At 38.7% G+C, this 72,089-nt stretch overlaps 1 protein-coding gene across 1 annotated transcript; it reads left to right on the forward strand.

Annotated features, from left to right (window-relative positions):
* Positions 1-9,297: 9,297 nt before the first annotated feature.
* Ubqln2 (ubiquilin 2) lies at positions 9,298-11,715 on the forward strand. The gene has a single exon (XM_036174534.1). It carries the CDS (start codon positions 9,582-9,584, stop codon positions 11,514-11,516), a length of 1,935 nt encoding a protein of 644 aa, XP_036030427.1. The 5' UTR covers positions 9,298-9,581; the 3' UTR covers positions 11,517-11,715.
* Positions 11,716-72,089: the final 60,374 nt, after the last annotated feature.

Below are 72,089 nucleotides of genomic sequence, written 5' to 3' on the forward strand. Positions count from 1 at the left end.
GGTGCCTGTCAGTATTTGCTTATCTTGCTGTCTGGTGACTCTCACCTGGAAAAAAGTATATTGCATTTGCCTGCAGCTCTGCACATCTTCTTTAATCTCCCAGGCTATAGAGCTTGGACTCTTCAGCTGTATCATTCCGAAAACAAATTTTAGCTTACCTTATAAACATATTCATTTTATATTTTCTTTTATTTTATGATGATAAGAGCCAATAAGAAACTTTTAAAAATTCAACCAACAAAAATTGATTTGTTGTTTTGCTTAATAACCACTAGGCTGTTCCCCTAATCTGGAAGCAGGTACAACATTTTACGACCTATTTGTGTTAAATCTGGTTTCTTAGAATGGCACCTGTATCCTAGTCTTCTGGACTCATCATGCCTATGCTGTGGACTTAGAAATCCACTTACCATGGCATTGCCATTAAAATATTCTTTGTCATATATTCCATTTCATGACCCTTGACATTCACTCTGTACCTTAATATACTTACCTTGACTAATGTATCCTGGCTGCATTTCTTTCCAAAAGTTTGCTTTTTAAGTCCTTTATAGTTTTCTCCCAACAAAAAGGAATTTTGCTCTTTAATATGTGCAAATATTCTGAGATATTATACATTTAACTTTTTTCCTACATGTGTTGAGTGTACACATGCTACTATGTATTCCATTTGGCATCACAATCTGATGAGCTTCTATCAAAACAATGTGTTGTTAATTTGTTAACTTCCATGAGGAAAAAAAAGCTGTATTCTTTCTTTCATTGATGCCGTTCTTCCTAAGCAGCAATGCAAGTAAGATACCATTGTTTGACAAAATTATTCAGTCTTTTATGATAACCTTATGTGGACATGCTAAGAAAATAAAAGTGATATTATTGATTGAATCCTACCATATTGAAGAGATTTCTTTTCATTTGTTTATTTTTCTTTTATTGAGTAGAAATTGTTTTCACACAGTGTATTCTGATCATGATTTCCCCTCCCATCTCCTCCTAGGTCCTCTCACCTCCTCACCTATCCAACTTTATGCCTGCTTCTCTAGCTCATTAGTGTAGCTTTCATTTGCTTTTGCTTTTTCTTTTTTTTTTAAATTCTGTTTTTTGCCTGCTTGTTTTCTAAACTAAGAGACTATTATCAGGCTCCCTTTCACTGAGCCCTACATCAGTGAAATGAAAACTATTTCAGTATCTGTTGAGAATTAAATTGTAGGACAAGTAGATCATTAACCAATAAACAGATGCACACTCTTTTGAAGAGGCAGAATGACTCTAAGGCCCCAAAGGCATAAACATAGGGCGATCTTATTGAGTTAGCATCCCAAGATGGAAAGAGCCACAAAAATACATTAGCAAAAGTAGATGCCTGAAGTTAACATTGGCAGCAGTCTAGTGAATAACAAGTCTTATCTAAAATTTCTAACCTGTAAGAAAGATCCAGCACTAGAATAGAATTTAATAGAATGCCATTAAATTTGGTTGTGAATCATGGTTTACTCAGCGACCACCATCCCACTTAACCCATCAAACACCCTTCATTTTGCATTAGTCTACTCTGAGTAATGATGTGCTGGAGTCACAATGTAAGTTTAGGAGACAATCAATTAGCTCTCATTTTCTTGTTTAATTTTCATTCAGCTTTCCTTTGTTTTTTCAGGGGGAAAGTTCACTGCATGCATAGAGATGAGCACTTGCAGTAGGTGGCACAATGCTATTTATCATTGAAAATTGGTCTTCTTTCATCTGTATCTTCATCTGAGTAAAGTACCCTGCGTGATGGCCTGAGTGGACATTTGGAGCTTAAAGCAGCAGACCACAGACTGCATATAAGACAACTCTTGAATCTACAAATATTTTTTTCCTGTGGCTCCCCAGAGAAGTTTTGTAAACTACATACATTTTAATGAATATTTAAGCTGACATCTAAACTTTGTCACATATTTTTGTTGAAAGAATTATAATTAAATTTGTGGGATATTATGAATTCAAATATTTTGAAATAAATACATTTTTACATCATTTACATATATATACATATATATATAAATATATATATATATATATATATATATATATATATATAAATACATATAACAGGCTTTTAGTACTGTAGCTATTTGAGATACACATGCACCATCTTTAAAATATATTACTAGGGGCTGGAGAGATGGCTCAGAGGTTAAGAACACCGACTGCTCTTCCAGAGGTTCTGAGTTCAATTCCCAGCACCCACATGGTGGCTCACAACCACCTGTAATGAGATCTGGTGCCTTCTTCTGTGTACATAATAAATAAATAAATCTTAAAAAAATATTACTAGACTCCTCTTAAAAAGTTGAAAATTTTATATTGTTCCTTTTGTAATTAATTTACCTTTTCTTCCTCCAGAATTTTTGTCCCAATTTTATCTAGTTTTTATGTTAGTGTTTCATCAACCAATCTACTTTTCTTTCTCTACTGTAGCAATTATGGCTATTAAAATTAATTTTAAGGATTAAAACGTTCTGTATTAACATTATAATTATTGGAAGTGTACAAGCAGCCAAAAGAATAAGATTATTGCCATTTTTGAAAAATATTAAAAATAAGTTTAATTAGAAACTCACTTGGAAGCCATTTTTCTAATAGTATATCCTAATATTAATTTTACCCATTGCTAGCAGTATTTTCATTTCCTTTTCCTTTTTGGGGGGGGGGGCGGTGTTTCTAGACAGGGTTTCTTTGTGTAGCCCTGCCTGTCCTGGAACTTGCCCAGGCTGGCCTCAAACTCACAGAGATCTGCCTGCCTTTGCCTCCTGAGTGCTGGGATTAAAGGCGTGTGCCACCACCTCCCAGCTTCATTTCTTACTTTTATGACTATAAGGTATGGAGTCTGCTTGTAAATAGATGGGAATATAAATACATTGTTGTAAAAATATCCTTTCTAAATAATATGCTAAATCCAATATAATGATCTATCTTTATGAATTATTTTGATAATTCTATCAGTTAACAATTCAGTCCTTCTTCAATTTTGTCCAAGGCAAATAATTAGAAATCATAGCATTGCAAAAGAATATATTATGTAGTTATTAGAGTCATTCGGTTTTTCAATATGTACACCAATATATATTTCACAACGTCTCCTTGTTTCCCCTGGGATTTTACACAAGGAGGCAATGGGTAATGAACTCTAGTAAATTGTCGACGTACAACAGAAATACGTCTTTATTTTGTAACATGGGGAAAGGTTAATTGCAAAAGTAAGATAGCTTGACTGCAGACACATATTCTAGCAGTTCGATTTTAGGAAAGAAGATCTGGGAGAATGATATCTAAAAATGTTTGCTTTGAAATTGTCTGTGTCTCCTTGATCTTTGAAAGACTTTGTGTGTACTGCATCCACATCTACTGACTCAACTTGATTTTTACCATCAGTGTGAGAGTTTGAATTTTTTTAAATCCTAGCATCTCTATTTTAACTCCTTACCATCTACAAACTGCAGGATTTCCGTAAGCATTGCATTTTCCTTAGATTTGTATCTGAATGTTTTCCCTCTCTGATGAGTCTTTGGATGGCAAGCTGGAGGCACCAAATCATGTAAAAAGCAGCGTCTGCCCCCTTTTATGTCATCTAAGACTAAAATGAAGAGATCTGTGTTGGAAGCTAGAAGTCTGTGTTTTACTTTATTTCCCCAACTGCCATTGGTGCTCCCCGAGTCCTGTGTTTTTATGGCTTTCTCCACTGGTGTGGATGGTCTTCAGCATCCATAAACAGTGCATACTGAGACCCACTCCTACATCTACCGGCTGTATTTCTGTTGGTATTCTCTTTGCAACTTGGAATGAGGCTTCATATACAACGATTTCCATAGTGACACATTTCCATTTGACTAGAATATAGCAAATTTCATGTTTAAAATTAAATAGACTTATAGGACTATTCTAGAAATTCAGTAGCTGGTGCTATGGGTCAAATACAGGGCATTGTGCCTGCCAGGTAACTGCTATACCACTGGGCTATGGCACCAGCCCCAGACTATTTTCAATAGTTGCAGAACTTCCTGTGGGCACTGCTCTCTTCTTACAGAAATTATACTTGAATAACCACTGAAATGGTAGGATTATCTTGACTGATTATTTCTACTTGGTTTTCTCTTTGGGTTTGAATCAGACTGAAAAAAAAACCAAACAAAACAGTTATTCTACTCACATCTACCTTACCATGAAATGCTTTTCTTTCTTAGTCCTCCACATTGTTTTTAATGTTTTAATCTGAGAATTTCCCCTTTTTTCTAATTTTGATTTCAGCCTCCCATTGGTTTTATAAATCTTGAGTGAATCTAATTATAAATTCTTTTGGAAGGTAGTCATGAATTCCAGTTTATTGAATTGTTTCTAACACAAAGCCCTAGTCTACACAACACAGTGAGGCAGACATTCACTTCCAGCTTGTATTTTTCTTTTTCGAGTTTCAGTTTTCTTCAAAATAGTATACTTATGATGGGAGAAAGCATGGATATATAAATTGAAGGAAAAACAATAGCTCTTTATCGTTATCATCATCACCAAGAGACAGTATGTGCTCCTTACTGACATAATTATACTCCCCTTAAAGTGAATACTCCACCCTTCCAAGAAAGCAAGCTAAGTTATCTTCTTGGTCTTACGCAATTTACTCCAGTGCTTCATGGGATTAGGGTTTCAAGAGACAGAATAAAAGAAGGGAAAACAGAAGCTCCTACTAAAAGCATCAAACGTTCTAAATCCCAAGCAGATAAGAAAATCAATGAAGTAGATATGGCAGACATTAGCAGAGCAGAATTCACACGGTATCTAAAGAATGTAACCACTATTCACCTCCAGGCCAATCATGGCAAGGTATGAACCCAATGTAACCAGATCATCTAGTTTTGAAACTGAAGTCATAATCTTTGTTTGGGAAATTTGCCAAGTTTTAGGTGTTGGCAGGCCAAAGCCGGTCCATGAACTGCCAGTTTATAACTTATATTCCAGAGATTAAAGTGGATATGTAACACTAGAATTTCTGGGCATTCAAGAAAGACCCACTTGCACATTATTTATTTATATGTAAACTAAATGAACAAAGCAAAAATTACTAGAAGATTTCAGGGAGCATGAAGGTAGAAAATATAACCCCAGAGTAGACTATGTGCTAAATAGATTGTATATTTGCTCCTTCATGTCATTTGATTTTTTTCTAGATTTAATTTACCAGGAGTCAATTTATTTCATTTGCCTTTTTTTCCCAGAGGGATATATATCAGAGTAATTACTCTCTCTGTTTCTTAGTCTGTCTCTGTCTGTCTCTCCATCTCTGTCTCTGTCTCTCACATGAACTAGTACAGCTTTTTTTTCATAGCTGAGGACCGAACCGAGGGCCTTGTGCTTGCTAGGCAAGCATTCTACCACTGAGCTGAATCCCCAACCCCTCTAGTAAAGCTTTTTAGAGCATGCTTCTTAGTCCCATTGTAGCTGCCAAAAAACTTGTGCTATAGAGGAATGATTGAACTGTTCTAAGGTTACATGGCCATCAATGACTGTGGTGTAGTTTTAATCCCAGTCTCATTGACTCAAATCTTGCCTTTCTTACATAACTCTTTTTTTTTTTTAAATTTCTGACGGGATTATTTTACGATTATTTATTATGACTATCACTATCATCATCATTATTTTCTGATATGTGGATGCATAGGAGTGAGGAATGAGAAGAATTTCCTTTGGGATGTAGATCCACTCTGGGAAGATAACACGTTTTATTAATGCAGCACTTACATTTTTAGGATAAATTCATAAAAGTAGACATGCTCAGTAAAATGGTCTGAATGTTTTAGTATACTTTCAATATGGATTAGCAAATTGGCCTTCATAAATTAGGCCTACTGAGCCACTTAATTCCCAGAGGAATATGAAGTTCTTATTTCCTGCCATAGCTACTAATAGTGCCTCAGGTAACGCTTATGAGGAGCAGGCTTAGGCATTCTGTATGACTGTCTTTCAAATCTTTTATTGATTTTGTGGTGCCCGGGAAAGAATCTAGGGCCTGGGTATGCAACAGCTCAGCTCCTTTTCAGTTTCATAGATGAAATGTTCAGTTGTTTTCACGTATTTTTGTTTTTCGAGACAGACTTTCTCAGTGTAGTTTTGGTGCCTGTCCTGGATCTCACTCTGTAGACCAGGCTGACCTCGAACTCAGAGACCCACCTGGCTCTGCTTCACGAGTGCTAGGATTAAAGGCATGAGCCACTACCACTCTTTATTGGGGGTTCTTAAAGAGTTTAGCGTTGCCGGGCAGTGGTGGCACAACCTTTAATCCCAGCACTCGGGAGGCAGAGGCAGGCGGATCTCTGTGAGTTCGAGGCCAGCCTGGGCTACCAAGTGAGTTCCAGGACAGGCTCCAAAACTACACAGAGAAACCCTGTCTCGAAAAACAAACAAAAAAAAAGCTTAGAGTCAACGAACAAATGTTAATGTTCTTGTTAGTTGATTCTTTGCTTTTCCATCACTTTATAGCTGGCACATAGCATACCTCCTTTCTGTTTTCTCTGTTGTCCTTCTTACTTCCACTATTATTTGGCATTTAAAGACTTTAAGTGTATCAATTTGACTCTTAGTTCATTCACATAATACTCCATAAATCAAATATTATTAAACTTGGACGTGCTAAAAATACAGACTCTTGCTCACCTAAAGTTGGTTTGGGGTGGGGCCTAGAAATCTTCATTATTAACAAGTCCCTTAGACTATACAGAGTATTATTATTATTATTATTATTATTATTATTATTATTATTATTATTATTATTTGGTTTTTCGAGATAGGGTTTCTCTGTGTAGCTTTGTGCCTTTCCTGGAACTCGCTTTGCAGACCAGGCTGGCCTCGAACTCACAGACATCAGTCTGCCTCTGCCTCCCGAGTGCTGGGACTAAAGGCATGTGCCATCACCACCTGGTGAGAGTATTCTTATGGTAATTATTAAAATACAGATTCTCACTATAGTTATGCTTATAAATTCACTCTAATAAGAATATTCATTTGTACAGTATCTAAGGTGTTCAATTTTCTTTAATTTTTAAGTGTTTTTCTTCCTTATTTTTGTTAATAGCATCTACCTTTAAGAGTCATTAAAGATGACCAGTTATATATTATTAAATTCCTCTTTATTTTCTGAAAAATTAAACACAATATAACAACTGTGAATTGCCACTATCTAACCATTGCTGATGGTCTGTAGTGCTTGCTTCCATTTTATAGACAAAGCACATTTTTACAGCTTTAACTCCAATCCAGTCATTGTCCCGAATCCTGCGCTATTTCCTTTGCCTTGGGGCTGTAAGTTTACAATGTAAGTTCCGCTTGTATATTTTCTGGTTTTTTTTTTTTTTAGGATGACTGCCTCTTGTATATTGTCTTTTTTTTTTTTTCAGTACTGGGAACTGAACCCAGGGTTTTTTCACATAAGGTAGGCTTGTGCTCCAACCCAGCCCTCTAGCGTGTATATATGTGTGTGTGTGTGTGTGTGTGTGTGTGTGTGTGTGTGTGTGTCTAAACATCATAGAATATTTGATGTGTGCCAATTATATATATGTGTATATATATATATATATGTATATATGTATATATATATTTAGAGCTGAGGATCAAACCCAGGGCCTTGTGCTTGCTAGGCAAACGCTCTACCACTGAGCTAAATCCCCAACCCCAAATATATTTAAATATAAATTATATTTAAAGCAAGTTCACTTTACATTGAATATTATATTAATATTAAGCCTAGTATATACAATCACGTTTTTATTCAGTGATATAATGAGCCTGTATTTTGTTTTATACTGAGACTTATTGAGGTATTTGTGACTTAATTTTGAAGTGCTGTAAATTGTCTCTAGGTTTTTGCATGGGACAAATGATTTTCTGTGGTCAAAGCAGGAGAGATAAATAAGTGATTTTGAAACGATTTATTCTATTATTAAAGGTCTCTTTATCAGTAGTACTCCATTTTTATTTCCTTAATCAGTAATGAAATAGATAAATATGGTAATTTTTGTCACTACTATTGTGTGCCTGTCAATTTTTACCCACATTCTTGTCTGAAAATATATTTGTTGTTTTTAAAATGCAATGCATACTTATCCATAAAATTCAGACTCTTATAAAAACAGAAAATAAGAATTCACAATTTCAGCTCTTACTAATTATTACCTTTGTCATATTGGAGTATAGCCTTTCAGATTTCTTTTCCACGCAGTCTACTAGCTTTTTGATCGATATCTACATCCCTGTATTGTTTCCATTTGTTTAGAAAAATACAAATCCATGTTAAATATCATCTATTATTTCTTCATAACTACAGTTCATTTTAATGTATACTTTTAGAGATAATATTACATGAATTAGCCACCATCTTTTAGACACAGGGATTTGCTGTGGTTATCGCTCTAGCTACAGGGATTATTTATTGTATGGCAGTATCATAGTACGTTTGAGTAATCCTATGTTACACACACATTTAAAATATCTAAACACTATGTTTTTAAATGCTACGCTATTAATATACATCATACATATGCTTTTTTGAATTGATTATTAGGTATTTCTAAACAATGGTGCAAATATTTAAACTGTTCATTTGTTTTTTCAAACTGCTGTATTACAACAATTCCTACAACTAGCATGAGAGTGCATTTTCTCGGCTCCCGGTCAACAAGGTTTAACGTTCTCTTTCATCTTTGCCAATATGATAAACTCGAAGTAAAACCTCATTGTTTGTATTTGAATCCCTTTGATAAGTAGTGTGCTTCACCATGCTTTAGAAGCCTGGTGGCCGTTTTTCGCCTCTTTTGTAAAATGCTCGCTCCCGCCATGCCTTCCCTTCCCCCACCCGGGTGTTCCTTCTCCCTTTTTGCTTTGTCAGAGTTCTTTACTATTCATTTTTCGTCCTTTGCATGGGATCGGTTCAATTCAGGCTTTCATCCTTTCATTGCCTCCCAGCTTGTGAATCCACATTCTCCATTGGTCTTTCAGCGTCTGTTAAAGAAGCTGCCTCCCTCTTCCTCCTCCTGGCCTCCTCCCTTCCCCCTCGCCTCGCCTCGCCTCGCCTCGGTCCCCTGGCTTTCTCTTCCAGCCTCCTTCCTTTTCCTTCTCTTCCCCCTCTCTTTGTTTATTTCTCTCTCCCTCTCTCGCCCCCCCCTCTGCAGGGCAGGAGTTTTGCGCTCGGCCGAGGGGACCGTCGCTGGGCTGGCGCCGCGTCAGCAGGGGGCGGGGCACGGCCGGGGGCGGGGCGGGGCGGGAGCGCGGGCACCGCAGCTGCGGGAGTTGCTGGGAGTGCGCGCGGGCAGATCACAAGGCGGCGGCGGAGAAGGCCTGGAGACCTGCTCGCTCTGTCCTCGGCCGCGGCCTACGCCAAACCCTGTGCGCATCCGACGACCGGGAGCTGCAGCTTCCATTCATCTCTGAGGTACTGTGTTCCGCGCTGCTCGCGGGGCCGCCCAGTTCGCTGCTGCGGCGCCTCCTTCCTTCCTCCTTCCCTCGCGCCCTCTCGCTCGCCAGCGCCTTCCCTGCCAGCCTGCGTCACCGCGGCCGCCATGGCTGAGAACGGCGAGAGCAGCGGCCCCCCGCGCCCCTCCCGCGGCCCTGCTGCGGCCCCAGGCACGGCTCCGGCGCCGGCCGAGCCCAAGATCATCAAAGTCACTGTGAAGACTCCCAAAGAGAAAGAGGAGTTCGCGGTGCCCGAGAATAGCACCGTGCAGCAGTTTAAGGAAGCGATTTCTAAACGCTTCAAATCGCAAACCGATCAGCTCGTGCTGATTTTCGCCGGAAAGATCTTGAAAGATCAAGATACCTTGATCCAGCATGGCATCCATGATGGACTGACTGTTCATCTTGTCATCAAAAGCCAGAACCGCCCTCAGAGCCAGGCCACCACGCAGCCTATCACTACCGCGGGAACGTGCGGGACCACCACCACCACCACCACGGCGGCGGCGCCGGCGGCGCCAGCGGCGCCAGCGTCGACAACGGCTCCCAGGAGTAACTCCACACCTACTACCACAAATAGCAATCAGTATCCGGCGGGGAGCCTGGGAGGACTTGCTAGCCTTAGCAGCCTGGGTTTGAGCTCGACCACCTTCACTGAGCTTCAGAACCAGATGCAGCAGCAGCTCCTGGCCAGCCCTGAGATGATGATCCAAATCATGGAAAATCCCTTTGTTCAGAGCATGCTTTCGAATCCTGATCTGATGAGGCAGCTCATTATGGCCAATCCACAGATGCAACAATTGATCCAGAGAAACCCAGAGATCAGCCACCTACTGAACAACCCAGATATAATGAGGCAGACTCTGGAAATCGCCAGGAATCCTGCCATGATGCAAGAGATGATGAGAAATCAAGACCTGGCTCTCAGCAATCTCGAAAGCATCCCAGGTGGCTACAATGCTCTGCGGCGCATGTACACTGACATTCAGGAACCCATGCTGAATGCCGCACAGGAGCAGTTTGGGGGGAACCCCTTTGCCACGGTGGGGAGCAGTTCCTCAGGTGAAGGCACCCAGCCTTCCCGCACCGAAAACCGGGATCCGCTGCCCAATCCTTGGGCACCGCCGCCAGCTACGCAGAGCTCTCCGACCACCACCACGACCACAAGCAGTGGTAGTATGCCTGGCAGCCGCTCCAGTGCTAACAGCGGGAACACCATGGCGGCAGCTAATTATGTTGCTAGCATCTTCAGCACCCCAGGTATGCAGAGCCTGCTGCAACAGATAACTGAAAATCCTCAGCTGATTCAGAATATGCTGTCTGCACCCTACATGAGAAGCATGATGCAGTCGCTGAGCCAGAATCCAGATCTGGCTGCCCAGATGATGATGAGTAGCCCGCTGTTTGCTGCAAATCCTCAGCTGCAAGAGCAGATGCGTCCGCAGCTCCCGAATTTCCTTCAGCAGATGCAGAATCCAGACACAATTGCGGCCATGTCAAACCCGAGAGCAATGCAAGCGTTGATGCAGATCCAGCAGGGGCTACAGACACTAGCCACTGAAGCACCTGGCCTCATTCCAAGCTTCGCTCCCGGTGTGGGGGTGGGAGTCCTGGGAACCACCATAACCCCTGTGGGCCCAGCAGTCACTCCCATAGGGCCCATCGGTCCTATAGTTCCTTTCACCCCCATAGGCCCCATTGGGCCTATAGGACCCACTGTTCCTGCAAGCTCGCCTGGCTCCACCGGCACTGGGATCCCTCCTGCAACCACTGTGACCAGCTCTATTCCTACTGAAACCATAACCATAAGTCCAACATCAGATTCTGGACCCAGCCAGCAGTTCATTCAGCAAATGGTGCAGGCTCTGGCTGGAGCAAATCCTCCCCAGCTGCCGAATCCAGAAGTGAGATTTCAGCAGCAACTGGAACAGCTCAACGCCATGGGGTTCTTAAATCGTGAAGCAAACTTGCAGGCCCTAATAGCAACAGGAGGCGACATCAATGCGGCCATTGAGAGGCTGCTGGGCTCTCAGCCATCGTAATTACATTTCTGTACCTTGAAAAAAATGTATCTTATTTTTGATAATGGCTCTTAAATCTTTAAACACACACGAAATCGTGCTTTACTTTTATTTTGATTCTTTTAAATCTGTCTACTTATAAGTCTAATACGATGCATTTTAAGGTGGAGTCCCTCCCTTCTTTCCTCGCAGCCCCTCCTCCCGCCACCCTCCCTCCCTCCCACCCTCTCCCTTCCCTTCCCTTCCAGCCTGCCCTCTCCCCTCTTTGTTTCCTTCCCTCCCTCCCTCATTCCTTCCTTTTCTTCTTGGGATTTTTTTCCTTCTATGATTTGAGTGGTGGGGATCAATGCTGTTTCACTCAAAGGTGTTGCATGCAAACACTTCTCTTTATTCTGCATTTATTGTGATTTTTGGAAACAGGTATCAGCCTTCACAGTTGGGTGAACAAGTTCTGTCCTACAGATGTCCAGTTTATTTGCATTTTAAACATTAGCCTATGATAGTAATTTAATGTAGAATGAAGATATTAAAAACAGAAGCAAATTATTTGAAGCTCTCTAATTTGTGGTAAAATAATTGCTTATTGTGACTTTGGCATGTATTTTTGCTAGCAAATGCTGTAAGATTTATACCATTCATTGATCGTTTTTGCTATTATTTGTACACAGTACAGTAAGCACAATTGGAATTGTACATCTAGAAGTATTACCGTAGAAGCTCTGAGCAGAATGTGTGTAACCAAAACAAGAAAGAGTATAAGAAATATTCCTGAAGCTAGGTATGTCTCACAATGTTGTAGAATCTTACAGCATATTTGATAAATTTCTCAGTGAAAATGTTGGCTAGGCAAGTTCAGTTAAAATATAGTAGAAATGTTTATCCTGGTTTCTCTAAGTATACATTAATTGTACAGAAAACTTACAGTGTACCATTGTGTCAACAGTTGCAGATTGATTGTATATGACCTTAATCTTTGTGCAGCCTGAAGGATCAGTGTAGTGATGCCAGGAAAGTGCTTTTGACCTAAGATTTCCTCAGCTTCTCCCATGAAGAGACCCTAATATGCATTTTGATTTGTAATTGGAAATGTACCTTTTACTGGAAGTGTCATGTGATGTTTGCATTACTTTTAACTGCTATGTATAAAGAAAGTGTATCTTTTGACTCTATCAGTTATTTCTCTTGTGCACAGGGAAAAATGCATTAAAATGACTAAAAAAATAAAAAAAATTTAAAAATGGACAAAGCTTTTCTTTTTTGCCTTTTGGCTCTAGAATCACACCTACAAGGGCTAGCTCCCCCACCCCACAAGTATTTATTTAACAGTGTTGCTCTACAGGAGATTATTTTGGCCTGCAGATTAAGATGTTCTAATTATTGCCCCCCAAAGGTTAACTAATTATTAATTAGTATTTCCTCACACATTTGAAATACACATATTCATACTTTGTTCTCCATTGAATTTTCTTTAGTTCCACTGAATTCTGTAGGACTAGCACACTAGTCTGAGGTGGGACTATGACTTAATATGTTAGCGTATATCTTCATAGTGATCATTTTTATATTAAATGTTTCCGATGGTTTTCATGTTTATTTTATTTTGTTCATTTATTTTTCACCAGATGAACGTTACCATTATCAGGCTTCCCTCAGAGCAGTATTTGGGAATTGCCTGGGTTTATTTTAAGTGGATAAAATGTGGAAAATATAGTATTCCATTGTTTTCTAGATACATATATGTTGGTTTATATGGTTTATTTAGTTGGGGTATGGGGTACTGGCAGTTTTCTTTTTTTTAAAGCAGGATCTCTCTGACTAGCTTTATATCCTTTGAGATAATTTTATTTAAGTCCTGTCTAGTTCCTGATAATTGTGTTCCTAGGTGTTACACTGGGAAGCACATTGTGCTGCTAATGGGAGCTTCTAGTGTGTTAATGTCATTTTTATTATACAAAATTTATTTTTAAACATTATTTTAGACTAGAAATTTATCAAGACCTATTTCATAAAATTCTGGTTGGTCTTTTTCCTGGTAAGCTGTTGCACCAACGGGAAGTTGAATGGCCTCTTTGTCAAATGGATAGCCTAGGTGCTAATTGTACTGCATATTCTATAGCAGTACTAAGTGATACAGATGGGAGGAGCATTTTAGTGTAAGTTTTTGCTTTAGCCAGAATGTGTTTGCTGCAGCAATTCTGTTTTGTGAAGAAATATTACTCTGGGAGAAGACCAGTAAGTCTGCAAAATTCTGTAATCTTAATTCCTGGTAAGGCTCATTGTACAGTAAATATTGGGCGTATTTGTTTTAAATAGTTTGTTTTAAATATACCTGGTAAGGTCTGGCCCATCCATGTTTCTCAGAACAACAGCTTAGGAAATGGGGATCTGTTATTTCCCTGCTATGTGGTACTGGGTGTTTGAGAGCCTCACAGAGATGGCTTAAAATAATAAATGTAAGACTTAATGATGTGGATGATTTTAGAAGTAAATACCAAAACAGGAAGCATAGAAAATGGCAGTAAATCTCTCACCACATAATAAGCTGGATGTCATCTGAGGCCTGGATAAGACAATTAAACAGATACATTTATTTGAAACATCCAAGGAACAGAGAATCCCTGAGCCTTGCCAAATGTATATTTAAAAAAATATACTGTTTGATTCTAGAAAAGATCTGTCTTTATGAAATCTATCATTCCCCCCACTTTTTTAGTTTATTTTTAAAAAAGCCTTTATGTTGGCCTCACTTTAAATTATTTTTAGCTGTTATTTTTTGTGATATATTTCCTATTATTTTATTGCAAGTTTTTTTTTATAGTCTGTTTTTATTTTGGGTTCTTTTTATCTATTGAACAATGTATTCACCTAATCATTATTGAATTAAAAAGTTATAGCCTGAATTGCTATCCCTCTGTTCAGTTGCTGGGAGTCACCCTCTCTTGAAATTTTCTGAGTGGCAAATGCCTGTAATGCAGCAGTATGTGCTAATGAGGTGGGAGCTTAAGGCAGCAGCCGTCCCAGCAGGAGAACTTCACCATCAAGAGAACTTCATCACCAAGAAAACTGCTCATTTGGCCTCTGCTTCTCCTATGCACAGGTATATATACTTCTTCCATTTATGGTGAGTGGGGACAGGTAGTAGGGACAGGTAAATAAACTAACAAATCCTGTTGGTTCATCAAAAGGGACTCTAGCTTCTGATGTAGACCTCCATGTTAGTTGAGAAACCACGATCAAGAGATACCTAGTGGGTCCTGGAGAGATGGCTCAGCAGTTAGGAGCACTGGCTGCTCTTCCAGAGGACTCAGGTTCAATTCCCAGCAACCACATGACAAGCTCATAACTGCCTGTAACTCCAGTTTCAGATGATCTGTCATCCTCACACAGACCTATATACAATGTACATGAAATAAAAAATAAAAAGACACAAGGCCAAAAAAAAAAAAAAATGCCTGGTGTTGGGTTATGGTTGACCCTCCCCTCTTACAGAAGGTAGTATGCTTTAAATTGTGTCAAAATAGGAGCAAAATGGAGTAATTGTTATCTGGGCCTAGTATAGGGATCAGACATGTGACCCATGTCACATATTTACAAAGTGACTCAAATCTGGACTTGACAGTATCCTCAAATAATTAGTAACTCCAGCAGAATAGCTAGAGTTACCTAACAAAAGATGTTTAGCATAAATCTTAATTTAGTAAAAGTGAAAAGTTCAAGTGCTAGTAAGTTTGACGTTTCCGGATTGCTATTGTTTTCTTCTAGAAAATCCTGGTCAGTGTAAATAAGACAGAAATCACACTGCCTTCATTCGGGCCTGTTTCCCTCGTCCAGTCCTTGTCCTTTAAGCTAGAAAGTCATTAAATGTTTGTGCCATGCAGTTTTAACTTGTCAGGATATCACCGAACTTCCTAAGGTTAGTGGTGTCCTTTAATATGACCCTACCAATATTATATTTCCCAGAAATTCCTTGAGAGTTCCGTTGCCCTTTTTATTTCGACAGGATTTGCTCAATTTGTGTTTCTATCACGTTTGTCAGTTTGATAGAGGAAGAACATGAAATAGGAACCCGTTCTTATGAAGCTGTCTTCCCAGAAATCTGTTGGGACACTTGAGGGAAAAGCTATTTGATGAAAATAAAAAGGAGAAACATGATTTGGCAGACCTCAAACAGCAGACAGACCATACACAAAAAGGAGCAAATTTTATCAAGTGAGATCGATGTTTGCCTAGGCTTTAGAATTTAGGGTTCAACTCCCCACACCCCCAAGATTTGGTAAAAGCTCTTTTAACCCGCCGAGCAGCAGTGGCACATGCCTTTAATCCCAGCACTTGAGTGCATCTATGTGAGTTCAAGACCAGCCTGGTCTTCAGAATGAGTTCCAGGACAGCTAGACTGTTACACAGAGAAACCCTGTCTTGAAGAAAGAAAAAAAAAGACAGACTGGAGGCTTTTTCAAGACAACACATTCAAAATCCAACTTCAAACTTAGAACACAGGCTGGGGTAATGGCTCAGTGGGTAAGAGCACTCGGTCTGTAATTATGAAGCCCTGAGCTGGAATCCCCAGCATTCATCAAAAAAGTGAGGAATTGCTGTGTGTGCCTATAACCTTAGCAATGTGGGCTGGAGACATCCCCAAAGCTTGTTAGCCTACCAGTCTGTCCTAAAGGTCAGCTTCTGTTTCAGTGAGAGGCCTTTTCTCAAAGCAATAAGGCAGAAAGCAACAGCAAAAAAACAAAACAAACCACCTGATGCCCTGCTCTGGCCTCTACAGGCTTATGTGCACCTGTACACTCATGTGTATGCATCACACACAAGGCACACAGAAGGCACACACACACACACACACACACACACACACACACACACACACACACACAAGCTTCATGGGCTAATGTGTATATTAGCAAACTTCAGCTAATTTCAGGAAAATATTCTATAATTAACTACTAAAAGAATTACAAGGATCTCACAATACCATCTTGTCACACAGTTAATTTTTCTGTTAAACTGGAATAGCAATAATCCCTAGCAAAGTCATTGCTATGTTCAATTATAATGACTTTATAAGACAGCATCATTTTTATGTTCCTTGGTTTACAGATAAGGCTAGATAATTTTTGAAGATTATACTGCTATCAAGTGTCAAATTCAAGACTTGAACCAATTCTGAGATTCCAGAACATTTTCCTAACTAGTTTAGTATACTGCAACGTGTCAGGTCTATTATTCTATAAAGCTATTTATCTGTCGTAGATATTGTATAGTTCTGTATCAGGTGGCCTGGTGTTGTTCAGTAGGCACATTATCTCTTGTTAAATAAATACATCTTTGCTGCTATTTACCCTGGAACAGGTTACATAAAAATGCACACATGAGAACCAACTTTGTCATAAATGAAAAAGCAATTTAGAGCCCTGTCTCTCTGACATTTGAGTTAAGACAATATTTGAAACTGCTTTTTAATAACATCTGTTTACAGTGGCCTAAGACATGTGGTGTATCTGAAGTTGGCAATCACTTGAGCCACTTGTGCTACAGCTGCTCTGGAGGAGATCTGCCTGATGTCGAGCCGCCTCCAGAGATCTCAGGGGACAACAGCAGTTGTGTACCTCACTGAGGCATTTGACAATTCCTTAAAATATCAGTGGTTCTCAACCTGTGGGTCATGATCCCTTTGGGGGTCTAAACACCCTTTCACAGGGGTTGCTTATCAGATGTCCCACATATCAGAGACTTACATGATGATAACACATAGCAGTAGCAAAATTACAGTTATGAAGTAGCAACAAAAATATTTTTTTATGGTTCAGGGTCACCACAAATGAGGAACTGTATTAAAGGGTTGCAGCATTAGGAAGATTGAGAAGCACTGCTCTAGAGAAGAATAGCTGGAGTGTAGATGGGCAGTACTTTGGACTGAGTGTGTTCAAAAGTGTGCCAATCAATGCTGATAGAGATTTTCTATTCCATCGCAGATGTACACAGAAAGCAGAGTGGATGTAGGTTTATGTTACTAACAAGAATAAAAGAGAGGCTGGAGGAAGGTTGAACGTAGTAGAATTGAGAAATTATAGGATCTAATATGAATTGCATTCATTTCAGAATTGAGCCACCAAGAGTAGGTGATTATGTAGCTTGAGAGTGTCATTTGTGAAGAAGATTCTGTTTTTTGTTTACTATTAAGTTCAACATGAGCTAACTGTGTGAAGTTACAATGCATACACATGTAATGAAATTTGAGACTTCGTTAGAAGAGGCATGGTGCCCAGAGTAAAGAAAGAATGCTTTGTTCTGTACTTGATAGTTTATGTGGGAGACAGGGTCATATCAGAGTGCTGCAATTAAGATGTACTTAGATAACCTGGAAAGACGGTAAGAGGTTTACAAACAGACACAACAGTTCTTGAAAAAGATCAGGAATGCTTTCATCTCAAGAGATTGTGAGTAGCTTCAAGTAATGGAAGGCCTGCCATGCAGGAGAGCAGTAACATTTACTTGGAGTACCTCCAGAGGGCAGATTAATTCAGATGCAACAAGGAATCTGAAATTTGGCTTGCTGTTAGGGACTTTGTAGCAGTTAATCAATGATATCTTCCAAGCAAGATCTGTTTGAGCAGAAGCCCACTTTGTTGAAATGGTCAAGAACGGTTTCATGTATCACATACAACTCTGCAATAGAGAATCTCCAAGATTCTTGGCAAAGCTGATGTTCTGCTAGTGGGCTTTTCAGCGTCTCAGTGGAGCTGGAATGAAAGTTGTTCTTGAACTGGGTCCTGTTACAAATATCTGCATTTCATAGTTTACTAGAGGGCAACGTAAAAGTAAGATGTATGACCTTTGTTGGTATATATGATTTAGGTCAACTTATTACCCATTTTCATTTCAATGCTGGATGTGAGAGAAGGACCTAAACTACACATTCTTAATGGGAATGTCACAAACTGCTAAGAGTTTAAGGTTGAAGGACTGTGGTTGGAGGGTTGTGTGTGTGTGTGTGTGTGTGGGGGGTTGTCTGACCTAATCTTCTTGATGATATTCCCATATCTTCTCTCATTTGCAGTGATGCTTAAGGTGCTGGAGGAAGAAGACACTGAGAATAGAATGTAAGCTATTATGGCAGAAAACATTTAAAAGATTCCACATATAATTCCTCAGTTACAGTGATCCATTTAGAGAATAAAAACTCTCTTTTCTTACATGACATCAAAATTATTACATGAAATCACATTAAGATTCTAAGTCACTATGTGTTGCCCTAGAATACATTTTTTTTTCCTTTTTAGGACAGGGCTTCTCTGCAGCCTTGGCTGTCCTGGATCTCGCTCTGTAGAGCAGGCTGGCCTTGAACTCAGAGATCTGTCTCCCTCTGCCTCCTGAGTGCTGGGATTAAAAGTGTGCGCCACCACTGCCAGACTGCCCTAGGATTCTAAAAAGCCTGGCAAAGGATATCCTAGAATTAGTGACAAGAGTGGCATTCACATCACATTCTCCTTATTTATGAATTGAATCTCAAATATTTACGTGTGTGTGTGTGTGTGTGTGTGTGTGTGTGTGTGTGTGTGTGTGTGATGGCTCATTCAGTTTCCTGTGCATATTTGTATTGATGAACTACCCTGATACACTTCCCCCATAGGTTTGGCTTTCTGTATGAGCTTTGACCTGGGTGACCCTTATGTTTACTAGAAGCCATAAGGAAATGGTCTTGCCTTCTTCCTTTACTCTATACTTTCCCCATGTTCATAAATATATCCCTGTATGTAAATGACTTCAGCTTCTTTGATTTCCTTTTACATAAATGACTTCAAATGGTTTTCAATTTGCAGTGAAAATGTTAGCATACTATAGAGTTCCCATAAATTTTGTACCCAATTTCCCTCTATTATTGTAATTTGACATTGATTGGTGTGGTGTATGTATTATAACTAATGAAGCAAGTTGGTAAGTTATTATTCAGTTCACATTTAGTTCAGATTTCCTTAGCTTTTACCTAATGTCTTTCATCCAGGAGCCACATTCTAGTTATTTATTTGCATCTTCTTAGCACCCCTCCTGACTATGACAGTGTCTCAGTCTTTCCTTGTTTCTGATGATCCTGATAGACTTGAGGAGTACTGGCCAGTTACTTTCCCTAATATCCCTATTCAAACTTGGCTGACATTTTTCTTGTGCTTATGGATTTTTTTAAATGACTATCACAAAGGTAGAGTACCATTTTTATCATGTCAGATCAAGCATGCACTGTCAATATGACTTCTTCCTATTGCTATTGACCTCGATCACCTTGCTGGAGGACACCTGCATGTTAATACTATCCATTTGAAGTCATTCTCTTCCATCCTTTCCATACTGTACTCTTGGAGGAATTTGCCATGTGCGGTCCATATAATGATTTGTCTCCTTGAGGGTGGAGTGTCTACAGAATTTATTTAGAGTTCTTCTTAAAATAGGATTTCTCTCCCTGCCACAATTTACTTTTGTTTTGTTTTGTTTTGGTTTGGTTTTTCGAGACAGGATTTCTCTGTGTAGCTTTGCGTCTTTCCTGGAACTCGTTTTGGAGACCAGGCTGGCTTTGAACCCACAAAGATCCGCCTGCCTCTGCCTCCTGAGTGCTGGGATTAAAGGCGTGCGGCACCAACGCCCGGCTCACAATTTACTTATATACTGGTTTATAACCCGATACTGTATTTTGTTGCTTAAATCCTTCGACTTTGGCCATTGGGTACTTTTTGAAGTCTATCCCTAGGCTCAAATACCATTATTTGAGCATTACTTACTTTCTGACACTACAAGATTCTCAGAGGTGACATTGAATATTTCTTGGCTCAATTCTCTAAAGAGCCCTGGTTCCATTTTCTATAGATTTTCATTAAAAGTCAAGATCTGGATTTTAGATGTGCTTATTGCTACTGGGGTACATCAAGTCTAGAGCTTTTCAGCTGACAGAGCAAAGAAACATGCATATCTTTGACCTGTCTATACATACAGTTCTGAAATTTTCTTACATACAAAATCATCTGTGTCTCTGTTAAGGTAATCATGAGATCTTACTGATGTTTTATGTCTTTCACAGCACTGGGGTTACAGGCACAATCACACTCATGTCCAGCTTTTTATGTCAGGTCTGGAGATTTGAGCTCAGATCCTCATGCTTGGACAGCAAGCCCTCTTACATATTGAGCCATCTCCCATGCCTATTTTATACATTCATATATAATTACATTGTTTTTAATATTTTATATGATATCCATAGGATCCCTCAATCTCTTATGTAATTTGTAAAAGTTTAATATACACGAATCTTCTCTCTTCTAGAAAATTCCTTTGGTTTTGACAAATTAATACTGTCATGCATATATAATTATGGTATCATATAATATAGTTCAATTGCTTCATCTATTCAATACTCTAAACCTCTGGAAAGCACTGAACTTTTATTACCACTATGGTTTTGATTTTTCCAAAAGGCATGTATTTGGAACCATACAGTATATAAACTGCCTAGAATGACTTGTCTGATGTAGTAATTTGCTGAGAATCCATCATGGGTTTTTACAATATTTCATTTCATTGGTAAGCCCCAATTGGTTTATCTTACCTCCTAAGGACAGCACTTCTAGCTTTCATGATTTTGAGTACAACTGCTATAAAATTCACATGCCATTTTCCAAATTCATGTTTCCCTCTAACCTTTGAAAAAAGTAAATTAATTAAATCTGTAAATGGACCTCTGAGAATGAAACTTATACTTTGCACAATTAACATGTTCCAATAATACAATAATGATTACTAGGAATATGTACTCATAAAATCAATTTAAAATGTAAAATATAATGAAAAAAGAACTCTCATAACCAGAGATGGTTACTATTATAAATTTGGTGTTTTCTATACCGTTATGTATTTTAATATACATATTTTAAAACACGGTGATGCTATAAAGAAAGCATTTTATTGTTCCTTTGAATTTATATTACAGACATATTTTCTTTTATTGCTAAAATTCACTTCATGAAAAGTGAAGGATGGCATATGCTTATATGAAAAGAATTCAGAATTATATAAAGATAAAAGCTCTTTTCCCATTAATAGTATAAAGGAATGATGGGGAGACATTAATAATTTGACAATGTACATATATGATTTTTCTAAGTCATCAAATAGATATTTCTTTTATTCTTTTAAATTAAAAATATTTCAATTGCACAACATTCTAATTTCACCAATATTCCAATATCTGAATATACTTCATTTATTAATATTGATTAACAAATCTTTAGGTTCAGTTTCCTTATAAACACCTCTCTGATTACTATATGTGTTAATTTAACTTTGATCATTTCCTTCAATTACTTTTAAATTATATTCATTAGGGTAGAATTGCTGAACAAAAACATTCACACATTTAAAACCTGAATGCCACCAGTTTGCACCCCAGAAAGGCTGTACCCAATTGAGATCTCTACCAAAGAAGAAAACTTACCATTTCTTTTTCAATATTGTCTCAGTCTCAACCTGTGACATTTAATATATGAAAAGTACATATTTGCTGTTTTACTCTGCATGTTTGGATGATGAATGAAGTTAACATTTTCCTACATGCTTAATGAATAGTGCTTATAATCAGTTTATATTCCCACAAGATTAGTTTTCCCCACATTAATACAGAGAAATCTTCATATATTGAGTATGTTGGTTCTTTGTCCCACACTCTGTCTCCATAATTTGTTTTTCCCAATGTATCATTTGCCTTAACTTTGTATAAAATTTCTCTCTTGGTTTATTTTTGTTGTCACAACTCTACCTGAGTCTGGATGGCAGAGACATATGTAATTCATAGTTTTAGAGATTAGAAGTTCAGGGTTGGGCACTGTATTTGGGGCAGAGCTGTGCAAAAGGGCAGGTTGGGGCATATGGAAGAAGCAGCCACTTCTATGGCAACTAATCTAGTCTCACAAGAGTGAGAATTTTCTCATTCCCGTGAGAATGAACTCAGTCCTTTGACAGTGGAATTAGTTCTTTCATGTTTGGTGTTTAAGACCCAAAGACCTCTTAAAGGTCTCATCAGCTCTCAACACTCTTATATTGGGGAGCAAATTTCATTATGTATGTTTTATAGGTTATAAGCCATATTGATTTTTTTTTTTGCAGGACAGGGTTTCTCTGTGTAGTTTTGGTGCTCGTTCTGTAGACCAGGTTGGCCTCAAACTCACAGAGATCCGCCTGGCTGTGCCTCTGGAGTGCTGGGATTAAAGACGTGTGCCACCACTGCTCGGCCATTATACGCCATATTGAAAACATGGCAGTTTCTGATTTGTTTTCTATATTCTTTTAATAAACAAATCTCCCAGTCTCTTGATTTAGATTTTTATCATGATAACATGAGAATTATTCTTCTACATTTTAGTTTAGTACCTTTTCATATTTCAAGTTTTGTTTCATCTGGATTTTGCTTTTATATATGCTTGGGTATAGGAAACTGCCATTATGAATGGATAGTTAATTTTCCTAACATCATTTAATGAATAGCTTAATCCAGTGGTTCTCAACCTTCCTAATTCTGTGACCCTTTAGTACAGTTCCTCATGGTATGGTGACCTCCAACCATAAAATTATTTCATTGCTACTTTATTTTTTTTGTTTTTCGAGACAGGGTTTCTCTGTAGCTTTGGAGCCTGTCCTGGACTAGCTCTGTAGACCAGGCTGGCCTTGAACTCACAGAGATCCACCTGGCTCTATCTCCTGAGTGCTGGGATTATAGGCGTGCGCCACCACCACCCAGCTCATTGCTACTTTATAACTGTAATTTTGCTACTGTTATGAATCATAATGTAAATATCTGATATGCAGGATATCTGCTATGTGACCCCCCAAGAGTCGTGACCCACAGTTTGAGAACCACTGGCTTAATCTTTTCTCCACTGGTTTCAAGGCATGTGTCTGTCTTTGATTAAATCCCTGTATGTGTGTTTTCTGTTTCTGAAGTCTCTGTTTTGACATATTTGTCTATTTTCCTATCACTTTCTAGTTGCTTTAATTTCTGGTAGTTCTTTTAGTAAGTCTTTGTTTTATGGTGCTATAACACAAAGACCTGAGAGTTTATATCTGGATCCAGAGGCAGCAGGAAGAGAGTGACACTGGGCCTGGCTTGAGCATTTGAAACCTCAAAGCCCACGCCAGTGACACAGTTCCTTCAATAAGGCCACAGTTCTTAATCCTTGTCAAGTAGAACAATTCCCTAATGACCAAACATTCAAATCTATGAGCTTATGGGGCCATTTCTATATTTTTTAGGGTTAGCTTGCTATGCTGGTTAGTGTTGTGGTTTGTTGGCATCACAGCTAGATAGAATTATTGATTGCTTCTCTTCTTTGGCAGCTTGCATAGTATTTTCCACAGGAAGGAGGATTTCATCTGGAACCATTAGAGTCCTGTGTCCTAAAGTGTGTGTTGTCTTCAGCAACAGGGACTTTCCTTCCAGATCTGAGATGCAACTAAGGGCAACAGCAATACTTATATATTGTTGTGTTTTTTTTTTTTACTTGACCAACAACTGCATGGCAGTTTATCATGCCTAGTACTGGGATTTTGTTAGATAGTCTTGTTTTTTAGATAGTTTTGTTAGATCGCTCTTGTAGGGAACATTGTCAACCCAAGTGGTGTAAATTCACGTGTGTGTGTGTGTGTGTGTGTGTGTGTGTGTGTGTGTGTGTGAGAGAGAGAGAGAGAGAGAGAGAGAGAGAGAGAGAGAGAGAGAGAGAGAGAGAGAGAGAGAAGAGAGAGAGAGGAGAGAGGAGAGAGAGATTTTAGGTAAATATAAAAGAATATCATTCCTTGGGTCTTTGTCAAACAACCTTGGTGTTATTTGTCCCTCATCCCTTCTGGAGTAATCTCCCTCCACTCCCCCCAATTAGAGTCCACTTCACATTTTTCACATTTTCCCCTTCCCATGTTTCTGTAATATTTTCCTGGTTTCTGTGGTTACTGCATGTTAGATACCCACATGTGAAGATGGTTGTGTGTTTACTTGGTTTTGGTGTTAGAGAGAGGCGGGGTTCATACAAGAAGTTTGGGAGTGCTGTTTCTATTTTTGAATAGTTTATAAAGGATTGGCTGTAGAGTGTAAATGAATGTTTGGTAGAATACTGCTGTGAATCCTTTTGGTCCTGAACTTTTTTTTTTTCCAGATGAAAGGCTTTTTAGTACTATTTCAATCTCCTTGTTGGTTATAGGTCTGTTTAGGTTGTTGACTTCTTGGTTTAATTTTGGTGGTTTGGCTGAATCTAAAAATACTTCCATTTCTTTTAGGTTTTCCAGCTTAATGGAACACAGGTTTTTAGAGTATTTGCTTATAGTATTTCTGAATGTCTCTGCTGTCTGTTGTAATGTTTCCCCGCTCATTTCTGATTCTGTTCATTTGAGTCAAGCTTGCATATTTTCTCAAAAAACGAGTCCCTAGAATTACTGCTTCTTTGTGTTTCTCTTTCCAGAAGCTCAGCTCTGATTTTTATTAATTCTTACCATCAGCTGTGTTTGGATTTCATTTGTTCTTGTTGTTCCACATTCTGGAGTTACATCGTTAAAGTCATTTAATTGTGCTCTTGCTGATTTTTCAGTATAGTCACTTGTGGCTATAAATGTCCCTCATAGGACTGCTTTCAACGTGTTCCAGAGATTTTGTTGTGTTTTAATTTTCATTCAGATCCAGGAAATTTCTTTCTTGCCTGCTTTCCCTATTCTTTGATTCATTCATCACCCAGTAATGAGTCATTTAATCTCCTTGAGTTCCCTAATTACTAGAATTTTATTTGCTGTCAATTTTGTTTTATTGGATTGTGGTCAGACAGAATATATGGAGTTACTTCAACATTTTTCAATGTTTTTTTTTTTTTAATGTTTGTTTTAACGAGACAGGGTTTCTCTGTGTAGCTTTGGTGCCTGTCCTGGAACTCGCTCTGTAGACCAGGCTGGTCTCGAATTCACAGAGATCTGCCTGCCTCTGCGTCCAGAGTGCTAGGATTAAAGGCATGCACCACCACTGCCTGGCAACATTTTTGATTTTGTAAAGAATTGTTTTGTGTCCAGGATATGTTCTGTTTTAAAGAAGTCTTGGGATGGGTATCTTTGGTATTGGATGGAATATTCTAGGTGGGCAGTTATGGTCTTTTAGAACTTGAAGTGCATTGCCCCCAGGCTCTTCTGGCTTTTAAAGTTTCCACTGAGAAATCAAATGTTACTCTTTTATATGTCATTCTTTTATATCAGAGTTTCCCTTTATATGTGACATGTTTTTTCTCTCTCGAACCTTTCAATGATTTTGTTGTTCTGTAGATTTGCTGAGGGTAATGTCTTTTCTGATCTTGTGTATTTCCTGTTTTGTGTGCTTCTTGTATTTGAATGAATATATGTTTTCCTTAGTTTGGGGAAAGTTCTCTTCTGTGACTTTTTGAAGATCTGATCTATGACATTGGCCTTGAATTCTTCTCCTTTGTCAATGTCTATTATTTGAAGATTTGATTTTTTCATGGTCCCACATGTCCTTTATTTGTGTTTTTATTTTTTAAAATGTTTGCTTGTATAACCCCTCGATTTTATCTTCAGATACTGACGCTGTCTTCTACTTGGTCTATACTGCCTGTGAGGCTTTCCCCCTGAGGTTTCTAATTGGGTTATTGTGTTTTTCCATTCCATCTTCATTTCAACTTGTGTTCCCTGGAATGTTTCTATCTCTTTATTGAATTCAGTTTTCAAATCTGGATTTTCTTGGACCATGTACTAGTGTTTTCTTGGGCACCCCTAAGATGTTTATTGATATTTTCTTTAAATTCATTGAACTGTTGGTGTCTTCTTTGAACCCCTTGAATTCTTTCATGACAGTTTTCATTGTTGTTCTAGATTCTGTGTCTAATAGGTAATTCCTATTAGAAAACATTTCTATTGGACTAGTGGGTGTGGTGGAGATGGGTTCTTTTGCCCATCCACATTGGTTTTGTTTTTGTGATGTGAGTGGGGCACATAGACTTCTTTTGGTTGTGTATCTAGAGAGAGACCCTGTTCTGTTCCATTAAAGGAAAAACATTTTTGCAGCTTAAGGAAGTGATTTTCTTCCAACCTCTTACCTATTTCTCTGCCTGCCTAATCTGACTTCAGGGACCATGAAAGTAGAGTACAGTTTCAATCAAGCAGCTAAATCTCCAGCACAAAGGGAAGGTCACTGAACTTTTTACTGCACCTGGATAATGCCTGTCAGGGAAGTCTTGTGAAATCACTCTGACCATTCACCCTTCCAGATGGACATACTTCACCTCAAACCTTTCTTTAATTGCTACAGTTGCTATCTCTTGGGTCTAGAAGCTGCCACAGGGGAAACACTGTTATTTATGGAATGTGCTGGTATTCTTTATTGCTCTGGAATTAATTGATGCTTCAGGGCAGTCACTGAAGTAGTTTAATGTAATCGTCATCTATTTTTACATTCTAGTAGATGTAATTTTTCTCCGTATTTTAAGATTTTCTGACTTCTTCTAGTACACACCAGAGGGAGAGAGGGTCATATTCTGCTATTTTCTGCCCTATAAAATTCTCTTGTTACTGATCAAAGAATTTTCTGTCTAGTTTAATTCAGTTACTCTTCATTTTCTGAAATTAATTCATGCTTTGGGGATGTACTAGCTTCATTTTTATGAAGATGAAATTCAAATGTTATACTGAATACTTCTGATTCCACTGTCATTTGTTTTTTGATAGTGTACAACCATCTCTTCCATGTAATTCCAAAGCATTTCTGTCTCCTTAAAGGAAATCCTGTATCTATTTATCAGTATCTTTCCCTTTCCCATAAGCCCACTCTTCTATATCAGGAAACTTCATTATTAATATACATCCTGTTTATATGGACTTCCTTATTTTGGATATTTAACTTTCATGGAATAATATAATATGTGATCTGTAGGTCTGATTTCTTTCATTTAGCATAATGTTGAAATTCATCATTGTTGCAGCATAGATTCCATTTTTAAATGCCTGGTCAGTATTCTGTGCTATAAATATATAGCATCTTTGTAAATTAAAAAGTTGTTGATGGGGGTGGGAGGAAAGCCGGGGGGGGGGGGGGGGGGGGGGGGGGGTGGGAGGAGGGATGAGACGGGGATCTGTGGTTGGTATGTAAAGTGAATAAAAAATTCTTTAAAAAAGTTGATAAATGGGTTCTTCCACTTTTTAGCTATTGTAAATAATTATGTAAATTGTATGAGACTCTGTACAAATTTTAAATTGAATATCTGTTTTTAAATATACATTGAACACTTAACTAGATGTTCAACTGCCAAACGGTTTCACATTGGCAGCGCACTTGATATTTCTGCTGTATGTGTAAGAGGGCTAGAGTTTGTCCACATCCTTGTTTCTGTATTATAGCCCATGAAGATGTGAAGTAGTAGACTTGCATCACAGTGAGCACTATTTCATAGCCTTATTGTCTATTTTTATTCCTCCCTTAGAGAAATGTTCTTTTTTGACTGTTGTCTCATTGTTCATGCATGTTAGTTGTCTATAATAGTAGATTTCATTGTGACATTTTCACACCTGAATATCAGCAGCCTTGATCCTCTTCGTCCTCCCATTGCCCTCCGTTAGGCCCTCCTCCTTACCCTAAACCTCTTCCCCTTTCTTAGCAATCTTTCTTTTCCTTCCATGCCTTTGATACCTGTCTGTTTCTCATGTGAGAGAAAACATACAGTACCTGTCCTTCTGAGTCTGATTTGCTTTTTTGTTTTTAAGTCAGTGCACCTTCAACATTACAATTGCGGGATTTTTTTTTTTTTTTATTCTGACCAAGGATGCTACTTAAATGCTCTGCCACTGAGCTGCATCCCACTGTGGCCGATTTGCCTATTCCAATTCTATTTTTTTGTAGGGTGTGCTTTGTCTGCATGTGTGTCTGTGCACCACATGTGTGCCTGGTGCCTGGGAGAGTCGCTAGAACTGGAATCAGAGGGTTGTGAGCTGCCAACTGAACCCAGGTTTTCTGGAAGAGCTTCCAGTACTCTTAAACACTGAGCCATCTCTCCAAACCGAGATCTGCCCATTAAAAAAAAAAAAAAGTAGCCGGGCGGTGGTGGCGCATGCCTTCAATCCCAGCACTCGGAAGGCAGAGGCAGGCGGATCTCTGTGAGTTCGAGGCCAGCCTGGGCTGCAGAGTGAGTTCCAGGAAAGGTGCGAAGCTACACAAAGAAACCCTGTCTCAAAAAACAAAACAAAACAAAACAAAAATTAATTGTGTTTCTTTTTTCTTGAGGTGTACGATTTCTTTTAATCTTATTTTTTGTTTGTTTGTTTACTTATTTAAAGATCAGAGAACAACTTTCAGAAGTTGGTTCTGTTCTTCAAATGTGGGTTCTGGGGATCAAACGCAGGTCATCAGGCTTGCCTGGCAAGAACCTTTTAATCACCAAACCATCTCCCTAACCCCCTCTATATTTTTATTTAGATGAAAGACCATTACTAGCTATATGACTTTGCTAGGACTGCCATCGGCCACAAAAAAAATAACAGAAAGTGACTTAAAACAAGTAATATAATTTGTGTATAGTTTTAAAGGTCTAAGATAAAGATGTCAGCAGGTTGAATTTATTTTGAGGCTTCTCTCTTTGCCTTGCAAATGACAACATCTTTGCTACATCTTCTGTTCACATGCATCCCCGTTGTCTCCTTTTATATGTTTTTCTTTTTTGTGTGCCTCCCCATATGCTTTTCTAAGGCTATCAGTTAGATTGGGTTAAGACTCACTCCAAACAAACTGAGAGAGAAGAGAAGTGGTGGACAGGCAAGGTATACCATCAAAGACATGTCCCCAGTCACTTACTTCCTCCAATTAGGCCTTTTCCTTATAACTCATTCAGCTATGAATTAATGAATGAAGCCACTGGTGAGGTTAGCAACCTCCTGATCTCGTCACTTCTCAATAGCACCACCAGGTGGCCAAAAAACCTCAAACACAGGAGCCTTTCCAGCACACTGCAGTAACACAAGGACAAAGACCTGTTTAAAATCAGATAAACGTTTTTTCTAAAGAAGGCATACAAGTGGCTGACAGGTCTATGGTAAAACTGTCAGCATCAATAATCATTACAGAAGCCAGATTGAAATCAAAATGAAATATCACTTCATAGCTATAAAGACATACCTTAGAGGCTAGTATCAAAAAGATGAATGATAATATATATTTGAGGGGACATGGAGAAAATGGGACCCCTAAAATGTTATTTCCAATGAAAACTGTGGTAAATGCTATGTAAGTTCCTCCAAAACTTAAAAAATAAGCTATAATATGATTGAACAATCACACTACTAGGGAATCTATTCAAAAGAAGTGAAAAAAATAATGTCACAGAAATGTCTCTATCTTCATGTTCATTGTCACAGTATTCATAAGTAACCATGATATGTGCTTAATCTAAGTGTCCATCAATATGTGAGTGTGTGATGCTTAGGTCTCAGAGCTATAATAACCCAGGTGCTATTTGTCAACTAGACAAAACTTAGAGTACCTGGGAGAAGGGACTTTGGACAGGTCTGTGAAGCCCCTGCCATTGTAAGTGGCACCATTCCTTAGGCAGAGGATCCTGGACTATAAAGGATTGGGGGGAGGGCGGTGGTGGAATGGGAGGAGAGAGGACAGGGGAATCTGTGGCTGATATGTAAAATTAAATTAATTATAAATTTTTTAAAAATAGAGTGGAGAAAACAATTTGAGGATTAGCATGCCTACATTAATTTATTACTTTCTTCTTTTTATTATAGATGCAATGTGACTAACTGTATCAAGTTCCTGTTGCCCTGATTTCTCCACAAAGATGGATTTTAAGCTGGAATTATGAATCAAATGAACTCTTTTCTTTTTTTATTTCTTCTTTAGGTTTTTCAAGACAAGGTTTCTCCGTGTAACAGTTCTGGCTGTCCTGGAACTCGCTTTGTAGACCAGGCTGGTCTTGAACTCACAGAGATCTGCCTGCCTCTGCCTCCTGAGTGCTGGGATTAAAGGCATGCACAACTACGCCCAGCTTAACATTTTCTTTTTAAAGTTATTTCTGTCTACATCTTTTATCATAATAACATGAAAAGAAACTAAGACAGAGTAGATCAAGAAAATGTAATCACCATATACAGTGGAATAGCATTCATCATTAACAACATAGATGATTCTCTAGAATATTCTTCATATGCAGGAAGATAAATACTGTATTATATCACTTTAAAATATAATCTAAAAATAGGTAATTGATAGAAGTGGAGAGAAGAATGATTGTTACCGTGGGCTCGGTTGTGAGTGGGGTTAGGCAAATGTTAGTCAAATGATACAAAATTTTAGCTTTATAGGAGGCATATGCTTAGAAGATCTACATATGTACAAGTAACATTATATGGACTCAGTTGTAGTGGGTAGCCATCCCAGCATTGGCCTGGAAGTTCCAACCCCCACTGAGGCTTTGGTAATGGTCACGCCCACAAGGCGGGGCAGAGGAGGAAGCGGAAGACGAAGGATCGGGAAGTACTCACTCTCTTGGTTCCCGGACTCTGGACGCTGGAGGTAGACCGAGCAGAGTTCTCCAGAGAACAACGCCGGATTGTGCTATACCCTTGCCAGACCCTGTAACCTACCCCCTCATTTGTAAGTACCCCACAAAATAAACCTCCCTTTTAACTACGTGGAGTGGCCTTAATAATTTCACCAATACTCAGTAGGTCATATTTAGGAATATATATGTACATATGTATACATATATGTGTGTGATAACAATTAAAAAAAGATGCCATGAATTTGAAGGTGAGTAGGGACTGGTATATGGGAGGTTTTGGAGGGAGGAAGGGAAGGGAGAAAAGTATTTATATTATAATTTCAAAAATAAATAGGTTTTTAAAAAGTGAAAAAAGAAAAAGTATCTGTTGTATAATATGGTGGATATAGTTAATAACAATGTAATTCTTTTATAATAAATATTTTTGTAAATCCTTTGAGAATTTCATATAATGTATTTTGATCATATGCACCCTCAGTTCCTCCCCTTAATTCCTCCCATATCTACTCCACATCCCTACACCCCCAACTTCATGTCTGTCTTAGGGTTTCTATTGCTGTGAAAAGACACCATGACCACGGCAATTGTTATAAAGGAAAACATTTAATTGTGGTGGCTCACTTACAGTTCAGAGGTTTAATCCATTATCATCATGGCAGGAAACAAGTCAGCATGCAGGTAGACATGGTGCTAGAGAAGGAGCTGAGAGTTCTTACATCTTGACTCACAGGCAACAGGAAGTGGTCTGAGACACTGGGCATGGCTTAAGCATGTATGAGACTTCAAAGCCCACCTTCACAGTGGCACACTTCCTCTAACAAGACCACACCTACTCGAACTCACAGAGATCCACCTGCCTTTGCCTCCTGAGTGCGGGGATTACACCAATGCCCGGCTGGACATAACTTTTAATACTATGTTGAATGGATGTGGAAGGGCAGGTATCCTTCTCTTATTCTTTTTTTTTTTAATTTAAGATTTATTTATTTATTATTATGGTTTTATTTTTATTTTTGCCAGAGCTGAGGACCAAACCCAGGGCCTTGCAGTGCTCTCTACCACTGAGCTACTGCTGCCCACCCCCCATTTATTTATTATTATGTATACAGCATGTATGACTTCAGGCCAGCAGAGGGCACCAGATTTCATTACAGATGGTTGTGAGCCACCATGTGGGTGCTGGGAATTGAACTCAGGACCTCTGGAAGAGCAGTCAGTGCTCTTAACCTCTGAGCCATCTCTCCCAGCCCCCCTTCTCTTATTCTTAATCTTGGGTAAAGTGTCTAGCCTCAGAGTTGGCTGTGATGTTTGCTTGGGTTTTCCACGTCTTTCATATGTTGAAAACTTTCTATTCTTTATGAACTGCATGTAGTTATCACGCTAGTAGTACTGAACTGTGTCATATGCTTATTACATGCTTTTTTGTAGTCGAGTCATTATAGTGTTATGGTATATTTTGTTAAATTTTGTTTGTATTTGAACAATCATTCATTTCAGGAACAAAGACTACTTTATCCTTCACATGTATATTTTTTTTATATGCTGCTGTCCCATGACTTTCCTTGGCTGAGAATTTTTTTTATTAATGCTTGAAAATATGCACATTTCTATTTTTTTCTTTTGTTAGAGTCCTAATTTGATTTCTGTTGCTGTGATAAACACCATGACCAATAGCAACTTTATTTGGTTTGTTTCATCTTAAAGTTTGAGTCAACAGTCTATCACTGAGGGAAATCAGGGCAGAAAATCAAGACAGGAACCTGGAGTAAAAATCATGGAGGAAGTATGCTTACTGACTCTCTCCCAGGCTCATGTTCAGATCACTTTCTTATATAGCTAAGGCCTACCGGCTTAGGGATGATACTGCCCATAGTGGGCATATGTAGCTCTTATGTCAGTTATCAACCAAAAAGTGCTTTATAGACATGGCCACTGGACAATTTGACAGAGGCAGTTCTTCAATTGGGTTTCTCTCTTTTCAAATGGGTCAAGCTGACAACTAAGATTAGTTGTCACAAGTCCATACCTCATCAACTTAACATACAAACACATCCCTGCTAAGCCACAACCTTTCCTTGTCTCCAAGAGATCATGTTAATATCACAATATAAAACAGCCCAGCTTTAAAAGTCCCAATCTTTGTTTAAAATTTTATTTAGATTTATTTAGTTTATTTGTATAAGTGTTTTGCTTGCATGAATATATGTGTACAATGTGTGTGCCTGGTGCCCATAGAGGTCTGAAGAAGGCATTGGATCCCCTAGAATAGGAGTTATGGATGGTTGTAAGCCACCATATGGGTGTTAGGAACTGAATCCTTTGGAAGAGCAGCAAGTGCTCTTAACCACTGAGCCATCATTCAACCCAAGTCCCACACTCTTTAAAATGTTTCCAACACACTTTAAAGCTGGCCAATTGCTTTTGACATCTCTGGATGAATTGACAAAGGAAAAGAATGAGCTCTGTGATAAAAAAACAAAAACAAAAAAACAAAAACAAAAACAAACAAACAAAAAACAAAACTCCTAGCATCTCAAGATACAGTGACAAAGGAAAAGAAGGAAACTCAGTGATGGTGCCTCCATATGTGCACAGTCTAAAGGTTTCTAGGTATGGCTCAGAAGAGAATCTTCTCTTCAGCAGCATAAAACTGAAGTTGTGGGAAAGCAAACCAAAGCCCTCATTATAAGACTAGCTGAATTACAAGGAAAATTCAAGTCCCAGTCTTAAAGGGTTAATGTAAGGGCACTGCTTGGTAAGAAATGAGATGCTGTAACTTTGGATTGAAATGTGTAGAAGGATTCTAATAAGGCTGAGGACTTTGAACCCTTGGATACTGAAAGGAAGTAGTTTTTCTACTCTTAACAGAGGGTGCATGCATCCTCAACCACCTACAATATTGCCTTCTCCACTTTTGCCTGAGGGAATGAATCCTCCTCCTCCTTCTCCTTCTCCTCTTTTTCCTCCTCCTCCTCCTCCTCCTCCTCCTCCTCCTCCTCCTCCTCTTCCTCCTCCTCCTCCTCCTTCTCCTCCACTTTCGTCTCCTTTTCCTTTTTGCCAAGCCAGAAGTAACTTTCCCTGGAGGTGATGCCTGTCAAGATATTACTGATGTCTCTCAGTACCCACCAATAGTTGCCTCCAGACCGATAGCAATAATGAAGGTTAAATAGTTTCCTGGAGGGGTGGTAGAAAGTGTAGTCCATAAGGACTACACTACTAAAGAGCTTAATGAATTTGCTAATTCATTCAAACAGAAATATGGGGAATATGTACAGAGATGGATTTTAAACGTGTGGGATAATGGTGGAAGGACCGTAAAACTGCATCGGGCTGAGTTTATTGATATGGGCCCACCGAGTGGAGATTCCAGGTTTAATATGGAAGCTTGCACAGTTAAAATGGTGTCAAAGTTTGTTTGATTGGTTGGCTGAAGCATTTATCATAAGTTATCCCTTGGCTTAGTGCTGATGAAGAAATTTTAAGCTCAGGGAAATTGCAATGCTAAAGTGGGTATGCTGTGTAAAATCTAAGCCTCCACATTGGGAAGGTCCAGAGGACATGCCCTTCACTACCGCTATAAAAGTCAAAACGGTGAGAGGGGCACCAGCACATTTGAAGAGCTTTGTTATTGATCTTTTCCTTGTGCCAGACCGTATGGCTGGAGAGGCTGCTGTTCAATTGGATGAAGTGAATGTGATGAGTTCAACTGGGTCCTGGACTAGCAGAGGCCAGGTGGAAGCATTGAATTGCCAAAGGCAATGTAAACATAGTTATCGTAATAGGCAAAGCAGTGTCTACAATGTCCGACCTATGAAGGGCAGCATAGGAAAATGGTTTTCATGGTGGAATGACTTGTATAGCCCTTTGGTACTGACTAGTCAATCATGGTGCTTCCAGGAATGAAATAGTTAAGATAGATAAGAAACCTACTATGTTTTTGTTTGATATCTATAGGCAGAAAATTTCTCAAACTAATGAAGAAAAAAAAATAAAAGGCTACATTGGAATGTGGCAAGAGGAGTAATCTTGGCCTATGAAACACTTTCCAGAATTGAGCCACTTTGCAGACTCAGATCCCTTCCTTGAGGAAGGACCTTAATAAAATACCCAAGAGTTTGAAATGTAGGCTTTTTCCCATCCTTCCCTAGAGGGACCCATGATCTTTTACAAGGGTAACTGTACACTGGGGGAAAGGAAACAATAAGACTTTCTTGGGTCTATTGGATACCAGTTCAGAACTGACATGGAATCTGGGAGACCCCAAGAAGCATTGTGACCCTCCAGTTAAAGTAGGGGCTTATGGAAGTCAGGTGATTAATTTAGTTTTGGCTGAAGTCTGACTCACTGTAGGCCCAGCAGGTCCAGAACCCCATCCTGTGGTTATTTCCCAAGTCCCAGAACATCTGATTGGAATAGATATACTAAAAAGTTGGCAAAATCCTTTTTTTGTGTCTGTTACTTTCTTTTTTTCTTTCTTTTTTGTTTTTTGAGACAGGGTTTCTGTGTGTAGCTTTGTACCTTTCCTGGATCTCACTCGGTAGACCAGGCTAGCCTTGAACTCACAAAGATTTGCCTGCCTCTGCCTCTCGAGTGCTGGGATTAAAGGCTTGCACCACCACCACCCGGCTGTTACTTTCTTTTTTATTAAGGAATTTTTTATTCATTCTACATACCAACTACAGATCCCTCTTACTTCCATCCTCCTTTCCCCCACAGCCTCCTTCCCACCCCACTCCCCATTCCATCCCCAGGAAAGGTAAGGCCTCCCATGGGGAGTCCTCAGAGCCTGGTACATTCAGTTGAGGCAGGTCCAAGCCCCTCCTCCCTACATCAATGCTGTGCAAGTTGTTCCACCACAGACACTGGGCTCCACAGCTGTCAGTCCAAAGTTCATGAGTTCCCACTAGCTTGGCTGGGCAGTCTCTGTAGATTTCCCCATCATGATCTTGATGTCCCTTGCTCATAGAATCCCTCCTCCCTCTCCTCAACTGGACCCCTGGAGCTTGGCCTGGTGCCTGGTCATGGATCTCTGCATCTGCTTCCATCAGCTACTGGATGAAGGCTCTATGATGACAGTTAGGGTATTCACTGATCTGATTACTGGGATAAGCCAGCTCAGGCACCCTCTCCACCACTGCTAGTAATCTAAGCTGGGGTCATCCTTGTTGGCAAAATTCTTCCATTGGTCCCTGACCTGAGGAATGAGGGATATTATGATCAGAAGCAACTGAAGTTGCCTCTACTGCTGTGGGATGTCCTGTATGCTGTTAATATATGTTGCTATGATTGATTGATAAATAAAATGCTGATTGTCCAGTAGCCAGGCAGGAAGGACAGTATAGGATGGACAAGGAGAGAAGGGAATGCTGGGTGGAAGAAGGCTGAGTCAGGAGACGTCAGCCTGCTGTCCAGGGAGCAGCATGTAAAGACAACAGGTAAAGCCACAGTACACGTGGCGACATATAGATTAACAGAAATGGGCTGAGTTTAAGTGTAAGAGATAGTCAGTGGTAGGTCTGAGCTAATGGCTGAGGAGTTTAATTAATATAAGCTTCTGGGTGCTTATTTTATAAGTGGTTGCAGGGTCTGTGGGGCTGGGCAGGACTGGAGGAAACTCCAACTACATTCTTCCGTGAAAACAGTGAACCAAAACAATATTGCATCCCTGGAGGAATTGCAGAAATTAATGCCACTATCAAGAGCTTGAAAGATGCAGGAGTGGTGCTCCACATCACATCTCCCTTTAACTCTCCTATTTGGTTTGTGCAGAAGACATATGGATCATGGAGAATGACAATTGGCTATCAAGTAGTAGATACCAGATGTGTTGTCCTTATCTGAGCAGATTAACACATCTGTAGAGACTTGTCCAGGAAAAGAGCCAAGACCTGCTGAGGTTCTTGAGAGTGGAGGAAATACAGAATGGGTAGTAGTAGAAGTTAGTTGTAAATACCAGCTAAGTACATATGACGAGTTTCAGAAATGTGGATTGTAAATGACATGGGTATTTGTGCCCTGTTTTGTTAAGAACATGTTTGGACATGTATATACACATAATCAAATGATATTTATGCTTTGTTTCCTCTCTCATATAATATAACACTATGATAAGAATGGTGGTTATCTTATTAAGTTATGAGACAGTAAATGACTAAGCACTCCTTAAGGGACATTGCTACCTATTCTAAAATCTATAGTGCATTCTGGTTGTCCATTGGATAGTTTTATCATATTATGCAGAATTATGACCTAGTTACTGTTTTCATTTGGATGTTAAATGTAACATAAGGGGATGTGATTGTATGTCAGGTTGACAAGGGATGGATTTATGATAACTAATTTCAGTTGTCAATTTGATTACATCTGGAATAAACTAAAATCCAAACAGCTGGGCATGCCAGAGAGATTTTCTTGATTGGATAATTTGATAGCTCCTTAGATAGAGATGGAGCCTCATGTGCTCTTCTCTCATCAATGCTAGAATTTTGAGTGGCTTGATATTGTGCAAGAAACCATGGTGATATATTCTCAAAGCAGGAGGGAATTCATGCCTGATACTATAAATCTAGCAAACTATCCGTGGCTGGTGAGGTCATGGAACCTAGAGAAAAACCTAGTATTTCCACTTTCTTAAGCCAGTATAATTTCTAACTGCGTTCTAAATACTATGTTATACCCACAGACAAGTGTGGCTCTTACCCCTCATCAGAGAAGTTTCTTTTTGCAGCAGATGTTAGCCATTACAGAAAGCCAAAATACAGAGAACAAGTAATCATAGAGTTCAGGCCCAACCAATACATTTTCAACACAGTCCCTACATCTAAAGCTCAAGGAACTCTGCAGAAGAGGGGGAGGAAAGATTGTAAGAGCCAGAGGACCAGGGCATCTGTTGGCTTTACCTGTTGTCTTTTGTATGACAGGGAAGCTGCACCCACTAAATCTCAACAATATGGTTGCCTACAGAACACCTGAATAATGACAGTGCCAGTTGACTGCTAACATGGATGGAAGAAATCTCACAAGCCTCCACCCCTAGATGAGGAACTACAGTCAATTAAAGACTACTAAAAGAGGAACAATCCGTGTTCCTCATGGATGAAGCCAGTAAGTGGTTATCCAACAAGTGGTCAGTCCTTAAAACATATCCATATAAGAACACTAAAGGAACTCAGTAGGTTATATGTATATATTTATATGTATGTATACATGTGCCGATAATAATTTAAGAAAATCATAGAGATAGTACACAAAAGTAGAAGTAGGGCTTGGGGATAAAGGGACAAGGAGAGAGGGGAAGCAGGATATAATAGAGGATTGAAGATGATCAACATCTATTATATGGACGTAAAAAATGGTATAATAAAACCCATTATTTTGTACAATTGTTAAATCTTAAAAAAGTGAAAAAAGTTTATAAGACTGAAAAGAAAGCTGAGAGAAGTAGGAAACTCTGGATTTGGGCAGGGTTTTATAATGAGCACTACACTTTGGGAAGTATTTTCTCCCTGCAAGTATAACCTACAGAAATGCCCAGTCACTACTAGGATGAGACCACACAAGAGGTTCTATGTGAGAGACAGTGAATACTTGAAACCTAAAGATACATGTGTAGATGTGGTCCTTTGGCATAAGGCTTCTGCTCTCTAGCCTTCAGAACTTGTTTCAGAGGTAGTGATGATGACATTGGTGGGTTGAAGCCCTGTGGCTTATAAAAGGTTGAAATAAGCAATTCAAAAGGTTTGGCCAGGACAGGAAACCCACACAGTAGCAGTACCAGCTGGGAGATGCTTTGTGTGAAATGAGAGCTTCATTATTATAGTCAAGGGACAATATTTTGAAAAATCCTATTTCTTTTTAAAATTATTCATGACAAATGAACATGTTTGGAGAGTTGATTTCTCTGGAGACTTTGTTCTGGTGGAATGCCTGGTATTTATAAGAGAGTTGTACTTTGAAAGGCAAAGGTATTACCATTTCTGCTTTCTTTCCTGGGATAAGGACCTTGGGGAGGTTTATAAAATCCATAGAGTCAAAGAATCATTATCTTCAAATCTAAAACAGACATCTCAGTGTTATCACTAAACTTCTTAGGAATAAGTTTCTCTATTCTCTTCTGGACAGTTTAAATCCCCACTTGGGAAGAGGATTCATTTATTTGCAGCAAGTGTGGGCAAATACATTGCATATGCAGACTCTTGACACTGTACAGAAATGTAGTTAGCTCAACAGGGAACTGAAGAGTGGGCCTGTTTTGTAGACACTTACGTGGGTTGAAATGCATATAGTAAATTTCAAAAAATTCCATTTTTGTTTACCTACTAGTGGGGTTTGGAGATGAAAATGGTAAAACAAGAATCTGTTATTGGAGATTGTTATATAGTAGAGGTTTTGTTGTTTTTTGTATAGCTTTTCCCTCTGAATTAGAATGGTCCCTCCATGAAGAAGGCATGGGGTGAGGGAGGGCTGTAAGGTTTAGGAATGTTGGAAAACTATAACCATCACAAGGCTGCTCCCAAAGTTTGTACAAGCAGTGAGCAGTCCTGGGGGAGAAGAGACTCTTCCTGGGAGGTGCCTGCAGGTTGATCAGGGAGTACTAATGATATGTTTGGTGATTTGTAACCCAGGTTTGAGTGGGTCTTGGTGATGCAGCTGCCTTTGAATCAACCATTCCCTCATATATAACCACTCCCCATGCTCCTATAAGTACCTCAGTAATGTTATTGGTTTAACAAGCAATACTTGGAGAGAATAATTTCTTTTCTCTGTGATTGGTGCTTTATCTGGTTTGAACAGATGCCTGTTTACATCTCTCCACAATAAGTTATACAACACAACTGGTGTCCAAACATGAGCCAGCATAGCCACTTTAATTGATTATAAGATGTGTAACTAAAGGCTGACTTGTTTAGGGAATCACATTTTGAGGAATTCTGACATTGATACTTTTACTTATTGTAATATATGATGCTGTGACTCCTTGCTGTAGTGCCCGCTGATTGCAAGGCCCTTGCTATTGGTGATAAGAAGTAAAACCAAGGCTTGAGCCACTGAGAGTGGGACATTGTTGGATGGACATCCATGGTGGTTGTCTTCCTCTACTTGATATAGGGTAGTACAATATACTACTGTGGTGAATGGGGTCTACCACATGAGTGCAAGGATACCAAGTGGCTTATAGACTAGTGAATGAGTTGCATTCTTTGAAAGTATCATATATAGAATGTAATCCTAAGCCAATTGTGACATCAGTCTTGTGGCTTTTGCTATGGATGGTAAGACAGGCAACTGAGGCTAAGCAATATATCCTGAAATAACCTGCTCTTATAAGGTAGGAATTATATCAGAAAAAAAGATAGATAGATGTTCTCTTCTGCATTAGTCTCTGATATGGCATGACATGTGGAAAAGAGAATGAAATAGAGGTGTTCATGGTCATTTCCTATAGCTGGAATGGGCGAGGAAAAGAATAAAAATTTGCTCTATGCTAAACAGTACTTCCTGAGATGCAAAACAAGGAATCAATTAGAAGTGACGAGGGAGTTAAACAAGGTAAAAGTGACAGAAGATACTCCTCGGGTCCAAAGTTTTATACAGAAGTCGGGAAAACGCATGGTTCAATATATAGATGGGAACCTTTGTAATGGACCAGGACATAATACTATGACAGTCAGGGACTAATATGGCAATGAACTGCTTGCATTTGGGAAAGGCTTTAAAGCATCAGAGGAGCCTTTCATATTCTTCATGAGGCTGTGGGACAAGGAGGCAGATGGGATCAGTATGAGTACAGTATAGGTGAAGAAACTGAGTAACATAACCTAAGCAATGTAAAAGAAATCAGTCTTGAAGGACTGGCTCCATTAGGAACATTACATTGGTGTCAGATGTGGCCCCCATGAGTATCAGGAACTAAAAGCCAGAATAGGAAGGATAAAGTTGCTGAAAAAGTTGAGCATGTTAGAGATTTTTTAAAAAATTTTATTTCTGTGGGCCTGATATAAACATGTTCATAGGAGCACTAAGAAAGAAGTTAATCCAGCAAGGATCTCAGGACTGATATGGGGCTTCACTGGGGTGTGATGGTGACAGAGTGGGAAAGGCTGTAGCAGATCTGAATTTAGACTGGCATATAGGGCTCATAATGTGTTAAGCCATCAAGGAAGAGATATGTATGGAAAGCAGACAATAGAGACTATCAGGATCACTTGAAAATAAATGTGACAATATTTGTGTTGAGTTGAAGTTCCTGTGAGGGAAGACAGAAAGAAAATGCTGTCGTAATGAGTCTTTAGAAGGCATAAGCCTGACTAATAGGTAAAGAAACCATGAATGACAGAACAGTGTAAGTGAGAAAGCTTAAGCTTGCCCTATGGGTTGAGCAGGTATCCTCCCTAGTATATGCTGTATGTATTTTCCTCTGCAAGAAAATATACTGGTGGTGGAGCTGGTTCACCCAGCCTGGGATTTTTTTTTAAGAAGTTGGGTGTAGCCGATGAAGATGTAATAACCGTGATCCTGGCATGATACTTGTCAGAAGTAAGGATCTGGCTGGAACAGTGTATGCAGCAGATAAGCACACAGCCTTGCTTCACCATGGCCCTGATCTGAGCTAAGCAGTGTGACCCTGTCTGACAAATCCCACTGAGGTTAGTTCTATGCTCAGCAGCCCCATGGAAGTACTGCAGGACAGGGAAGTGGAATAGCTTGAAGATACCTAGAAGGAAATAAAGTGATGTCCTTCATCCACACTATTATACACAGCATTGCTCTTTTGATGAACAATTCATGCAAGTGATGGGATCATTGCATTCTGTATCAGACCTTGCAAACATCTTATTTATGTTTTAGTTGCTGAATCATAGACCCATTGCCATTTACTTGGAATGAACGATGATGTGCCTTCAGAGATCATACCTACACTCTGTAGGAAAGTCTTATAGAATAATAACCTTGAGTGTCTTACAAATTTGGAGAAACATCTGGAATAACAGTAAAAATAGTAGTTAAAGGGTTTGAATAAGGCACCCTACTTGGATGGAAGAAGGCACTGCCAGATTGAGCAAACATCTCAGTGTCAGAGGTGGGCTACCTACCCATTAGTTCCATTAGTTGTTCGCTATAGAGGCTCCTAAATCATGGTCCCCTCTCAATAAACATTGTTCTTAGCTGCATGTCAGAACTACATAGTAAGGTTTTTTTTTTTGTTTGTTTGTTTTTTGTTTTTTGTTTTTTTGTTTTTTGTTTTTTTGGAGCTGAGGATTGAACCCAGGGCCTTGCGCTTGCTAGGCAAGCATTCTACCACTGAGCTAAATCCCCAAACCCCATAGTAAGTATTTTTGAAAACCACATATTTTGATTGCATGACTTGAAAAAAATCAAGCCAAGATTGAGCTGGAAACTCTTTCCCTGATAGCTGGTTTTTGTAGTACCAGAAGATTCTATCTATAGGCTACTGGGTAAGAACTGTCACCAATAGCCCTGGCCAGTTAGACTCTGCATGTTACACTACCAACATGCCAGGCAAGACGTGCCCATTGGTGCAGTAATGGCATGACTGTTGTGGATGCCACCAACTGTTTTCTGATTGGATACATGTCTGCTACATAAGAGGAAACTCATTTCTGGTACTGTAAGCCAGGGCAAAATTACATGCCTTGGGCTGTTATAGGTTCCAGTGGGTAAGAAAGTATTATTTTATTAAACAAGTGTGTTGTGCCTGTCATATTTTCCCTAAATATTAATGTTATTCTCCTAAATTGCTTATGTTGTCAGTTTTGGTTTTAGAGGGAAACTTTTTTCTCCAGTAGGCAGTGACTCATACTTGGTAAAACTGATGAGAACTGATTGTTGCTGTGGCATATAGTGGCTCAAGAAATACATTACCATCCCAAAATGTAGGGAAGGGAGCATAGTGAGGAAATACTGGATCAAAGCAAGAAAGAAAACCAGAAGGACAAACTCCAAACTCTGCATTTCCATGTTTGATGTGAAATCACTCTTTAGATACCAAACTCCTCTCAGCTTTGTTGACCACAACATACTTCTCTCTCTTGTTCTGGTTCCACTTCCTGTTAGCAGCTTTCCTCAGCAGGTATCCAATGACTATGGCATCTCCAACATCTTGGGTCTCCAAGGCAATCCTGACTTCACCTTCACAGCTTCATGAGATGGCCCCTCTGGGCCTCCATGCAGGAATACCCTTGGCATATGCCTGACTTCAGCAGCTTTCCTTAGCCATGGAGGGAGATTCCATAACCCCTTCCTTCTATCCTTGACTCTAAAGCCAGAACCACATGGCTGAAGCTGCCAAGTTCTGCTACTTGCTGGGGTTGGAACATGGTCCCCTTGTTCAGTTATATTTTCACTAGCTTTCTGTTTCGATTGTTTTCTTCACCACCTAAGCTTGGCTATCCTGGAATTCACTCTGTAGACCAGGTGGGCCTCGACTCAGAGACTTGCCAGCCTCTGCCTTCTGAGTGCTTAGATTAAAGGTATATACCAGAACACCTGGCCCTAAGCTTTTCTTTAATTCCTATTTACAAGTTGGAAGTTTGGCTGGGTAGAATCTTGCTCTGAGGTCACTACTCCCTTTATTCCAGTTAGCATCAGAATTTTCTTTAACCTGCTTACACTTTCTAGTCCAGACCCTCCCCCCTGCCTCAATGCTGTGCAAAGTGTCACACCATAGGTGGAGGGCTCCAAAAAGCCAGCTCATGCACCAGGGATGGATCCTGATCCTACTGCCTGGGGGTCCCTTAAGCAGATCAAGCTACACAACTGTCTCACTTATGCAGAGGGCCTAGTCCAGTCCCGTGGAGGCTCCATAGCTGTTGGTCTAAAGTTCATGAGTTCCCACTAGCTTGGTTTGGTTGTCTCTGTAGGTTTCCCCATCATGATATTGATGCCCTTTGTTCATAGAATCCCTCTTTTCTCTCTCTGACTGGACTCCTGGAGCTTGGCCTGGTGTTTGGCTGTGGATCTCTGCATCTGCTTCCATCAGTTACTGGATGGAGGCTCTATGATGATAGTTACAGTATTCACTGATTGACCACAGCAATTCTTACAAAGGGAAACATTTAATTGGATTACTGGATTAATTGGCTTGCAGTTCAGAGGTTTAGTCCAGTATTGTCATAGTGTGAAGCATGGTAGCATGCAGACAGATATGGTGCTGGAGAAGGAGCTGAGAATTATACAACTGAATCAGCAGACAGCAGGAAGAGAAAGTGAGCCACTAGATATAGCTTGAACATATGAGGCTTTAAAGATCATCCCCAGGGACATACTTCCCCCCCACAAGGCCACACCTATTCCAACAAGGCCACACTTCCTAATAGTACCATTCCCTATGGGCTTATGGGGACCATTTTCATTCAAACTACCACAGTGATTGCCTTGAAAAATTAAAAAAAAAAAACAAATTCTGTCATCAACCATATATATTGAGATTATGTTCATTGTAGGTCATACCCATCCTCAGAAAGACTCTTCAATTTTGCAGACTGTCCTTCTTTGAGGCCAGGAATGTCTTCCAAATGTGTTTTCCCACAGGTTTATGATTATTTAAAAACCGTTAGCCATAATACAGAGTTTTCAGTTCACCATTCCTTATTATATCATCCAATGGAATGTCTGCACATTTTTAAGCTGTCTCACTCTTGGAGTCTCAATGAAGCAAACATTAAAGCTTCATTCTTTGACATATTTATTATGTACTTATACATAAAAGAAAGAGAATGAACTGGAATAAAAATCCATACCTGTTTCTTTTAACACTGGTATAGACAGGGTACCAGAGGGAGACAAATTTCTACTAGCTACTAGATGGCTCAAAGATTTGTTGATTTCCAAGAATAGGATATACAGCACAGGAAATTCTGAGAAGGAATGAACTGGTACTATTTTGAACATTTATTTAGCAGAAAGAAAATTTAGTTTTTGACAAAAGTCTCAGAATAGTTTTTTTTTTGAATCAACTTTCTTTTGTATGGATAAAGTTCATTTTAGGAACATGTATAGGACAGGTACTAGGAGAAAGTGTAGTGTCCTGTAGTGTTCCTCAAATCTTTCCTCATCTGAAGAATGACCTGTTGTGTTTGTTAAAACTAGGACTTGGCATTTCCCAATTGAATCTGCTAAATCAGAATACCTCAAAAAAGAAAACAGAAATTTATATTCATGGTCATTTCAATTAATTTTTGTGATGGCAAATTTTGGGGGAAATGTATGTAGTGGAAAAAGAAGTTTTAGAAAAGTTACGTTACAATTATCTAAGAAGCACTTAATATACGTCTTCATTAAAAATAATAAAGGACATGAACTTGTGTTGGAAGGAGTGTAGAGGAGTGTTAGTTGACAGGAAAGGAGTGGGTGGGTATGATCAAGATACAGTATATCTATGTATAAGACTTTCAAAGAATAATGAGTAAATAAATAAATGCAACAAAATGTTAAAAATAAACTCAAAAGTGAAAAACAAAAATAAAAAGTAAAATTGCTAGTGCCTTGGGAGTATACAACCCATACCCTGAATACTCTTTCTGATTTAATGGATTTCAGTACTGATCTGGGGTATCAGAATTTATTTTTAAATTTAAATGATATTAATAACCTATATAATTAAAATAAATAAATAAGTAAATAATTTCGTTTAATTTTTTTTGTTGCTTTTTTTTTGAAACAGGGTTTCTCTGTGTAGTTTTGGTGCCTATCCTGGATCTTGCTCTGTAGACCAGGTTGGCCTCGAACTCACAACATCCCCCTGACTCTGCCTCCCGAGTGCTGGGATTAAAGGCGTGCGCCACCATCGCCGGCTATCATTTAATTTTTATTTATGTGTGTGAATGCACATGTGTACAGGTACCTATAGAGGCCAGAAGAGTGTATTGGATACCTTGGAGCTGAGGTTACAGGCGATTGTGACCTACCCTACACAGGTGCTAGGAAGTGAACCTGGGTCCTTTGGAAGAGCAGCAAGTCTTTTAACCACAGAGCCATCTTTCCAGCCCCCAATCTGAATCTTTAAAATCCTCTCATTGACTCTAATATGTAGCCATATTAAGAGGCATTTATTAGAGATAGAGATGTCTGGGCTTATTTCTAACCTTGGTCTCTTAGCCAGGCCCAATTGGTCCATCTATAACACAACATCTACACCTAAGACTCAGTGAACATGGTGAAAGAGGGGGAGTGGGAAGAGAGTGTGAGAGTCTGAGGACCAAGACCTTTGCTGCAAGACAGTATCTTCTAAGGAGAAAAAATGAGGACACAAACTTGAGGGGTAGGGAGGAGGAGGAAGAGGAGGGGGTATTGGAGGGGTTGAGAGGAGGGGTGAATAAGATCAAAATATATTTTATGAAAATTTAAAGAATTAATGAAGAGTAGGTTCTGACAACTCTCCAACAGTATGATGTGGTGGTTTGAAAAGGTATGGCCCCCATAGACTCCTGTGTTTGAATGCTTGGACCATAGGAAGTGGTACTATTAGGAAGCATGGCCTTGTTGGAGGAAGTGTATCACAGTGAGGGCAGGCTTTAGGGACTCATATGCTCAAGCTAAGGCCAGTGTGGTACACAGTCTCCTTCTACTGCCTGTAGATCAAGACATAGAACCCTCAGCTCCTTCTCTAGTACCATGTCTGCCTGCATGCCACCATACTCCTTACCATGATGATAATGGACTAAACCTCTGAACTGTCAGCTATCACAATTAAATGTTTTCCTTCATAAGAGTTATCATAGTCACAGTGTCTCTTCACAGTAATGGAAACCTTAACTAAGAAATATGATCAGAGGGCATTTATAAGAAAACAGAAGTGCCACATATAAAATAACTTACTGGGTTATAGCCTGATCAATCAAACTGCTTGTGATGGCTATTCTTGGTTGTCAACTTGACTACATCTGGAATTAACTAAAACCCAAATGGCTGGGTACACTTGTGCAGTATTTTTTCTTTTCCTGAACTAAATCATTTGAAGTGGGAAGAGCTACTTCTAATCTGGATCTTTGAGGTGTGATGACACACCTTTAATGCGAACCACATCTTCTGCTGGCAGACTACATAAAGAACATGGGAGAAGGAAGCTTGCTCTTTGCTACCATGTCCATTCTTTCACTGACATTAGAGCCTACTTCTTTGGAGTTCTGGCATATACTGCAGACTAGCTGAGGCATCTAGCCTCATAACAACTATTGGGTTCTTGGACCTTCCATTGGTGGACAGCCATTGTTGGACTATCTGGATCACAGCCTGTAAGCTATTGTAATAAATACAAATCTCAGTGTAAATATCAGGTCTAAATCCATGTCCTTCCACACCTTTCATTTAGCAGGTTTATTTGACATGTTGAAGCAGACTGAACGTTAAAATTTAAAAAAAAGTGCAATGTGTTTGAACGACATATGAGATGGATTATGAAGATTGCTATTTTTTTATTGTTTTCTTGACCATGTTACTAAAAAAAAATGTCCACGCATATCCAAGGGAGAAGACAAGTCTATGATGGCAAAGAGATTGGAATTCCTGACCCAGCTGAAATGAGACCTAATTAAGTGAACTGAAATGATAATCAATTCCAGCTTGCCCTTCAGTGCTGGCCCCTGCTTGGTACCCTCCTGCTTATCTGCCAAATGCAGCAGCAGGGAAGCCATTCTGAAGAACATTTTACTCTTTTGGATAGGTAAGGGCTTTGGGTTGCCACTGCCTTGACTCCCCACAGAGACTTGCAAATGTCTCCTCTGAACCCTTCCCCTGCTTCATCTGCTATTTACCTTGGTAGCTGTACCTGGCATGGGGTACCTTGGAGGGCCTCTTCAGGATCGAGGGGGCTTTAGTAGGATTAATTCCAGGAAAAGCTGTGTAAACGGTCAGAGGTTGAAGGTGCGAACAGCATAGAAATGCCCAGTGTGCTCACCTCTAATAAACGAACAAGCTAACAAATGTCAGCTAATGTGTCAGGAAGAAGTCATTGCACAGAACTCTTGCATTTCCACATTCTTTATTGTGCTGATGGGACAATAGTATGATCACTTTATTAATTCTGTGTAACCACATATTCAGCTGTTTACTCTCGACATTGCAAACAGATCATCAGAAAATCGATGCAAACTGTCCTCCAGACCTCTCATTGGTTACAAAAATAAATGCCAATCCATAAATTTGGAATCTGATAATTTTATTATTGAACAAAATAAATATACTTGGAGGCATACAGGTAGTCAGTACATCATACAAAGTTTTAGAAGATATTCAGCTTCATATATATATATATATATATATATATATATATATATATATATTTACAGTTGTTACATCTTATTCCTACCTTTGATTAATAATGAGACCATAGTCAATTTATTTCAGAAGTTATGTATCACTAACTTTGGCCTTTGATTTTCCTAATTCTTTATCAGTCTTCCTTGAACATTTTGGTCTTCAATTCTTTTCTATTAGTACCTCCTGCAATGGCACCAGATTGTTTATTTAGCACACACTATTAGTCACACCCTTCGGCTTTCCTCAATAAGGTTAGCTAAGACTAGTTCTTGTCACTATCATTTCACCCTTTGATAATTTTAAAAGTTTTATTAATTTTATGTGTATGGCTATTTTCCTGAAATGTATGTTTATGCACCATGCCTGTATTGCACATGAAGGCTAGAAGAGTTACAGGTGGTTGTGAGCCATCATGTGAGTGCTGAGAACTGAATCTGTGTCCTCTAGAAGAGCAGTCAGTGCTCTTAACCACCGAGAAATCTCTCTAGCCTCTTGTTCCCCCTTTCTAATACACTTGGGTAGTATCAAATTTTCCACCATGTTAGCATTAAAAGGCTGATCAATTTTCAATTTGTTCCTTAAAAAAGAAGTGTTTGCTTTTATTTTATGTGTATGAGTGTTTAGCTTGCATGTGCAGCACTCTCAGAGGTCAAGGGATGGTGTTGGATTCCCAGGAACTGGGTTTACAGGATTTGTGAGCCATGTGTGGGTGATGGGCACTGAATCCAGATCCTCTGTAAGAGTAGCAAGCACACTTAGCCACCAGGCCATCTCTGCAGTCCTTTCAATTAATCCATTCTGTGTATCCAACAAATCCAAAGCAACTTATGCAACAAAGCAATGGCTAAGATTATGAAAAATTTAAAGCAATGTTAGCTTTATGTGAATAGCCTTTGATAATATGCCACTGATATATAGATTCTTTAATGGTGACACAAAAATTACCCATCATGTACCATTGTTATATGGTTAGTGACTGGTTTTTTTTTTTGTTGTTGTTGTTGTTTTTTTTGAGACAGGGTTTCTCTATGTAGCTTTGCGCCTTTCGTGGAACTCACTCTGTAGACCAGGCTGACCTTGAACTCACAAAGATCCACCTGGCTCTGTCTCCAGAGTGCTGGGATTAAAGGCGTGCACCACCACTGCCTGGCTTTTTCTTTTTTTAATATTTATTATGGATACAGTGTTCTGCCCGCATGTATGTCTGCAGACCAGAAGAGGGCACCAGATCTCATTACAGATGGTTGTGAGCCACCATGTGGTTGCTGGGAATTGAACTCAGGCCTTCTGGAAGAGTAGCCAGTGCTCTTAACCTCTAAGCCATCTCTCCAGCCCTAGTGACTGGTTTTAATGCTTTGTCTTCCCATGTCCTTTACAATCTGAAAATGGTTCTTCAGCTCTTGTATTTAGATGTTTTTCTAAGTGATAGTTATGTGTAATTAACACTGGAGGCTTGGTAGGAAGGGGTGTGTCACCTCTTCCTCCCCCAAACCTAACAGCCTGGCTCTATATTCTGCGATTTGTCCTCTCAGAATTGGCACCTCATATATGGATCCATCCATTTCATAAACATTTGCTGAATACTTTAACTACATATCACACATTGTTCTAGAAATATAATGTAGAAAAAAAGGTTTCTTGAGATTGCATTAAAGTGGGTGAGGCCAATAGTCAATTTGTAAACATACGATTGTATGTAAATAAATAAATTGTAGGGAACCATGGAGTTGGCTTGGCCTAGCTGCCTTGAGAGGCTTGTGTCATAAGTTTTTCAGGTTAGAGTCCATGGCTCCCGGGGAACAATGTGCCTTCCAGTTCCCGGGGCAGTGAGACATTCAGGCTGCTTTGTGTCTCTCTGTATGTTCCCTTAGTAGTCAAGGAGGCATGGAAGCTTGATAGGACGACTGGTCTTAGACATTATTTTTCTGTACCCTGTATGACTTGGAAACGTCACTGTATCCTGGCAACTACAACTGTATTGATCCTGGCAATTGGCATTGTATTCTGTTTGTGATAAAAGTATAAAAAGCGTGATTGCTCTCAATAAAATTGTCACAGCTTCAGTTGCGCTGTGGCCCCTCCAACTTGGCCTGATTTTATTCCTCTCAGGCACATCATGTGACCTTGATCTGGTAAGTAAGTGCAGGCACTTACAATAAGTAAATCATATGAGATTATAAAAGCCATGGACAGAAAGCAGGAAAATGTGGTGGACCTTGTTTGCTAGAGTGGTGGAGTAGTTTTGATTGACTGGTTAAGGATCCTTTTTCTGCAGAAGAGACAGATGGTACAGGAAGCAATGTCTTCAAGAGGTCCCTTTGTGTCCAAACATGTTGCTCAATTGCTAAGAGTGCATCCTGCTCTTCTAAGGGCTTTGGGTTTGGCTTCTTGCACCCATAGCAAGCAACTCACCCAAGCTGTTAAAGGTGACAGGTAATTACAGAGGCAAGGGGATGGTGTTGGATCTCCTGGAGCTGGAGCTATACCCTCTCCTGAGACCTCTGTGAGCACCCCCCCCACATGTATCATACACATATATGTATCCCCACACACGTAACCTACACATATATGTATACACACATAAATAAAGAGAAAGTAAATTTATAAAATGAGATTCCACCTATAAAACTATATGTAACTCTATGCTCAGGGAAACTAGAATATTATTTGATTATTGCTGTGCTTGCTTGGCAGTGTACAACTAGACAGCTTAAAGATACTAAGTTTATGTTTAAAAATCATAAAATATAAAATTCATAAATCTGAGAATATACTAACAACCATTGAATTGAAGGTTGTAAATGGGATGCATGACATGTGAATATTTTATTAAAGCCATTTAAAAAGAAGATTTAAGGGGCTGTAGAGATGGCCCAGCAGTGCAGAATGCTTAATGCTCTCAGAGGACATGGACTCAGTTTCCAGGATCCTGCATGGCAACTTCCAGGGGATCTGACTCTCTTGCTGGCCCGGGGCACATATAGTCATGCAGATCATATACCTACACATAAAAAACAAATGAATGTTTCTTTTCTAAAGAGAATCTTTAAGACAGGTTATTAACTTGAGGTCCATGTACATTCCATGTATTCAATATTTTAGAATTCTTAGGTTTCATGGATGAAAAATAAATTACATTGTTATTTTCAGTAGTAATGGAGGAATAATGAAAACAGATTTAAATTTCCCCTTCATGGTAAATGTAGGAAACAAGGCATAATATAAAGAGCACTATCAGATTGCCAGTAGTTGGAATCATAGAGGTTTCCATTTCACATTGCAGCTGTTAGTAATATTTGAACTATAATTTATGTCTATCAGGACTTTAAAATCATGGCAATAATATTTTATTTAATGCATTGTTACAATATCAAAAAACATTACAAAATTATTTTTAAATATTAGCATGTGTGTTTCAATATAATAGTTTATTATATTTGAAAATTAATGTTTTAACTAGCAAATAATATGATGGGTTTGATTATGACATTTTATACATGTATATCATTGTACTTCACTCATGTTCACTCCTTCTTGTCCTTTCTCCACATCCTACTGTTCCCTTCTCCCCCAAAAAGTTCTGTTTCTGCACACACACACACACACAGACACTCATATTTGCCTTTCATTTCTTCCCATTCTCTTCTTTTGTTGTCTCTGACAATACTCCCTTTCCTACCTTCAAATAGCCCTCCTTCCACTTTCATGTTATTTTTCTGTTGCTGTTAAGAGAAATCGTGACCAAAGCAACTTATAAAAGGAAGCATTTAATTAGTACTTGCTCACAGTTTCAGAGGATTAGTACATTATCATCATGGCATGGTAGCATGGCAGCAAGCAGGCAGGCATGGTACTAGAGCAGTAGCTGAGAACTTACATCTGACTCACCAGCAGGAGGCAAAGAGAGAGAGAGAGGGATAGGGCCTGGTTTGATCTTTTGAAACCTCAAAGCCTGTCCCCAAGTGATAATCTTCTCAAATGAGGCCACACCTCCTAATCCTTTACAAACAGTTCCACCAACTGAGGACCAAGCATTCAAATGTAGGAGACTGTGTAAGCCATTCTCATTCAAACCATTACAATGTCTTACACACACACACATACACACACACATACACACACACACACACACACACACACACACACACATGTCTACATTCCATATGTGAGAGGAAACATGAAGTATTTGTCTTTCTAAGTCTGGCTCATTTTCTTTACATGATGATCTGCAGTTTCATCCATTTTCCTGTGGATTACATAATTTCATTCTTTTGGACTGAATAAAATTTTACATATATATATATATATATATATATATATATATAATTATCCATTCATTTATTGATGGGCAGCTAGGTTTATTCTATATCTTGGTTATTATGAATAGTGCCATAAACACTAAGCTGTCTGTGGTATGCTAACTTACACTCTTTTGGGCATATGTCAAGGAGTGGCATAGCTGGATTATACAACAGTTCTATTTTTGGTTAATTGATGAACCATCATAGTAACTCCTATACTGGCTGCACAGCTGGCACAAGTATTGTATATGGGTTCCTTTTTCCAAATATCTTTACAAGTGCTTCTTTTTTTGAATTTATAATAGCCATTCTGATTGGGGTGAGATAGAATTTCAGTGTAGTTTTTAATAAATAAAATATAACAACTTTAATCAAAATGGCCTTGAAAAGAAGACGTACCTTTCAGTAATGATCAATGTCTAATAATCAATTTTTATATGCTCTAAATAACTATATTAAGTAATACTTTTAGTTTAAAGCATAGTGTAATTTCCATTATCTTTAATATGGCATTCAGAAGCAAAGATGCACATGAAAAGAAATTCAGATGAGACATAAAGTGATTAGCAAGATGCAAAATGTAATATCTTATGAGTATAAAAGCAAATTCCACAGATATGTTTCATATGTTATATGAAAACAGGCATTTTGAATACCTCAATTTGGGATATGCACAACTTAATCTTATAATCATAAAGCAAGGAGCTTTGAACAGAAGAAGAGTTTATTTGCTAAGCTTAACAAATTAAACATTTAAAGAAAACTCTTACAGTGATATTGAAAGACATTTTATTGGCTATTTAAAAATACAGCTGTAAATGAGAATATTTTCTCTGGAAAATTAAGGTTATTAAGTGTACCCACAATTTCTTAGTTATTCCTAAACCACTCTCTTTCTTAGAAAGTTTCTATAGTTGGGTAGTGGTGGTGCACACCTTTAATCCCAGTGCTTGGGAAGTAGAGGCAGGTGGACCTCTGTGAGTTTGAGGCCAGCCTGGTCTACAGAGCGAGTTCCAGGACAACCAGGGCTGTTCCACAGAGAAATTCTGTCTTGAAAAAAATTAATTAAATGATATCTAAACACATTATCTAAGAAAAATATATACAAAATAACTCATGCATGGTTGTTACAATTTTCCTAAATAATATCATATTTAAAGATCTGGCAAATTCTTTCTAGTAATCAGTACTACATGCCCTAATTAACAAAGAATATTTGATGTATGGAATTACTGGATGAATACCATCATTAGAGAAGACTAATAATATAATTTTTATTAATGTAATAGTCAAGTCAGAAACACTTAGATGATGGAAGACTGTTTATCACCAGTTCTTTCAATTATATAAAACACTGATTAATTAAGTGTGACTGCAATTTGCTGAAACAACTTTATGGTGTCTCCTAAGAATATGCAAATCTTTTAAATAGGGTGCATATACAAATGTGCAAAACTAATGAAATACAAACAATTATGGAATGAATAGAAATAGCTTTTTAAACATAAAGCACATTTCCATTTAGTTTTGAAGCACCACCTTTTATCAAATTTTCTTCTGGTACCAATAATCTTCATTTAAGCTATAGGTTTGTGGATAGCCAGGAAGTTTCATGTTGGAAGAAATGTTGGGCTGATGTAGTCAGTATCATAAGAAGAAATATTTTGTCCTATGAGCAGATGATATGACTTCAGGCTTGTTTCTGATTTTTAGACAATCAACAAGTCCTACAGAAAAAGAGATCAGGCCATGTACAGAAATATCCTCCAAAGCCAATGCTGTCCACTGAAATACAAACAGAAAATGATCCATTAGATCAACTAAAGACCCAATCCACAGACTGCATCATGCTTCTGGTTATAGTGTTAGTGATAAAGACAGATAAGAAAAATGCAAACCAGTTGAAAAAAATGCCACAAAAGGTGCCAGCAGAACACGTCATGTCTCCATTCACATTCTAGGATTGTTTGCATCACTGTAGTTCTGTCTTGGTAGACGTAAGAATTTTAGAGTTATTTTTTATAATTTATAATGAATAAAATTGCAATTTTGATTACTATTGCACTATAGATAACTCTCAGTTAAGTAGCCATTTCCACAACATTAAACCTACTTATCCACAAGTGGGACAATCTTTCCATCTTCCAGTGTCTTCAGTTTTTTAAAGTCTTCAGTTTTTTCAATGTTTGAAAGTTCTATTTCACAAGTCTTTAACCCTTTTGTTAAGTTTATTTCTAGGTATTAGTTTGAGGCTACTTGTTTTATTTTTCAATATGAATTTTGTACATTGTAATCCCATGTAGTTTTATTATGCATATTTAAAACCTTATTCTTGGGACTGGAGGAATTGATCTGCAGTTTGTAACACTTATTGCTGTTGCAGAAGACCCAGTTACAAGTTGCAACACCCACATGGTGGCTTACAATCATCTGTACTCCAGTTCCAGGGGTTCCCATACCTTCTTCTGACCTCTGTGGACACCAGGCTTAGATGTAGTGCACATACACACGTGTAGGCTAAATTCCATGCACAATAAATTAAAATAAATAAATTCAAAACAAACATAAAACTTATTCTGGACAGATTCACAGGTACCACTAGACTGTCAAAATATCTCTGTCACAAAAAGAATGTTTTAAAACATCAACTTAGGATATTCTAAGTTAATGTCTTCCTCAATATGAGTATTATGACATATATCAAGATTTATTTGTAAGTACTCTATCATGTCTTTGGACATTAAGAGCCATATCTGCCCACTTTCTTACTAGTGATTATTACCAGTAGTAGATACAATATCTGCTGTATAATAATAAATGGTTGGTTTAATAAATGTTTACTGAATAAATAAATTCAAGTAACAAAGAAGGATGGAGGAAATGAGAGCGATTACAAAAGTTCTTTAATGATGGGCTAAATGCTGGTTTTAAATTAGCACTAATTTAGGAAATTAATGTATCAAAGATGTTTATCTGAAAACATAGGCTATGTCAATAAAGAAGGAACAAAACTGGTTATCTTATGAGGGAATGCTTAGTAAAAGACCTTCTGGGCAACACAAAAGCCAGAATCAGTAACAAGCTATGTTAATTTAGACAGATTACATGAATTTTATCATCAGCAGGATAAAAGAATGGAATAATCTCCAAGGTTAGAACTACTCTAACATTCTGAATTATAAGTGATAAGGAATCAAGAGAAGCAGGGAACAATATACACACACCTAGACCCTTCAGTTGGTTATGTTCCTATTGCATCTGTGTGCACTCGCACAGACACACATGCACACACACCGTCCTCTCCCTCCCTCTCTCTCACGCATACATTTGTGCATGCATGCACAAACACTAGAACTCCAGTCTTTAAGGGTTTACACAGTCTGCTCCCTCCAAACAATAAGAGAAAGAGCTCTATAGAGCTTGTGTGTAAGAGCGGTAGGAGGTGACCACCATCTTTTCTTCTATACAATCCTATTAGCGTCAGACTGTGGATAAGGGTACAAAGGAGCAATGGCAGCAGACAGCTTACCTTTCTGAATCTTGAATAAGCTCTGGCTTTAAGAACATCTGTTCTTTTCTGCAGAGAAGCGGCCTGAGAGGCTGGAATAGCAACTGGCAGGCCTCTGGCAGGAATTAAGCCAGAAAAGCAAAGAAACACAGGAACTGCTTTGGGTTTTTTTTTAAACATATTTTCTTTGATTTTATAAGTAAGGTATCAGATTTGTATGAAATGTGGAAATCTATAAAAGAAAAGTATCAACACAAATCATTTATGGGTCTGGAACACATTAATAGCCACTAGTTTTCAGTTAATTTATAGGAGAGTATCATAAAGCACCTACTTTTCTGATGTTAAAATTTTTTGCAATGCCATTACTCAAGTTCATTAAAAAATATTTTATAAATTATTTTATATGGCTTTGTCATATCATTTTTGGTATGTGATAATTCCTTTCCTTATTTTGGAATGATTGTTTTCATTTTCATCATTAAATAGGGCATAATCAACATTAAATGTTCCCATGTTTATAAAGTTATGTTGCAAAGGTATGCTGCCAACTTTACATGCCCACAGTTCCTAACCCTTACCCTCTGCCCTGAAAATATTTTTATCTATTCTTCACCCTGTAAGCTTTAGAGAAAGTCGCCCCTTTTACCTACCCAGAGAGGACACTTGGCTTATGATTGCTCTGATTTCTTTGTTTTGTCTCTTTCTCAGATTCTTTGTCATATTTTAATATATAAATTTAAAAATTTCCCTTTATTGAAAATAATTTTTTCATGCAATAATTCTGATTATGGTTCCCCCTTCTCAACCCCACTCAGATCTTCCCCACCCACCCAAATCCACAGTCTTTCTTTCTCATTAGAAAACAAACATTTAAAAATAATGATAAAACAAACAAATAAACCAGTACAAGACAAAATATATAAACAGAAGGAAAAAAAGCCAAAAAAAAAAAAAAAACCCACAAGAAACACAGATGCTAGACACACATTCCCATACAATGAAAATCCATAAAACCAAAATCAGAAACCATCATATTGCAAAAGACCTGTAAGGTTCTTTAAAAACAAACAAACAACAAACAAAAAACCCAACCACCTAGAGAAAGCATTGTGAGACAAGACAAAAACAAAATAAAAAACACAACACAACACAAAATAAAAACAAAAAACAAAACAGAAAACCAAACCCCTGAAATATCATTGAGTTTGTTTGGTGATGGCTATATACTGCTGGGCATGGGCCTGGCCCTAAGTGTGGTTTGTATACATCGTGAGACTCTACTGGAGGAAACAAACTTTTCCCTTGTCAGTGGGTATCAATTGAAGATAGCTTCTGGGTTAGGGATGGGGGCTTGTGTCCATTTCCTCTCTCAGCACTGTAGCCCAACTTGGCTTAGACCTACGCAGGCAATATGCATGCTGCTACAGTCTCTGTGAGTTCACATGTGACAGTCATGTGTTAAGAATGGTCTCTGCCAGGGGGTGGAGAGTATGCCGGGGAATCCAAAGAGACAGCTAACCTGAGCTCATGGGAGCTCACAGACTCTGGGCGACAGCTAGGGAGCCTGCATGTGACCGACATAGGCCCTCTGCATGAGAGTGACAGTTGTGTAGCTTGGCCTGTGTGTGATGCTCCTAGCAGTGGGACCAGGATCTGTCCCTGGTACATGAACTGGCTTTTGGGAACCTATTCTTCATGCTGGGTTGCCTTGCCCAGCCTTGATGCAGGGGGAGGAGCTTGGTCTTGCCTCAACTTGATGTGCCCTGCTTGTTGATGTCTGTGGGAGGCCCACCCCTTTCTGAATGGAGGAGAAGTGGATGGGAGGGGGTAGTAGGTGGAAGGGGGAGGGGGAGAGAACAGGAGGAGAGGAGGGAGGGGAAACTGTGGTCAGTATGTAAAACAAATGAAAAAAATTAATATTTTTTTTAAAGATTGAAAAAAAGAAGAAGAAGAAGAAAAAAGAATAATCTCTGTATCTGTTCCCATCAACTGCAGGGAGAAGTTTCTCTGATGATGGCTGAACAAGACACTGATCAATGACAGTGTCTGGATGATTCCTAACAACATTCTGCTATACTCATAGTATCTTGTTCTGAGGTTTTACAAAATTATCTTCATCTCAAAACAGGCTAAAGTTTTCATTTTATGATTTCTTTTTCTTGGGCCTGGCTCTCCCTTTAATTCTATCTCTAAATTCCTTTTAAAATGGTCTATTCCAGGAAGAGAGGAAGAGAAGAAATCTAGGTCAAGGCGCAGAAAATATACTCAACAAGATCACAGAAGAAAATTTCCCTAATCCAAAGAAGGAGATGCCTATTCAGGTACAAGAAGCTTACAGAACATCAAATAGGTTGGAATAGGAAAGAAAGTTCCCTCAGAACATAATAATCAAAACACTAAATATACAGAACAAAGAAAAAATATTAAAAGCTGCAAGGTAAAAAGACCAAGTAACATATAAAAGCAGATCCATTAGACTAACACCTGACTGCGCAATGAAGACTCTAAAAGCCAGAAGGACCAGGACAAATGTACTTCAGACTCTAAGAGACCACAGATACCTGCCCAGACTACTGCACCTCGAGAAATTTTCAATCAGTATAGATGGAGAAAATAAGACATTCATGGAGAAAATAAGACATTCCATGATAACACCAAATTAAAGCAATAGCTTTCTACAAACCCAGCATTACAGAAGGTGTTAGGAAAACTCCAGCCTAAAGGGGTTAGGCACACCCAAGAAAGCACAAAGTACAAACAATCCCAAACCAGCAAATGCAAAGAGCAACAAACACCACCACAACAAAATAACAAGAACGAACAAACACTGCTCATATGTTGCAACATCACTGGTTTAAATTCCCCAGGAAAAAGACACACACTAATAGAATATTTGACAAAATAGACCTCAAACCAAAACTAATCAGAAGAGATAGGGAAGGACACTACATACTCATCAAAGGAAAAACCCTTCAAGAGGACACTGCAATTCTTAACATCTATGAACCAGATACAAGGGCAGCCAAGTTTGTAAAAGAAACGCTACTACACCTGATATCCCACATTGACTCTCACACACCAATAGTGGGAGACTTCAATACTGAACTCTCACCAATGGGCAGGTCATCCAGAAAAAACTAAACAGAGAAATGCTGGATCTAACAGATGTTATAAACCAAATGGACCTAACATATATTTACAGAACATTTCACCCAAACACAGAAGAATATACCTTCTTCTTAGTACCTCATGGAATTTTCTCCAAAACTGACCACATACTCAAGACACAAAGCAAGTCTCATCAGATACAAGAAAATTGAAATAACACCCTGCATTCTGTCAGACCACCAGGGATTAAAGCTGGATATCAACAACAACAAAAACAACAGAAAGCTTATGAACTCATGGAAACTGAACAATTCACTCTTCAGAATGGCTAAGATCAATAAAACAAAAGACAGTTCATGCTGGTGAGGATGTGGAATAAATGGAACACTCATCCACTGCTTTTGGGGATGTAAGCTTGTACAGCCACTGTGGAAATCAGTGTGGCTATCCCTAGGAAGTTGGAATCAATATACCTCAAGATTCAGCTATACCACTCTTGGACATATACCCAAAGGATGCTTCATCTTCCTTCAGGGGAAGTTGCTCAATTATATGATCATTGCTGTTCTATTCATAATACACAGAAATTGGAAACAGCCTAGATGTCACTCAACACAAGAATGGATAAAAATGTGGTACATTCATACAATGGAATATTACTGTTAAAAAATGATACCATAGCCAGATGTGGTGACACACATTTACTTTTTCTTTTTTTATTTATTTAATTTTTTTCATTTTACATGCCAACCCCAGTTCCCCCTCCCATGCCTCCTCCCATTCCTCTGCCTGCCTCTCACCCCCATACACCCCCCTTCCACTTCTCCAAAAGGGTAAGACCTCCCCAACAAAGCCTGCTACATTCAGTTGAGGCAGTCCCAAGCACCTCTCCCGCCCCGTGAAGGCTGAGCAAGACATTGGTGGCACACATCTTTAATCCCAGCACTCAGGAGGCAGAGGCAGATGGATCTCTGTGAGAGTTCAAATCCAGCCTGCTCTACAGAGTGACTTCTAGGATAGCCAAGGCTACACAGAGAGACCCTGTCTTGAAAAACCACCACAACCAAAAAATGAAGTTTATTGGTAAATGGATGGAACTAGAAAATAATCCTGAGTGAGATTATCCAGACACAGAAACACAGAAAGACAAATATCGCACATATTCACTTATGTGTGGATATTAGCTGTTAAATTAATGATAACCAAGTTATAATCTGTGGAACTACAGAGATTATATATAGAATAAGATATTGGGGTATGGGGGACAGATAGATCTCTGTAAGAAAGTGAAATAGAATTGATAGTTGTGGATGGATTGGGTGAGGGGGATCAAGTGAGGAAGACTAGTGAAGAGGGGAACATGAAGGAAGGAATATGGTGAGAGATCTAACATTTGGGGCTATTTAAGGGGTAATATGTAAACCTAATACCTTAGAAATTTGTTAAAATATGTCCATATATGAAAGTGATCAAAATGAAATTGCCAAATAGTAGAGGAGACAGAGCCTCAACTAGACATCTCTTGTTACTAAAGGAAGCTCAGTACAAGGAATGGCTCACATCTAATTGTGTTGTAGGCCAAAGGGGTCCAATGGGAACTCCCTGATGACACAGCCCTATTGCTGAAGACAACACCCACAGAACTCATTGAACATGGAGAAGTCGAGCTGGTGCCCACCTAGAGCCTTCATCCTTATGTGCTAATTTCTTTGGTATAGAAATGTACTGTGCAGGCTACCGAAGGAAAAATACAAACACCAAGCCAGTCACAAACTCTTTGATCTATAATGATGCCCTGCCTGGAGGATATGCTAGTGCAATGGTGGCACAAATACCTGATTTGCTTAAGGTCCATTCCAAAAGATGGAACCCATACCTGATGCTACTTGGGTAACCAAGAACCTGAGACTAGATAGTCCAGGGATCTAGGGTAAAACCAAATTCTACTGTTCTACTAAAAGAATGTAATAATAAAATGACTCCTAATGACATTCTGCTGTACTCATAGATCAATGCCTTGCTCAGCCATTATCAGAGAATCTTACTCCTATAGCAGATGGGAACAAATATAGAGACCCACTGCTAGATAACATGTAGAGAGGGAGAGATCTTGGAACATTCAGTTCCTAAACTGGATGTTTCCTTCAAACCCTTCCCTCGGGGTTCAGGGAATACTGTGGAAGAGGAGGCAGAAAGAGTGTAAGAGCCAGAGGAGATGGAGAACACCAGGAAAGGCCCTCTGAGTCAACTGAACAAAGCTCATATGAACTCACCAAGACTAAGGCACATTCACAGGGTCTGCACAGGTCTGCACCAGGTAGTGACCTAGAGCTGAAAGAAGTAGATGCATGCTTCCATTCCTCATGCAGATGCAATCTCCAATTGATAGCCACTTGCAAATGAAAATTTAGTTTTCTCCTAGGGAGTCTCACTGGGAAACAGACTACTCTTAAGGGTAGACTGTGTGCCCAGCAGTAGATGGCCAACAGACTATCAACTTAGTTGTATCTTTGGAGGTACCTCTTCAGGGATTTTTTTTTCTTGTCTTATTTTTTAATTTAATTTTATTTATATACATTTAAAATTTTTTTCTTTCATTTTAATCTTCAGGTCCTTTGCTTATATATTATGGCTTCCAGGTTTTTGCTTTTATGGGATTCCTGAATGTGTAAATGAGTGTGTTTCAGTCTATATGTTTCTTGTACCTTTTCTTGGGTTCTTTTCCTTCTGTTTGTTTTGTACCATTCTAATGTGTTAGTTTTTGTTATATCTTATTTCATTTTATTATTATCACTAAGAAGCCTGTTTATTTTTTAATGAGAGATAGAAAAGGGGTGGGTCTGGATGGGAGGGACTGGAAGGAGTTGGAGGGGAAATTGTAATCAGGATATATTATGTGAGAAAAAAATCTATTTTCAGTAAAAGGAAAATAACATACAGGCATCAGTACATTCCTATATATAATTCTCTTAAATAGGTATTATTTGAACAACCCCGGCTTATTGTATACCAGCCATAAAATAAGAGACCAAACTGAAGAGGGCACACACACTGAAAAAAATTAACTTTATCAAGGTATCTACACTACCAAAGTGATCTGTAAAACACTTGGTAGTTTTCATTTTTTTTACAGAACTAGAAAAATATTCTAAAAATAGAAAACTCCAAAAAGCCAAATACATCTTGCACAAGAACAATGAGTTGCACCAGGCAGTGGTGGCAAATGCCTTTTAGTCCCAGCACTCAGGAGGCAGAGCCAGGCAAATTTCCATGAGTTTGAGGCCAGCCTGGTCTACAGAGCGAGATCCAGGACAGGGACCAAACTACACAGAGAAACCCTATCTCAAAAAGAAAAAAGAAAAAAAAAAAGAACACTAAGTCTGGAAACATTCTAATTCCTGGCCTTGGACTATACTAAAAAGCTGTTCTAGCTGAAACAACATGGTGACTCATGAAAAAAGACACATAGGCCAATGCAAGAAGATATACAGCCTAGAAACCAAAGGCAAAAACTATATCCAACTGATCTTTGACAGATATGCTAAAGATATGCTTTAAATAAGGAATATTATTTTCAATAAATGGTGCATGGAAATGAGGTCATTACAGGCAGAAGAATAAAAACTAGATTCAACTCCAATAAAATCAACAAAAATGGATTCATGACAATATAAGACTTGAAGTTACAAAACTTTTAGGAGAAAATTAATGGCAATGGGATGAGAAGGATGTTTTAGACAAAATTCAAAAGCACAGGAGCTCTTTGAAAAAAAAACAAGAACAAATAAATAAATAGGATCACATCAAACTAAAATGCTTTTGCACACCTAAGAAAATAATCAACAAAATGGAAAAGCTACCTAAAGAATGAGAGATGTTATTTGCAAATCATTCACCTAAAGTGACATTAATATTCAGAATACATATGGATCAGTAATGGCATTCAGTAATGGCATACCAAAAAGGCAAACAAATGCAAAAACATCTAAATTAAAATGTTCCAGAAACAAACCTAAATGGACATTTCTAATAAAAAGACATGCAAATGGGAAGAAAAGACTCAGCATGCTTATCACAGGGAAAAATATGAATCAAAATCACAGTATCATCTTACTATAGTATGAATGCTATTATAGGAAAGATAGGAAGGGGTACTAAGGAGAATTTGGGAATGGAACTCATACACTGTGGGAATATAAATTGATTCAGTTATCACTGAAAGTTGTGTGGAGTTTTCTTATAAAAATGGATCTGCCTAGTCCAGTCCCATGAATGCTCCACAGCTGTTGATCTAAATTTCGTGAGTTCCCACTAGTTTGGTTTGGTTGTCTCTGTAGGTTTCCCCATCATGATCTTGATGCCCCTCTTCTCTCTCTTGGACTGGACTCCTGGAGCTTGGTCTGGTGTTTGGCTATGGATCTCTGTATCTGCTTCTGTTAGTTACAGGAAAAAGGCTCTATGATGACAGTTAGGGTACCCACCAATCTGATTACTGGGGTAAGCCAATTTAGGTAGGATCAGAGTCCATCCTTGGTGCATGAGCAGGCCTTTTGGAGCCCACTTCTATGATGGGACACCTTGCACAGCCTTGGGGCAGGGAGGGGGGCTTGGACCTGCCTCTACTAAATGTTCCTCCCCATGGGAGGCCTTACATTCTTGTAGGAGGGAATAGGGGATAGGTTGGAAGGGGTAGGCTGGGGGATGGGAAGAGGGAAGAGGGGGATCTTTGGTATGTAAAAAATGAATAAAAAATTTTTTCTTAATAAAAATAAATAAATAAATAAATAAATAAAAGAAAAAATGGATCTGCCAAATGTTATGCTATTGGGTGGGTATATATTTAAAGTAAACAAGGTCAGAACATCAAAGAAACATCTGCACTCACATGTTTATTTAAAGAGTATTCATCAGTACACCTCATTGGTGTGTACACAATGGAATACTACCCAGTAGTGAAAAAAAGTAAAGTTCTGTCTGCAACAACATGGATGAAATTGGAGATCATTGTGTTCAGTGAAGTATGCAAAGCACAGAAGACAGATACTATATGATTTCAACCGAATGTTAAAAAGAACTCTAGTTGTATAGAAGTTAACGATAAAATGATGGTTACTAGAAACTGACAAGCAAACTGGAAGGAATTAAGGAATGCATAAATAAACAGAAAAATCCTCATGTTTCATTTATTACAAAATCTGAGATGAAATACTCTTTTAATTGAATAAATCACTATTAACATCATAGACTGCCCATTAATCTTAATATCCATAAAACATGCAACACTTCCTGTTTTCAAAAGTTACTATGTAACTATAGTCATAAAATTGTACCATGTTGGTATAAAGATATTATATATATATATATTTTTAGTGGCTACAAATTAGACTCCTCCAGTATGGAGCCTCATTCGAAGAATGTTCTGCTTGCCTTGATTGCCATGGAAGGCTCACCCCAGATTGCAGGCAGCACCTTTTAATAGCAGTCCATATAAGAAGGGTCTGCTTTCTTGGCCTTCCCTCTTGCTGCTGAGCTAATTGAGTCTGTTGCTGCTGTTGTTGCTGCTGCTGCTGCTGTTTTCTTAGCTGATAGCAGAACCAACCTTCCCAAGCTTTCATTATGGACTTAGAATCAGCAATAGTCCAGGCAACTTCCAGACTTCTGGTGCCAGACTGGGACTTCTTAGACCCAGCCTCGTGGATTGAACAACTACTTAGTCAGTCCCCACCCCCTAAGTAAGAGACAACCCCTGTGAGGCACTCAGATTGCTAAGCACACAGCCTCAAGGACCAAATGACTTTTGGGTTCTCAGCTCTCAGGAAAGACTCTGGTTGTTTTTATTTTAAAGCTCACTTAATGAATTCATTATCTATGTATGTATGTATGTATGTATGTATGTATGTATGTATGTATGTATCTATCTATCTATCTATCTATCTATCTATCTATCTATCTATCTGTCTGTCTCCCATTGGCTCTATTCCTCTAGGAAACCCTGAATAGTGCAGAAGATAAACAGATAAATGGATTAGAATCATTCACCCAGAAATCAACTTAAATTTTTGAGCAACTGTTTTGCAAAACAGTGAAAGAAAATTCAATGAAGAAAGAAATTTCCAAAAGATGGTGCTTGTGTAATTAGACATATACGTTCATAAAATGGAGGCATACCTATGTTTAATAAATAGCACATGCAAAAATAATTCAAAGAGTGAGATCAAGGAACTCAGCTTATGCGTGAAAATTCTGAATACTTAAAATAAAATATGGTGGTTTATCTCCATGACACTGGATTAGGTATTGTTTCTTAATGACTGCCAGATTACAAGCTAACAAAAGAAATAGATAAATTAACTTCTTAAAAATTGTTTAAAAGGTTTTTCTTCAAAGGACATGATCAAGACAGTGGAAAGATAATTTCTAGAAAATCATATATCTCATAAAGTTTTAGTGTCCAGGTTATATAAAGAGCAAAACCTCAATTACACAGGCTTGAATAGAAAACAATGCTCAAAAGAAGCCATAAATGCATAAAAATATGCTAAAGATAGTCATTAGGGAAATTAAAATCAAAGCCATGATGAGCTGCTACTTCTCATACACTAGTGCGGCTGTAATAAAATGTATACGGACAAATATTAGCAATGGTATGACAGAAAAAGCTCATTAACTGGTGTGAAGAATAGAAAACAGTACAGTAGTCTCAAAAACAATTTGCAAGTTGTTTCAAGTTGTCTATCAACAAACCTTAATAAAGCTCTTAGATTGATTATTATTTTTTAAAGTAACAAGTACTGCCAATGATGGGAAGAAAATGGAAAACTTACACACAGCTTCAGGGAATATAAATCATACTATCATTTATAAAAATAATTTCCTCAAAGAATTAAAAGGGGACTATCATTATTTGTCAATCTTAGTATTGGTATATGTGTGTGTGTGTGTGTGTGTGTGTGTGTGTGTGTGTGTGTGTATATATATATCCAAATAGAAATCAATGGTACTGAGTGTTATTGTACATGTCTCTAATCCACTTGGAAGGTGGAAGCAGGGAACTAGGATTCAAGACCATCTTCAGCTATATAGCAAGTTTAAGGCCAGCTTGATCAACATGAGGCCCTTTCACAGAAAATAAATAAATAAATAAATAACACCAACATGTCAAAAAAATCTTCACACTTATATTGATTGTAGTGCTATTCACAATAGCCACAAAATGGAATACTCCTAAAGTTCATCAACTGATGAAATGGATAAAAAAATGTTATATATATAAACCCACTGAAAATCTATTCAGCAACAGCAAAGATTTCATTAATAATGAAATCCTGTCATTTGTGACAATACAGATGGAACTGTAGATCATTATGTCAAGTAAAATTAGTCAGGCACATAAAGACAACTAATTATTTCATCTCATGTATCTGTACAATAGAAAATAGCCTATTTCGTAAGAATCATGACTAGAATAGTAGTTACCAGAGCAGGGGAAGACAGAAGACTAGGCTGGGAAGGTAGGGAAAGATTGATAATGGGTCCTATGCTACAGTTAGACAAAAGAAAGAGACTATAGACAATGATAATATACTCTTGTTTCCAAAAAGCTTAAGAAAAAACTTGGTGATTTTACAATAAAGAAATAATGAATATTTGAGAAGACAGACATATTTATAGTGATAACATTATAAAATGCACACTGTATTAAGATATCATAACATTCATACATGTATATATTTATCTGCTAGTTCAAAGAAATGAACGATAAAGATCTCAAATTTACAATCTCACCTTCTATTGTAAAATAATAGATAAAATATGATCAAACTAGATTACTACAGGCAGGACAAAAATAAAGATGATAGCAGAAATTAATCCAGGATAGAAAACAACAGAATTAATAAAACTAAGCATGAACTAAAATGACAAACATTTACCTGTACTGATGAATAAAGAATGCATACAAGACCCAATGATACCTAAGGGATGCTCAATCATACCACAAGGGCACATGCTCAGCCATGTTCGTAGCAGCATTGTTTGTAATAGCCAGAACCTGGAAACAACCTAGATGTCCTTCAACTGAAGAATGGATAAAGAAATTGTGGTACATATTCACAATGGAGTATTACTCAGCAGTAAAAAAACAATGACATCATGAAATTGAGGTAACCCAGAGTCAGAAGGACAAACATGAGCCTTCATCCAGTAGGTGATGCAGAGATCCACAGCCAAGCACCAGGCTGAGTTCCAGGAGTCCAACAGAAGAGAGGGAAGAGGGATTCTATGAGCAAGGAACATCAAGATCAGGATGGGGAAACGTACAGAGAGAGTCAAACCAAGCTAGTGGGAACTCATGAACTTCAGACCAACAGCTGTGGAGCTTCCACGGGACTGGACTAGGTCTTCTGCATAAGTGAGACAGTTGTGTAGCTTGATCTGCTTAAGGGGACCTGGCAGTAGGATCAGGATTCATCCCTGGTGCAGGAGCTAGCTTTTTGGAGCCCATGACCTATGGTGGGATGCCTTGCACAGTCTTGATGCAGGGGGAGGGGCTTGGGCCTGCCTCAACTGAATGTGCAAGGCTCTGTTGACTTCCCATGGGAGGCCTTACTTTGTCGGAGGAGGGGATGAGGAGTGGGGGGGGGAGGCTGAGGGGCAGGAGGAGGGAAGAGAGGGGGATCTGTGGTTGGTATGTAAAATGAATTTAAAAAAATCTCTTAATTAAAAAAAACAAGAATATTTAAATCAATCCCCAATAGCACAAAAACAACAACTCCAGGGAGGCTACCTAGAAAATGGGACCCCAGGAAAGACACAGGGATCGCCCAATGACAGAGAAATGGATGAGATCTACATGAACAACCTGGACGACAGTGGGAGTAATGAAGGGCAAGGTTTGAGGGAAAGAAAGCTGAGGGGAACAGGAGATCCCAGCTGGATCAAGAACAGAAAGGGAGAACGAGAATAACAGACCATGGTAAATGAAGAACACATGAGAACAGGAATAGGCAGAGTGCTGGAGAGATCCCCAGAAATCCACAATGATACATCCTCTGTAGACTGCTGGCAATGGTCAAGAGAAAGCCTGATATGACCTAGTCTGGTGATCAGATGGCCAAACACCCTAATGGTTGTGCTGGAACTCATATCCAATAACTGATGGAAGTGGATGCAGAGATCCTCGACCAGGCCCCAGGTGGAGCTCCAGGAATCCAATTGTCGAGAAAGAGGAGGGGCTGTAAGAGCATGAATTGTTGAGACCAAGATTGGAAAAGCACAGGGACAAATAGCCAAACGAATGGAAGCACATGAATTATGAACCAAAGGCTGTGGAGCCCCCAGCTGGATCAGGCCCTCTGGATAAGTGAGACAATTGAATAGCTTGAACTGTTTGGGAGGCACCCAGGCAGTAGGACCTGGACCTGTCCTTAGTGCGTGAGCTGGCTGTTTGGAACCTTGGGCTTATGTGGGGACACTTTGCTCAGCCTAGAAGGTGGGGACTAGACCTGCCTGTATTGAATCCACCAAGTTTAAATGAATCCCCAGGGGAGTCTTGGCCCTGGAGGAGATGGGAATGGAGGGGAGGGGCTGGGGGGAAGGTGGGGGTGGGCGTGGGCATGGGCGTGGGAGGACAGGGGAACCCATGGCTGATGTGTAAAATTAAAACACAAATATAATAAATAAAATAAAGGAGAAAAAAAAGAATGGAAAGGAGGGCTATTACTGTTGAGCTTAATGACAAAGATAATTGATTACAGGAGAGTACTCTAAACAACCACATACCGGAAATTACAGAACCTTCATGAGTGGGGAATACCTCAAAAACACAAGGAAAAATGGAGATAGAAAACCTTAATGGATATATAACAAGAAAAAGGCCCCAAATTGAAAATAGTTCAGAACCAATTAGTTTTTATTATGGATTTCTACCTCCAATGCTTTTTAAACACTTCAAAAAATAAGAGTATGAAAACCTAATCCATTCTGAGGCAAATGTTATTCTGATACACAAACCAAATACAACACAAGAAAACTCTGGACCAATATGTCTTCTAAATATAAAGACAAAAGTCCTCAATGAAAATCAATTCATGTTGGTGCTGAGAATATAGCTCTTGCTTACTGTTGCAAAGACTGGATACACATAAATCCTGTAATACTGCACAATAGAAAAATTATAAAAATAGTTTTATCATATTAATATAGGCAGAAAAATTTGAATGAATTTAATACCTTTTAATGTTACCTTACACGTAACATTTTCCTGATAGTTACTGACAGCTGAACCTTCGTAATCCATATTTCATCCCATGATATAAATTCATTTATACTGTCTCTATCATCACTCTGTCTACAGTCTTCCTTTACCTTTATAGTTCCTTCTGACATAGCCCATTTGTCATCCTCTTGTAACTTGGAACTAAATGATCAGAATTATGAACATGGTAACACTGAAAAGGTAAAGTCATTAGTAGCTATTTCAGACCAATATTCCTGGTTTCAGAATTATTAAATCACCATAAATTATTTTCATTCTCATTTCCAGGTATAAGTCTTCTGGAACAATTCTTTGTTTTCTTTCTTATTTCCTTTAAAAAAAAAGATTAATTTTTATTACCATCAAAGTGTATATCTATACGTATATATGTATATTTATATATGAGTGTATGGAAGGGGTATGTATGTTTTTGTAAGTGCAAGTGCATACAGAGGCTGGAAGAGAGTATTGGATCCTCTGGAGCTGAAGATATAGATGGTTGTGAGCTGCCTAGCATGGGTGCAAGGCAGTACATGTTCTCACCTACTAGGCCGTCTTTCCAGCTCCTAGAACAGTTCTTTCACATTCTTTCCCATACTCTCTCTAAATAGAAGTCACAGGCACAATCCAATTTTGGTCATGATAGATCAAGATTGGGTCATACTGCTCAACTGGGATTCAAATCAGTCTTATTTCATGTGCTCATTAGCCATGTGTTACTAGTGTGTAGTTAGTGGGCAGCATAGTCATAGAGTTATGGAGCAATTATCTGGCATCTGGAGTGATTTCTTTAAAAATAGACCTTTGCCATAGTATTGAAATTTGTCTCTGTCTACTTTACTTTGTGCCACTGGGGAGCGATGGCTCTCGTAAGGGCAAACAGAAGTCAATTATCTGCAGGCACTGTAGCACACTCCTGAATCTCAGAGTACTTTGGTTAAAATCCTGTTATTCTTTCTTCCTCTTGCTCTTGCTAAGCACTGCAGTAGAAAGCGTGTCATTGTCTTAGTTAGGGTTTCTGTCACTGTGAAGGATAACATGACCATGGCAAGTCTTACAAAGGAAAACATTTAATTGGGGTGGCTTACAGTTTCAGAGGTTTAGTCCATTATCTTCATGACAGGGAGCATGGTGGTGTGTAGGCAAACTTGGTGCTAGAGAAGGAACTGAGGGTTCTTATATCTTGACTCACAGGCAACAGAAAGTGGTCTGAAACACTGGGAGTGGCTTGAGCATATATGAGACCTCAAAGCCCACCTCTACAGTGACACACTTCCTTCAACAAAGTTGTACCTACTCCAACAAAGCCACACCTCCTAATAGTGCCACTCCCCTTGGGGGCCATTTTCTTTCAAACCAGCACAGTCTTCCTCATAAAAATGACCAGTTCCTCTTAGAGTCCTCAGGATAGTCCTAGTGGTATGAGGTTATGTTTCTCAAAGCTGACTCTTCTCTACTCACTACTCATCATTTCATTTTATTGTACTGGCTATTTCCCTCTTTGAACTTGACTTTCAACATGTCCTTTTGTTTATTTTTTTATCAGTTAAGATCTCAAGATGTATAAGTTGGAACATCCTCAAGTTTATGACTTGGGATATTAAACACAGAAGTTATCAAACTTTGTTGCCCTAATCAAGTATTCCTCTCTTACTGGAAACTGAGGAATTTGAGGTCTTCAGAAATTATGCTTTTAAGGGATACAGACCCCATTATTTGTCCAACTCTCTCTCTCTCTCTCTCTCTCTCTCAACAGAACCTTTCTTATCTAGCTTAATTCAGCCTGAAATCTACCAAAGAGGAATGGGAAACAAAACTAAATACTGAAAAGAAAAAACTCTAAAATGTGTTGGGTTTCTAGTAAAGGTGAATTGTTTCCATACTTTTGACTTCTGATAATCATAATGACTCTATAATGTAGTCACTGCTATAACAAATTTACAGGTGAAAAAGTTTCAGAGAACTAAAGTTACTTCAGTTTACATCACTGAATACTATGTATACCCTTTAAATTGAATAAAAGGATGATACTCTTATTATACTCTGTATTTATTTATTTGAATGTGCATTAACACATGTATATACAAATATATATCCGTATATGTATAGACAGAGATTGATGTAACTGTATTAACTATTCAAAGTATTTAACTACAAACTCTCTAGCCAACACAAATGGTGTGAATTCACTTAGGTTACCTGAGTCTCCTTCCAGACTGCCCCACCCCCAATTTGGGTTGTACAAGTCTTGCAGCTCCTTGCCAGGATTCACAACCTCCTTCTGGCTTATCTCCTTCTCTCTGGAACTCAAGAAATCCCAGCCTGCTCTTTACCTGGGACTCTCTAGCCACTACATGTGACTTGGGGACCCAGATCCCTGTCTGCTGCCCAACTGGGATTCTCTGGTTGCTCTGTTTTGCTTTGAGACCAAGGACCAGAAAAAACTTGTTCCAGGCTCCTTGACCAAACCGCTTAAGGCACCAGACTGCAGAAGAGACACAGAAGATCTGGATGGCAGCTGTATCCCAAAATACCAGACAATCAGAGGAAACAGCCATCCCAACC

Source organism: Onychomys torridus, chromosome X, assembly GCF_903995425.1.
Source record: "Onychomys torridus chromosome X, mOncTor1.1, whole genome shotgun sequence".
Lineage (NCBI taxonomy): Eukaryota > Metazoa > Chordata > Mammalia > Rodentia > Cricetidae > Onychomys > Onychomys torridus.

What these genes read in the sequence shown, in the direction of transcription:
- Ubqln2 (XM_036174534.1), top strand. Translation starts at nt 9,582, where the DNA reads ATGGCTGAGAACGGCGAGAGCAGCGGCCCCCCGCGCCCCTCCCGCGGC.